The sequence below is a fragment of the Alnus glutinosa genome, chromosome 11, assembly GCF_958979055.1.
Source record: "Alnus glutinosa chromosome 11, dhAlnGlut1.1, whole genome shotgun sequence".
Classification (NCBI taxonomy): domain Eukaryota; kingdom Viridiplantae; phylum Streptophyta; class Magnoliopsida; order Fagales; family Betulaceae; genus Alnus; species Alnus glutinosa.
The window spans coordinates 2,509,223-2,581,311 of record NC_084896.1 but is presented as its reverse complement, the minus strand read 5'-3'; the positions used below and the strand labels follow the sequence as shown (position 1 = coordinate 2,581,311).

Here is a 72,089-nt window from a genome sequence, read left to right as displayed (position 1 = left end):
TTTCCTTTTTTATTTTTTATTTATTCCATTAAGGGAAAATGGGAAAGGATTGCGAGGGTCGACATTGACTCATTGCCACTCTTATGAATAGAGTTAATTAAGAAAAGAAAAAGAGATTAGAAAGCTTTCAAATACAAAGTTAGAAGCGGCCCATCTAACGACAAGATGTGTAGAAATTAGCACTTCTAAAAGACTTCAAAAAAGCTAGCTGTCCAAACAAGAATGGAGAGCAGCAGATCCTGGATGTTGGATATCATTGGCACCCAGACCTACTAAAAAAAGAAAAAAAAAAAGAAAAAGAAAAAAAGAAAAAAGAAAAAGAAAAAAAAGGGAAATTCTTGATAGCATTGACAGAAGACAATCACCTTCTAAAATTAAAAAAAGGGCAACCAAAAGAAACAGTAAGGGAACTGTTGTTAATTCACTCTTGAGTAGGTGCGGCTCCTGAAAATGTTAATAATGTATCAACTGATCAACATACAGGGCCCCTCATGTATGACATACTTGCAATGAGATTAATGTGATTTTTCACTTGTTTGCCTTAAACCATTTTACATTTTTTTTTTTTTGGTCTAATCCTTTCTTTATTTTTTTTGGATTCTGTTGATATTATTTTCTTGATATACGGGTTTTAGAATTATCAAATGAGTAAAGACAAATGATATTTGTATATACTTTGTACATACTCACATTTGGTGTGAAATCCATACATATAGGATAGCTTTAACATTTATGGGTCTCATCTGTATGCATGAGTCTCACATCAAATATGAGTGTGTGTACAAAGTGTGAGCAAAAAGGTCTGTATAAATAACACATCTCAATGAGTAATGATAAGACATCTGCACTTCCGCATTTTTTTTATGGTTGTTGATGTTTTCAAGTTGGGGAGCAAATAAGCTTGTCCTAATATGTTCTCCTTTAGCTTTTAAAACCGCATTGAGCAGCCCATTGAGAGGACATAGTCATTTATTTGACATATTTCCTACCCTTTGTATTTATTTAAGCGCTGTTTTAGTTTAGTTTTGGTCTACTGTTAAGTAGCCAAATCTTTTTTCATTAATAGGATTGTCTACTTTTTTATTTTTTATTTATATGTATTTTTCAATCTAGAATAGCTAATCAAAATCTATTTTATCTAGTTTAGCTAATGAATTTTAAATGCACTATACATCCAATTATCTATTCTTAACTCTATATTAATTTTTTTATAATTTTTAATTAATTTATTTCATTATAGTGTTTTTTTTCCACGTGGGTCCCGCTTCATAACTCCACTACTTTACACACTTTCTCTTAGATCTCCACTATAAAGGAAGAAAAAAAAAAGGAAGAACGTGGAGTGGTGGAGGGAAAAAGGAAAAAAGCAAAGCTAAAAAAGTGGAGATAAAGAATAAAGAAAAATAGATAAGTGAATAGTATAACTCTACTTGTAGAGTTCTACTATTTATGGAATTAAGAAAAATCTATTCTAGAGTTGGAATACATAAGCTGATGGAGTCTCTTTTTAATACTTTTGTTATCTATTCTAGCTTAAAGTTGCAAATATATAATCTATTGGGAGTGCTCTGTAACCCTTCTACCTATTCAACTTATCGGTAGAGGATTATAGGGGAATGGAGCGATGGAGCGAGATTATCGGGGAATGGGTAGAGGATTTTCAAGGAAAGCGTGTCAAATGGAGCAGGCATGAATCAAGGAGATGCAGGATTTGAAGTGGAGGGGACGGTTTAGGGGCTGAATCACGTCAACTGGAGAAAGGCCTAGAAGGAGATAAAAGGGGAAGGTTCTACAATACGTGAGAAACGGGTAGAGATGTCAATGGTCCTAGACTGGGTGGAAATCTTGAAGATGGGCTGTTTGGTAGCTGTTTCCAAAACAGCAGCACTCGTTTTTGTATTGTTGATATGTGTTTGAAGATTTCCACTCCCTTAAAGAGGCCTACCCACACCTTGTGGGCAAGGTGTTCTAAAAATGGGAGAGGTAATGTTACACGTGTAGTTCAAGGAACTGAAGATTAGTTGAAGGTTGAGAGTTGAGCTGAAGGAAGATTCAAGAAGGGGCAGCTGGCAGTGTGCATGGCAGATGCAGATGGGTGGCGTGAATTATGGATTCTAGTTGGAATCCTGTAATTCAGTTTCACACGTGCTCTACAGTTATTGTTTCAAGATATCATTTTGCTTTAAGTCTTCTGCGTTTCAATTGTTGTATAAATATGATTGATTGCAGTTGTAAAGACAGTTTTTGACATTTGTTGAGTTCAGTTTGAATTAAGGAGACTCGCCATCTCGAATTGGCTTTATTCAATACAATTCATCATTCTTCTCTTCATTTCTTCTCTTCTTTTCTTCTACAATTCTATTCCCTATTTCTGTAACAGTCAATTTCTCTAACAGAAGCAACAAGTCTGTGACAAAATTCTTGATAGCAATGACAGTCGGGCAGGAGAGAATCACCTTTTAGAATTGAAAAAAGGGGCAACCAAAAGAAACAGGAAGGAAAATTGTTGTTAATTCACTCTTGAGTAGGTGCGGCTCCTGAAAATGTTACGGATGTATCAACTGATCAACATACAGGGCTCCTCATGTATGGCATACTTGCAACGAGATTAATTTGATTTTTCACTTGTTTGCCTTGTGTTCTTTTAATTCTTACGGGAAACTATTTTACAATTTTTTTTTTTTTTTTTTTTTTTTTTTTTTTATGGTCTAATCCTTAATTTCCTTTTTTAGATTGTCTTGATATTAGTTTCTTGATATACGGGTTTTATAATTATCAAATGAGAAAAATTATATTTAGTTCCTTAATTTTTATTTGATTTGGATTTAATCTTTCGGTTTTCAATTTAAAAAAATAAAGTTCTTAGATTTTGCTCAAGTTTTAAATTGATCCATTTATTACTTTACTGTCTAAATTAACAATTTTTCATTTGTCATATGTGTTTCATTTGATACGCTAAAGTTCATGTCAACACCCAATACAATGTAAATGTCCATGTGAACATCAAATTATAAACTCAATGACTAAATTCAAATTTGTGCAAAACTTAATGACCATATTCTTAAAATTAGAAACTCAATGAGTTAATTCAAATAAAATAAAAATCGAATGGGTAAATATGATTTTTTTTTCCTTATCAAATTTAGATTTTTTTTTTGGTCTAATCCTTTCCTTTTTTGGGATTGTGTTGATATTAGTTTCTTGATGTAGGGGTTTTATAGGAAGACAAATGATATTTGCACATACTTTGTACACGTATTTATATTTGGTGTGAAATCCATATAGATGAGATGGTTCCTACTTGTAGAGTCTCACACCAAATGTGAATGTGTGTACAAAATGTGTTACAAAAAAGCGTGTACAAATAACACATCTCATTGAGTAATGATAAGACACTGCACTTCTGCATTTTTTGATGGGATTTTTAAAATCATCATTAAATTTAAAATGATTTATTAGTAAATTTTGACCTCATAATAATTTTAAAAAATACAAGAAAGTGGGTATTTAAGAGTGAAAATGTGTATAATATTTTTATTATCAAATATATCAATATCAAGTTGAGAGATGGAGCGAGATTATCGGGGAATGGGTAGAGGATTTTCAAGGAAAGCTTGTCAAAGGGAGCGGGCGTGAATCAAGGAGATACAGGATTTGAAGTGGAGGGGACGGTTTTAATTTGGGGCTGAATGATCACGTCAACTGGAGAAAGACCGAGAAGGAGATAAAAGGGGAAGGTTTTAGAATACGTGAGAAACGGGTAGAGATGTCAATGGTCGTCCTAGATGAGTAGATGGGGTGGAAATCTTGAAGATATATGGGCTGTTTGGTAGTCAATGAACGACTAGTTTCGTGTTAGGTTCCTATGAAATTTGTGGGTAATGACAAATAAGTATACTGCAAGTCAGGTTAATTGGGTCATATCATGACTAATTTAATTAAATAATTCAGACCGTTTAATTTTATTCGATTAATTTTATGTTAAATTCATTTTAAATTTATAAATTGTGTCAAAAATTACAAACTCTATGAAAATAATTTATGGATTTAAAAGTGGTCGGTTGTTAAAATATTGATTAAGCGATTAAATATAGTTTTTTCTATCAGTTTAAGCTTTTAGAATAAATAATAATTTAATATGATATTAGAGCTAAAGGTTTTGACTTTGAACTTGACTACGTCATTTACCTTTCATTTCAATTAAATATTTTATGTGTTGGGCCTCACCTATTAATGCTTCGTTTGTTTCGACGTAAAATGATTTCCGTCGTAAAATGATTTCGACGAAATCATTTTCAGAAAAAATGATTCTCTCGAAAATATTTTTCGGTGTTTGGTTAGCACAAAAAAATTACGAAATGCAAAAATCAGAGTTTGGTAAATGTCGCCGGAATTTGGCAACGTTCGGTCGCCGTTGCCAGATTCGGGCGAGAAAGTTTGACCGGATCCGACCAAAATAGCCAGATTCCGGACGGAATCTTCCGGATCCGGCCGGATCAGGTCATATCCGGCCGAGTCCCGGCCATTTTGGCCAGATCTGGCCGGATCAATGGCCGGATCCGGCCAGATCCGGCCAGATCCGGCTGGATCAATAGCTGGATCCGTCCAGATCCAGCCGGATCCCGGCAGTTTTGGCCAGATCTGGCCGGCTTGGCCGGAATCTGGCAATATTCTGGCCGGAATTTGGTCTGCTGGTGGCCGGATAACGGCGCCTGCAGGTTTCCGGCGACCAGATGTTGTCGGATTCCGGCTCCGACTGGATCCCGACGACCGACAATTGCTAAATTCTGATGATCGGATATCAAACATGCGTGTAAGGACGAAGAGCTTAATTTCGAAAAACGATTTATGGTTTTAAAAATCGTAAATCGTTTTTCGAAAATTTAAGAAGCTTTTACGGTCAAACCGAAAATGATTTTCGTTGACCATTATTTTCGCCCCAACCAAACATCGGAAAATACCGAAATCATTTTCTAGAAATCATTTTATGCCGAAACAAACGGAGCATAAAAGGAAGTCTAAGCCTATACGTGAGAGAGAATATTAAAATATTAATTAAGTGATTAAATTTACCTCTTTCAACCAACTTTAAAATAAACGGTAAATTACAGTTGTCGCATAGTTTAATTCAAATAAGCATCGGTGGCCGACAGCAGTTTCGTGTCCAATTTTTCAATCAAAAAAAAAAAAGAAAAAGAAAGAGAAGGCGGTCTGCATTCACATCTATCATACTGATATCAAAGGGGCCGATAAAATGGATTTTACTTTTTTTTTTTTTTTTTTTTTTTTTTTTTTTTTTATGAATAAAATGGATTTTACTTCGATGTTGACGAAATTATTTTTTAAATTAACATTTTTTTTTTGTCATTTTCTGATATATCGGTTAATACACGACATGCTTATCATTCTGTATCAGTTATTTTAATTTTTTGATATTTTTTTGATATTTTACCAATAATAACGATGTGCTGATCAACGTATTTTTAAACAACAGTTTTAGATATTCATCTTATTTTTCATTATATACATAGGCATTCATAGAGTAATGTTAAATGTAAAATTCATGTCATTTTTCTGTCTTTTTAAAATTATAATTGGATTAAAATTTAATACTGATTTATCACAAATCTAATAATAATTTTAAAAATCACAAAGACATAAAATATATATATATATATATATATATGGGTCTTACATTTAATATTATTGGGCATTTTGAGGTTAGTAACGCAAAGTGCCTTTTTTTTTTCAAAAGAAAACAATTATTTTACCACTTAAAGTGGAGTTCCTATAGTTATCGTAAGATTAATATATATAAAGCTTTTAGCTGAAGCCCGTCAGACAAATCTCGCGTACGTGAGATTTATGTCTCAAGAACAGCTAAATATGTGCTTGTCAAGTTTTTTTACAAGGTTGACCGGTGAAATTGGGTGTTTTGATAAGTAAATGGTAATTCAATGTTATCGGGTAGTGAAAGTGTCAATTTATAGGAGTATATTGACCACGGCCGGTAGTTCATTGGAAAAAAAGTAATTAAATTAACCCTTTAATTTTTAATTTTTTAACTTTATTAAATTTTTAAATTGAAATTAAGGGTAAATTTGGAATTTTATAAAAGTTTCAGGGGTATAAAGGTCATTTCACTCTTTTTGCTGTCTGATTTAGCACCTAACCCTAACAGAAGGGGGACATTACAAAAAATTAGAAATTCAAATGTTTAAATTCAGAGTTCTTGAACTTTGGGGGTTAGTTAAAAACAAGTAGAAGTTCGGGGGGTTATGTGAAGTTTTTCTTAATTTTTTTTTCAATAAAATAAAAATATTCCTATAAATGAAAAACTAAAAATAAATTTTTTATTTTTTTTTCCTTTAAAAATATAATTTTTTTTTTTAAAAAAATAAAATAAAATTCCAACCATTGGTTTTTTCAATTTATAGTTTTATTTGTTTTTTAGAATTTTTTAATTTCATTTTATTAAGGGTATTTTCGTTATCGACGATACTGTGATAATTTTTGGTAATTTGAATGGGACATTATTCTAATTGAAAGTTTGAAGGGAACATTATAAATTAGGTGATAATTTGAGAAAGGTATGTTGACAGAAGGGGGACATGCAAAAAATTAGAAATTCAATTGTTTAAATTCAGAGTTTTTGAACTCTGGGGGTTAGTTAAAACCAAGTAGAAATTTGGGGGGTTCTGTGAAGTTTTTCTTAATTTTTTTTTTTTCCAATAAAATAAAAATATTCTTATAAATGAAAAACTAAAAATAAAATAAAATTCCAACCCCTCGTTTTTTCAATTTATAGTTATTTGTTTTTTAGAATTTTTTAATTTTATTTTATTAAGGGTATTTTTGTTATCGACGATACTATGATAATTTTTGGTAATTTGAAGGGGACATTATTCTAACTGAAAGTTTGAAGGGAACATTATAAATTGGGTGATAATTTGAGAAAGGTATGTTGACAGAAGGGGGACATTGCAAAAAATTAGAAATTCAATTGTTTAAATTCAGAGTTTTTGAACTTTTAGTGTTAGTTAAAAACAAGTAGAAGCTCGGGGGGTTCTGTGAAGTTTTTCTTAATTTTTTTTTCAATAAAATAAAAATATTCCTATAAATGAAAAACTAAAAATAAATTTTTAATTTTTTTCCTTTAAAAATATAATTTTTTTTTAAAAAATAAAATAAAATAAAATTCCAACCCTTGGTTTTTTCAATTTATAGTTTTATTTGTTTTTTAGAATTTTTTAATTTTATTTTATTAAGGGTATTTTCGTTATCGACGATACTATGATAATTTTTGATAATTTGAAGGGGACATTATTCTAACTGAAAGTTTGAAGGGAACATTATAAATTGGGTGATAATTTGAGAAAGGTATGTTGACATAAGGGGGACATTGCAAAAAATTAGAAATTCAATTGTTTAAATTCAGAGTTTTTGAACTTTGGGGGTTAGTTAAAAACAAGTAGAAGTTCGGGGGGTTCTGTGAAGTTTTTCTTAATTTTTTTTTTCAATAAAATATAAATATTCCTATAAATGAAAAACTGAAAACAAATTTTTTATTTTTTTTCCTTTAAAAATACAATTTTTTTTTTAAAAAAAATAAAAATAAAATTCCAACCCTTGGTTTTTTCAATTTATAGTTTTATTTGTTTTTTAGAATTTTTTTAATTTTATTTTATCAAGGGTATTTTCATTATCGACAAGACTATGATAACTTTTGGTGATTTGAAGGGGACATTATTCTAATTGAAAGTTTAAAGGGAACATTATAAATTGGGTGATAATTTGAGGAAGGTATGCAGGCCTTTTTTTTTTTTTTTTTTTTTCTTAATATTATTAAAAAAAGCTTGTACTTATCAAATGTGAAAAGGACATTTGTCAATTTTAAAAACTGGTATGTGAGAATTTTCTTTTTGAGTAATGCTATGCACATTTCTACTATTCCACACCTATTTCGGCATTTCTACATCCCTTAGGTTGCTTTTAAAACAATGACCATTAAATTTGATATGGATCTTTATTGTATTTAAATCCAATGGTGATTTTAAAAACTATATATATAAGGGAGTGTGAAAATGGGTGTGTGGAGGTGATTTTAAAAGCACTACCTTTAGATATGAGATGAATTTGTTTAGGTCTTATGCTCCGTTTGTTTCGACGTAAAATGGTTTGGATGAAATCATTTTCAAAAAAAATAATTTTCTCGAAAATATTTTTCGGTGTTTGGTTCGTACGAAAAAATTACGAAAGGTGAAAATGCAACTTTCACAGGAATCCGGTAATGTCCGGTCGCCGTTGCCGGATTCCGGCCGGATCCCGGCCATTTTGGCCAAATTCGGTCAGATCCGTGGCCGGATTAGTGACCGGATACATCCAAATCCGGCTGGATCAATGGCCGGATCCGGTCATATCCGACCGGATTCCAGCCATTTTGGCTAGATCCAGCCGGCTTCTGACCATGGCCGGATTCCGACCAACTTTGGCCGGAATCTGATCCGCCGACATCTAGCGACAGTGATCGGATGTCGCCGGATTCCGGTGCCAGCAATATTTCGGTGGCCGGATGTTGCCAGATTCCAGTGCCGCCTGGATTCCGACGACCGAACATTGCCGGATTCTAGCAATCGGATATCACACGTGCGTGTAAGGATGAAGAGTTCAATTTCGGAAAATGATTTACGATTTTTAAAACCGTAAATCGTTTTCCAAAAATTAAAGAAGGTTTTACGGTCAAACCGAAAATGATTTTCGTTGACCATTATTTTCGCCGCTACCAAACACCGTAAAATGCCGAAATCATTTTCTAAAAATCATTTTACACCGAAACAAATGGAGCATTAATTTGGTTGCATCTAGAGAACTGTAACCACAACATGTGCATATATATGATAAACAAATTCAAATTGGCATGCATTATTTGGAGCATACTAGTTTCAATCTTATGGAGGACATTGAGTCTTTTTGCTTAATGACCCTAGGGCGTAGATTGCGGACAAGGATCTTGTCAATTTCAAATTAAATAAATATTATACATTTCATGGTTAGACGACATTACTAATTTATACCGGCGAGATGAATTATAAAGATAATGAATAAAATATATTCCCATTTCATTTGAAACAAAACTAATGTTGTAGACAAAATTCAATCTCATCTCAGGAATTAAGCTGAATTAATTTCGATTCCAAACTCTAGAATTCCAATAGATTTGGGATATGTTCCACTCTAAGCAAATTTAATTTGATTGCTTCCATTTGGGTCTAACCCCTCCAAGAACACACTAGGTGCTGGATCTTCTGAATTTTTCCATGAAATGAGTAGCTATTGTTTTCGAATAACCTTATCAATCCAAAACTTTGCACCTGGGAGCCATGTATTGGTCGGATGGTCAAAACACTCCCACAATATAGAAGATGCATTCGACCTATCTCTTAAAACAAAATTCCCATCTTTCCCAAGTACTGCTTCAGGTGAGCGGGGAAATGTTAAATTTGCCAACCAAAATGGGATGCATTGGTAAGATGGTCGAAACTCTCCTAAAATATAGAAGACGCATTCGACCAATCTCTCAAAACAAAATTCCCATCTTCACCAAATACTGCTTCATGGTTTAAGGTTTAGGGTTTAGGGTATACGGTTTATGGTTTAGGGTTTTAGGATTTAGGGCATACGGTTTAGGGTTTAGATTTTGGGGTTTAGGGTTTGGGGTTTAAGGTTTAAGGTTTAGGTTTAGGGTTTGGATTTAGGGTTAGGGTTTAGGGTTTTAGGGTTTTAGGGTTTTAGGGCTTAGTGTTTAGGGTTTAGGGTTTAGGTTTTAGTGTTAGGGTTAGGTTAGGGTTTAGGGTTTAGGGTTGGGGTTAGGGTTAGGGTTTAGGGTTTAGGGTTAGTGTTTTAGGGTTTAGGATTTAGGGTTTAGGGCATATAGTTTTAGAGTTTTAGGGTTTAAAGTTTAAGGTTTAAGGTTAGAGTTTAGCGTTAGGGTTCAGGGTTTGGGATTTAGGGTTTAGGGTTTAGTGTTTAGGGTTAGGTTGTGACATTACAGTCCGAGATCATAAGTTTTGAACACTTAAAGGATTTGTATGCTGAGGACCCAACGAGGTATGGACTCTGTTTTCGTAGTAATTGATAGATTTTTCAAAATGGCACACTTCATCCCTTCCATGAAGACCTTTGATGCATCCCACATAGCCGATCTCTTCTTTAGAGAAGTTGTCCGACTGCATGGCATACAAAAGTCCATCACGTCTAACCGAGACATCAAGTTCCTTAGTCACTTCTGGATAACCTTGTGGCGGAAGTTTGACACGTCACTCAAGTATAGCAGCACATGCCACCCGCAAACCGATGGTCAGACAGAGGTGACCAACCAGACCCTCTATAAAATGCTCAAATGCGACTCGGGAGACAAGCCAAATAATAGGATCTTAATCTTCCTCAGGTGGAGTTTGCATTCAATAGTACGAGCAACAGGTCTACGGACATATCACCATTCGAGGTTGTCCACACCAAACCTCCTAAGCATGGTTTGGACTTGGTTCCACTCCCGAGGCTCCCAGTTTTAAGCTTAGCAGCTAAGAATATGGCAGAACGAGTACAACAAATACAAGAAGATGTACACCTAAATTTAGAACAAGCAAATAATAAGTACAAGGCAGTGGCATATAAAAAGCAGCGAGTGAAGACTTTCCAAGAAGGCGATTTAGTTGTGGCACATTTGTGGAAGAGCCGTTCCCCCACATGAACCTATGGCAAGTTGAAAAGTTGTAAGTATGGACCGTTTTGAATGACAAGGAAGATAAATGACGACGCCTATATTGTGGAACTCCCCAATGACATGTTAATTTCGAACACCTTCAACGCAACTGACCTGTTCAAATACCATCTAGATGACCCGTTATATGGGTATAATAACTCAATGACGAGTTTTTCTGAAGTGGAGGAGACGGATGTAGGACTGTCTGTTGGGCCCAAGTAATCATTAGACCCCGACGGACCCAAAGTGCCAACCGCCCCAGGTAGAAATACCACTGGGTTTTTTTTTTTTTATGTGTTGATTGCCAACATGTTTAATGACTGAGAAAGGAAAAAATAGACTATTGACAAATTGTGATTTGCAAGATATTATGCATAATAACCTGTCCTAAATTTCCTAATTTCTCTTCTAGAAGATTCAAATGTTTAAATTTCATTTGTTGTCAAGTATTACTTAGTTATTATATTTTTCCTTATATAATTTAAATCCAAGATAATTAATGACAATTTAAATTGCCACATTAAAAAAAAAAAATGCATTTAAAAGTTCAAGTATAAGAATTAACTATTTCTTTATTTTCTGATTGCCAAGAAGGAACAAAAGAAACATCCTGTTCATTCTTCTAGAATTTCTGATCTCTATTCCACATAGTTCTTTATATCTGATCAATATAATGGCTCTGTCGATTGATTGCATGATTTGAATCCGTTTTGGAGTCAATTTGGCATCGGAAATTCTCCATAGGATCTGCTTTTTCTCGCAGTGGAGGAAAAGGGTGGGGTGACTATATTCAACACGACATGCATGTTATCTCCACTGGATTCTGCAGACTTCGTTAATTAGTTTTGGTCTCTCTGCAAATTATCAAACAACTTTTTGAATTGCTTTAATCATTAGGGTCGTTTGACAAAATTTGTTCAAAAGTGTTTTTTTTTTAAATATATATATATATTGATCTGTGATATGATATAAAAATAGACATAATTTTAAATATTTTATATTTTATTAATACTTATAAAAAAAAAAAAAAAAAATAAAACTATCCTAAAAATCGTTGTCAAAATAGCATTTTCACTATGATGTTTTTAGGTTGCTTGAACAAGTGCTAGTTGTGAAATTTAACCAAAATTTACCTGCTAAATCTTTTCCTATTTCCTTTTTTATTTATTTTTATTTATTCAAATAAGGGAAAATGGCAAAGAATTGCAAGGGTCGACATTGACTCATTGCCACTCTTATGAATAGAGTTAAGTAAATGGTAGTTTGTTGTTGTTGGGTGGTGAGAGCGTTAGTTCATGAGAATATATTGACAACGGCTGGTAGTTCATGAGAAAAAAGGTAATTAAATTAACCATTTATTTTATTTTTTAACTTTTTACAATTTTTAAATTGAAATTAAGTGTAAATTTGAAATTTTATAAAAGTTTCAAGGGTATAGAGGTCATTTCACCCTTTTTGCCGTCTGATTTAACGCTAAACCCTAACGGAAAGGGGACATTGCAAAAATTTAGATATTTAATGGTTTAAATTTAGAGTTTTTGAACTTAATTTGGGGGGTTAGTTAAAAACAAGTGGAAATTCGGGGAGGTTTTGTGATATTTTCCCTAATTTTTTTTTTTTCAACAAGACTAAAATAGTAAATACTCCTATAAATGAAGAACTATTTTTAAAAAAAAAAAAATATTTTTTTTCCTCTCAAAAATACTATTTTTTTTAAAAGAAAAAAATTCCAACCATTGGTTTTTTCAATTTATAGTTTTATTAAAAAAAAAAATTTACGTTTATTTTATTGGGAGTATTTTTCGTTATTGGGGGGATTGTGATAATTTTTGGTGATTTGAAGGGGACGTTATTCTAATTAAAGTTTGAAAGGAATACTATCAATTGAGTGGTAATTTAAGGAAGGTATGTTAACTTTCCTCTTTTGTTTTTCATTAATATTATTAAAAAAGAGCTTGTACTTTTCAAATGTTAAAAGGACATTTCTCAATTTCAAAGACTGGTTTGTGAGAATTTTCTTTTTGAGTAATGCTACACACATTTCCACATTTTCACACCGATTTCAGCATTTTCACATCCCTTAGGTTGCTTTTAAAATAATGACCATTAAATTTGAGATGGATCTTATTGTATTTAAATCTAACGGTGATTTTTAAAAGATATAAGGGAGTATGAAAATGGGTGTAAGGGGATGATTTTAAAACCACTACCATTAAATATGAGATGAATCTTTTTAGATCTTAGTTTGGTTGCATCTAGAGGACTGTAACCACAACAAGTGCATATATATATATATATACAAAGGCAAAGAATATAATTTGAATTTGTATTGTATTGGCTTGATCATTGACAGTGTGTTGATACACATATATACATGACATGAGTATTCTAATTACAGGAATAATTCCATAAATCATGGGCTATTGAATGAGCAATATTATTGATATGTCTTATGTGGTCTTGTCTGTTTTCTTGTAGAAAAGATTGTGGACGTTAAGGCTTGACAGCTTTGTCCATTTCCTTATGTGCATGATTCCAAGCTGTGCATGTATTTATTTGAGAGAACTTCCCTTGTGAGGTTGATTGCATGAGCTGGAGAATTATACTGAGCGGAAGTATTGTGCTGTGAATCCGGGATTGATATGTTCTGATGCTGAATATCTGTAACAGTCTTAATAGGCCCCCTCAATTGAAGCGGAAGTGCAATGATGCTGAGATTGTCATGTAGGCTAGTAAACCGGGTGGATATAAGTGGTTTAGTAAAAATGTCGGCCTTTTGATCTTTTGTAGAGATGAATCGGACCTCCAGAGCTTTAGACGCCACCTTGTCACGTACAAAATGAAAAATCGATTTTGATGTGTTTGGTCCAAGCGTGGAACATGGGATTGGCCGTGAGGTAAGTGGCTCCAAGGTTGTCACACCAAAGGGTGGGTGGTTTGGGAAGGAATACACCAAGTTCTCGAAGAAGGGATTGGAGCCATTGTAATTCAGCAGTAGTGTTTGCAAGTGATCTGTATTCGGCCTTTGTGCTAGACCTTGAAACTGTGGCTTGTTTCCGTGAGCTCCATGAGATAAGATTGGAGCCTAGGAAGATGCAGTAGCCTCCGGTTGAGCGCCTGTCGTCAGGGCATCTTGCCCAATCGGCGTCAGAGTATGCATGGAGGTGAGCAGGGGAGTTGCGTCTGAGGAGTAAGCCATAGAAGAGAGTTTGCTTGAGATGGCGCAGTATGCGTTTAACAGCTGTCCAATGTGGTATGGTTGGACGTTGGAGGAATTGGCACACTTTGTTTACTGCAAAGGACACATCCGGCCGTGTAAGTGATAGATATTGTAAGGACCCGACAATGCTGCGGTAGAGGGAGGGATCATGGAATGCTTCACCATCAAACCGAGATAACGTCTTAGAAGAAGACATTGGGGAAGTCACGGGCTTAGCAGATAACATGTTGGATTTCTTGAGTAAATCCAGGATGTATTTCCGTTGAGATAGGAAGATGCCGCGGGGATCGTGCAGGACTTCAACACCCAGGAAATAGTTGATGGAGCCAAGGTCTTTGATTGGAAAATCACATTGCAGCTTGGAAATGAGGCCGTCAATTAGAGTGGCAGAGGGGCTGGTTACCAAAATGTCATCCACATAAATGAGGATGAAAATTGTGGATGCACCGTGGCCATGGATGAAGAGTGATGTATTAGCTTTTGAGCCATGAAAGCCCAACTCAATGAGTCGATTGCTGAGGCGGGAGAACCAGGCCCTTGGGGCCTGTTTTAGGCCATACAGTGACTTCCGGAGATGACAGACATGGTCCGGGAAGGAAGGGTGAATGAACCCAGGAGGCTGCATCATGTAGACAGATTCCTGCAAAAAACCATGTAAAAATGCATTTGTTACATCTAATTGTTTTATGGACCAGTTGGCCGAAACTGCAATGGAGAGGACAGTCCGAATTGTGGTAGGTTTGACTACCGGACTGAAAGTGTCACCATAATTGATTTCCGGTTGTTGGTGAAACCCCTTGGCGACGAGCCGGGCTTTGTAACGTTCGATGGAGCCATCGGATTTTCTCTTCAGTTTGTATATCCATTTGCAACCGACAAGGTTCATGTGGGGTTGTCGAGGAACAAGTGTCCATGTCCCGTTTTGGAGGAGGGCATTGATTTTGGTAGTCATGGCGGTTCGCCATTCTGGTAATTTGTTTGCAGCTGTGAAGGAAGTGGGTTCATCATCCGGTGTATCCATTTCTGTGAGTAGAGCTTTTGTAGGATATGGAACTGTGCCATCTGTAAATTGACGTGGCTTGTGAATATTTGTTTTGGATCGTGTCTGCATGGAGTGAGTGCCTGTTGGCTGTGGCACTATGATCGTGCTGGGGACATTTGCCACAGGAGGAGGAGCCACATGTTGATCAATGGGACAGGTAACTTCCTGAGGTGGAGGAAAAGCTGACGGGTGGGAGTTTGGGTTGGATTCGGGTAGTGGGGAACATGAGTGATGTGAGGGGTGCATGGGAGGGGGTGTGCGGATCATGTGTGGTGAGGTGGTAAGTGGCAGGAGAGAAGGTAGTGGAATAGCTTGAGATGAGGGGGGTGCTGGGGATACGGGGGGTACCTTAAAGGGGAATTGGGTTTCATCGAAAACGACATTTCGTGATATGTAGATTCGGCCAGTTGGAAGATGAAGGCAACGGTACCCTTTGTGTTGGAAACTATAGCCAAGAAAGACACAGAGGTGAGATCAAAAATCAAGTTTGTGTTTGTTGTAGGGTCGGAGATGTGGCCAGCACGCACACCCGAAGACTTTTAAGAAGTTATAATCTGGTGGTTTGTTGAAGAGGAGTTGAAATGGTGATATGTGTCGAGTGACAGGAGAGGGTAGTCTGTTTATTAGAAAGGATGCGGTTAGGAAAGCTTCTTCCCAATAGGTAAGGGGCATGGATGAGGCTGTGAGTAGGGAAAGGCCAGTTTCAACTAAGTGGCGATGCTTACGTTCCACGGATCCTTGCTGTTGGTGAGTATGGGGACAGGAGAGTCGATGAGAGATGCCTTGTCTAGACAGAATGGGATTAAGGGCTCGGAATTCTCCTCCCCAGTCAATTGGACAGGTTTGATTTTGCGATCAAAGAGATTTTCAACATGCTTTTGGAACTGGATAAATATGGAAGTGACAGCAGATTTTGTAGCAATTGGAAATAACCAAACAAACTTGCTAAAATCATCAATAAAGGACACATAGTATCGATTTCCATTATTTGAAGGGAAAGGGGATGGACCCCATACATCGGTGAAGATGAGTTCCAAAGGGAACTTAGACAAGGAAGGAGACAAATGAAAAGGTAAAGCATGGCTTTTGCCCATGCGACATGCAGGGCAAATAGCCATATTTTTATTCTTAAAGAGAGCAAGGTTGTGAGCTCGAACAACTTGACTAACAATACGGAGTGAGGGATGACCGAGCCTGCAATGCCATCGGTCTAAGGGAGCATGTTCACCCAAGAAGGCTAATCGAGGAGGAGGTGGGCTTGTGGGGAACGTGTAGAGGCCGTCCTTAGTCCTGCCATGAAGGAGGGTAGTTCCTGTGAGCTGATCCTTAATACAAAATAAGAAGGGGTGAAATTCAAAATAAACATTGTTATCACGAGTGAACTGAGAAACAGACAGGAGATTTTTCTTGATCCGTGGAACATGGAGATTTTTCAAGATGAAAGAGATATTATGGTAAGTTAATTTAGTGGTACCAGTGTGGTTGATTGGGAGTCCCTGTCCATTGCCAACATGGAGTTGATCTGATCCTGTGTAGTTCTCCGCCTGCATGTTGAGATTGGCTATATCTGCAATAACATGGTTTGTGGAACCAGTGTCTGGATACCAGTTATAATCACTGATGGGAGGGCATGCTGAAGTGTTGAAGGCCTGCATGTTAGGAGCATTCTCATATTGAAAAGAATGGTCAAACCTGTGATAGCATTGGAGGGCAGTATGCCCTGGTTTGTTGCAAACTTGGCAAATATTGCGGGGAGAGTGGTTGTTGGATGAAGGAGAGGAATGAGATCCTCTAGGACGACCAAAACGGCCACGGCTTTGTTGAGCACGGTTGGGATAATTGTGGCCTTTGTGAGATGGTGCACCATGGGTAGATCCAGTGGATTGAGAGTGGGCACGGTTGGATCCCTTGTTCTTGGGAGAGGATGGTCGTGCAGTTGCAACATTAGCAGAGGGAAAAACATTTTCAGCAGTCGTGGAATTGTGCTCCAAGAGCATTTCATGTGTGAGGAGGTGAGCATAGAGCTCTTCAAGGGACATTGGGTCCACTCGGGTGGTCACTGAGGTGACAAAGGGATCAAATTCAGATCCCAAGCCTGCAAGGAGGAAGGAAATCAACTCAAAGTCGTTGAGTGGTTGACCGGCTGAAGCAAGAGTGTCTGCCAGAGACTTGAACTTCTGAAAATAGTTTGTCACAGAGGAGCCTCCTTTTTTGAGTGTGGCTAGTTGAAAATGAACCTGCATAATTCTGGCTCGAGAGTGAGAGGAGTATAGGCGTTCAAGGGCATTCCATACTTCAAAGGAGGTGGAATAGCCCATGATTTGGGAGATGAGGTTTTTGGATATGGTGGACACAATGGTGCTGAGGACCATTTGATCTTGTTGAAGCCAAGTGAGGAAGTCTGGATTGGCAATGGTGGAAGGGGAGTCAGCTGATGGGTTGGGGTTTGGAATTGTTTATGGAGGTGGTTGGATGGTGCCAGTAACAAAACCATAGGCATTTTGGCCTTTGAGGTATGTAACCATTTGCCATTGCCAAGAGAGATAATTATCACGGGTAAGTTGAGCTGTTACCCTGTGATGAAGGTTATTGAAGAGGGAAGCAGGGGAGAAGTTGAGGTTGTTGCGTGGGGTTACATTAGGGGGTGCATTGGTGGCATTGGTGGAGTTGGTAGGGGAAGTTTCGGTGGCCATGGCTCAGCACGATCGAAAAAAAAACTTGAGTCCTTAGAAAGGCTCTGATACCATACAAAGGCAAAGAATATAATTTGAATTTGTATTGTATTGGCTTGATCATTTACAGTGTGTTGATACACATATATACATGACATGAGTATTCTAATTACAGGAATAATTCCATAAATCATGGGCTATTGAATGAGCAATATTATTGATATGTCTTATGTGGTCTTGTCTGTTTCCTTGTAGAAAAGATTGTGGACGTTAAGGCTTGACAGCTTTGTCCATTTCCTTCTGTGCATGATTCCAAGCTGTGCATGCATTTATTTGAGAGAACTTCCCTTGTGAGGTTGATTGCATGAGCTGGAGAATTATACTGAGCGGAAGTATTGTGCTGTGAATCTGGGATTGATATGTTCTGATGCTGAATATCTATAACAGTCTTAATAATATATATATGATAAACAAATTCACATTGGCATGCATTATTTTAAGCATACTTGTTTCAAACTTATTGAGGACATTGAGCCTTTTTGCTTAATAACCCTCGGGCATAGGTTGTGGACAAGGATCTTGTCAATTTCAAATGAAAAAGACATTATATATATTTCAAATGAAATATATTTTTCTCATTCATTTTTCAAGGCTTAACATTTTTCTATCGAATAAATCCCATTTGAAACATAAAATTAAGTGGGTTCTCTCCTTCGAATATGAAGATCGTTCTAATTGTCTAATGCTCATCTGAATTCATCAGAAAACCTAGGATCGATTTGTAGCCATAAAATGTATCTATATTGTTTGTATTGCATTATTATAAGGAATGGAACATATCTAATAACCCATATCTATGACATTATGCATGTAGATTTTTGGCAATGGGTCATACATACATTCAGCTTGAGGACAAATGGGTAATAACAATTTTGAATGGCTTTAATCCTTCCTTATCTCATAGGAGCCAATAACTTTTTTGTTATTACATTTTTCCCCCATAAACTACCAGCAATTGTTAATATGTCTCTATGAACTGACACCCTTCACTAGAAAAGAGCATCGAAGTACCAAAGCATCGGGTTGCATTTAGGGTGGTCCGCGGGCCATATACCTGATGCTCTAGTATATCAGGTTGCAACGGGTTACATATGGTACCTGATACTCTGGTACTTCAATACTCTTTTCTGGTGAGGGTGTCAGTTTATGGGGGCATATTGATAATGCTTGGTAGTTCATGAGAGGAAAATGTAATTACCCCAATAACCTTTGAATGCATCCTACCACATATAAAATGTGACAAGCATACATATGAAGTTGGGATGGCCCATGACATGGCCATTCTCTTCAATCTCTAGTGTCCAAACCTCATCCACAAGGCTAGAAGCTCTTGTTTATTGGGCTTTCGCTTTCATTATCTAGCGTGGAAGTAACTATCTATGGAGCGGCCGACCACTTCTAAATAATTTTATAGGTGATTGATCACTCCAAAATAGTTGATGGGGTTGATTGACTGCTGTTAAAACTATTTTGAAGAGGGTCAATTACCCTTAAAATAGTAGATGGAGTGACTGGGTCAGCCATAGTTGAAATTGTGATAATTAAGGAGGATTAGACTACCCAAATTTTTTGAGTGGTCGGATGGATTGTGATGTGTCAATCATGGGAATAGGGTCTATGTTGTCACAAGAAGGACAACCCGTTGAGTTCTTCAGTGAGAAATTGAATGAAGCATGATACAAGTGGACTACTTATGAGCTGGAATCCTATGTTGTTATTTGGGGTTTGAAGCATTGGGGACATTATTTGATCCAACGGGGGTTTGTTCTGTATAGCGACCATCAAGCTTTGAAATTTGTCAATACCCAAAGCCACTTGAACCAAATGCATGCTCGGTGGATAGCTTTCACGCAAAAGTTTTCCTTTGTGCTCAAGCACAACTCGAGGCAATAGAACAACGTGGCAAACACTTTGAGCAGACAAGCAGCTTTACTCGTGACATTACTGTCCAAGATCATAAGCTTTGAACACTTAAAGGATTTGTATGCCCAAGTCCATCAACTCGGACCGAGACATCAAGTTCCTCAGTCACTTCTGGATAACCTTGTGGTAGAGGTTTGACATGTCACTCTAATACAATAGCACATGCCACCCGCAAACCGACAGTTAGACAAAAGTGACCAACCGGACCCTCGATAACATGCTATGATGTGTCTCAGGAGACAAGTTGAATGGTGGGATCTTAATCTTCCCCAGGTGGAGTTTGCATTCAATTGTATGAGCAACATGTCTATGGGCAAATCACCATTCGAGGTTGTTTACACCAAATCTCCTAAGCATGCTTTGGACTTGGTTTCGCTCCCGAAGCTCCCAAGTTTAAGCTTAGCAACGGAGAATATGGCAGAATGAGTGCAACAAATACAGGAAGATGTAAGCTTGAATTTAGAACAAGCAAATGATAAGTACAAGACAGTGGCAGTTAAAAAGCGGCGAGTGAAGAAGAAGGGGATTTAGTCATGGCACATTTGTGCAAGAACCATTTCCCCACCTGAACCTATGGCAAATTGAAGAGTCGTAAGTAAGGACCGTTTCGAATCACAAGGAAGATAAATGACAACGCCTATGTTGTGGAACTCCCCAACGTCATGTTAATTTCGAACACCTTCAGATTTTTCTCATAAGGTTTCACTCTAGGTTAAAAGGTATTCACTTTAAGCTTTCCTTTTTCTTTCTGTACGTTTTTATTGGTCTTGTCCTTTTTCTTCCTATTACACGCACAAAGGGTCATAAACCCATTTCTATATTTTCCATCTTCTTCTTTATTTATTTCTCTTTTTTCCTTTCTTTTTCTTCTTCCTTCTCTTTTATTCTTTTGTTCTATTCTTCTACCCATACGAGGAACCAGAGAGACTAGTGTTGAGTGAGAGACCAGAGGGAATGGGGAGACGCCTAGCCCGGTGGGCTAGACACGGCCGAGCCCAGAACCCACGGCCCCGCGCCTGCGACGCCACTGGAGAGCACTTTTCCGGCGACTTCTGGGTCCCCAAAGAAGAGGAAAATCTGTCCCCTGTGACTGTTAATTTCTAGGTTTTTGATTTTTAGATTATGGGTTGAATGGGTCTTTGAGAAATCTTTGAGTCTTGATCTTGTTTCAGTTTGGGTTGATTTGTTATGAAAATTTTGGCTTTAAGAAGGATTTTTCGGTAGAGAAGATAAAAGAAAATTGAAATTTCTGAACTTTTTCTGAAGAAAAACCTTAGGGGTGTAGAAGAAATCACTGGGTAGACTTTCGGGTAAGAGTTCTCTTGAGATTTAATTTTGGGGGTTATTTTTCTGGAGGATTTCTTTGTAGAAAACTGAATAGGTGTACAATCTTTTGAGAATTGCTGGGTTGTTTTTCAGGTAGAGGAACCGAATGGGATTGAGAATTTCTAAGTTTTGTTTTGGGATGTTGTAGTTTTGATTGTGTTGTTGGGATGTTTTGATGTGATGAATTATCTAGTCAGTTTGGAGTGGTTTTGGGGGCTGTTTGGAGATAGCCAGTTTGTGTTTTATCTTGGGCATTCTTGTATTTTTTTCTGATTAACCAAACAGGTACACTATGGATTGGGTTGAATTATTTAGAAATTTTTTTTGCTGAATGCTAAAGGAATGCTGTGATTATTGGGCTGGTTTCTTGTTGTGGCCATATGAGTATCGATTATGTAATTTAATATATGATTTTTAATCTGGATTTTTGCTAAAATATTGAGACTCTACTCTAAATCTCTTATTTGGTATATAAGATAGGTTGAATCTCTTTTATATGAATATTGGGTTGTTTTTGAACAAAGTATTGTTATTGTTGCATGTGTGAATTGAGACTATGTCTTGCTGAGTTTCAGTATTTTTGTTAATAAAAATTCTTCTTGAAAGTTCCTGTGAATAAATTACTGTTAGAATTAGGCTTATATCCAAATTGCATCCTTTTAAATTCTTTAGAGTAATTCTGTACAGAACCATTATTTCTGTTTTAGGGAATTGTAATTTGGCTACTGACTTAGGATATAAACATTGAAATTGTTATCCCTGTGCTGTCTGAATTAGGAACATGAACTGATCCTTTGGTTACCACAATCTAAGCTAGATTTATATGCACAATTTTCATGGATGTATTGCACTATGAAAACTGGAACATCTTGGAAAGATTCAGGTCATTCAAAGAGGCAATAATGGAGACTAGGAAATTTCCTTGTAAAATCACATGAGTTTCTGTTGAAATATTGTAGTTGCTAGAATTTTTTATTTACCTCTACTTGAATAAGTGATGACCCGTGTGATTATAGAAATTTTAAAATTACATTGCAGAAACATGTCTTTATTTTAAATCTTTTAGTGCCATATGCACCCAGTTCGATTATTTCTAATATATATATATCCTCTAAATCTTTTTTTTTTTTTTTTGTGATCCAATCTAGGAAGGAGGTTCTAATTTCAAACAAAAAACACAAGTAAGGGGGAAAACACAACTTTAAAAACCCCGACCAATTTTTATTAAAAACATTTTTCAAAGAAAATGTCGGGGATTTTCAGAAGATTCTTTCACTTTCACTTTAGTATTATTTGCTCCTTTATAATGAATTCCTTATGAAATATGATTGAATACCTTTAAGATTAACTTTGTATATGATGAGATTATGATTCTTCTATTTTTATGTATATTTTGTGTTCACCACACAAGTTTTATCCCACGGCTTCAAGCCACGTTGGTAATCCGGATCTTTTATGATGAGGTGGGTAGTGGGGCAACCACACCAAAAGTGTGGTGCTATCGGTCGAGGGGTCCTCACCTAGGAAGCTTCCCAACCCGGCAGCTCTCCCCTATGACGGCAGGATGAGCATATGGGTCCTACAAGACCGATCATTTGAACGAGCCCAATGTGCGCCGCTCATGGTTAAAATGCGGTGGTTGGACCAGTAGTTGATAAAACTTTCACACTGCAATAAATGAATGCTTATACACTTATTTGAATTGTTTCAGTATATTGTCTATTTATAACCTAAAAATGTCAAACTGTGATTTTTTATGCTGCCATGAGCTATGTTGTGTCTCTTACTGAATTGTCGCACTCACCCTCTTACCCCCAAAAATATTACAGATGGGTCTTCATATCATATTCCTGCTAGGAGGAGTGCCCCTCGGGGTAATTACTTATGATGATCCTGAGTACTAGCTGGCAGAAGTGGACCAATTGGTTCAAGTGAGTTTTGAGATATAGACACTAGTGGCCAGGGATCTCTTTTTGTGATGTAGATATGGTTAACTTAAAGACACTCAAGGCTGGACATCGTTAAAAGGAGGGAGTGGACCCCTAATGTTTTGAGCCATGTATCTAGCCGCTTTTGTAACTATACCAGTGTCTCTATTTTGTATTCCCCAGCCCCCACTAATGTACTAACTATAGTATGAACTCTAATATATGAATGATATATATATATATATATATATATGAAATGAAAGTATTAAGCTATGCCTTATCTTCATTGCTATATTTAACTGTTTTGTGGATGATCTTTAATTATTTCTTGTGAATGAAATCTGTGTATTTTCTTAAGTTCGTGTTTTCCCTTATATCTCAAAACGGGAGCGTGACAAAAATACTGTCAGGTTATTTTCTGAGGTGTTGATTGCCAACATGTTTAATGACCAAAAAAAGGAAAGAATAGACTATTGACAGATTGTGATTTGGAAGATATTATACATAATAACCTGTCCTAAATTTCATGATTCCTCTTTTAGAAGATTCCAATGTTTAGATTTCCTTTGTCATCAAGTATTACTTTTGTTATTATATTTTTCCTAATATGGCTTAATTTCCTTTGGCACCAAGTATTTCCATAAATTCGGAGTATCTTTTGGCACCAAGTATTTCCATATTTTGCTTCTTTGTTTTATTTCCATTCTTAGGAGGATCTTACTACCTTTCATAGCCTTAGGGTTTTTTTACAAGTTTAGAATAGTTGTATTGGAATAAACAGTTTTTCTCATCAATATTATTATCAATTTTCTCTATCAACGTGTATTGATTTTGTACGTGCATTGAGAACAATGTTTTTTTTTTTTTTTTTTTTTTCATGTTTATCACTTCTTATTGCGTTAGAAAAGAAACGAATTGAAGTTTAGGTATATTTTGAATTTTCATTGCTTGAGTTTTCAATGCAACGATATAAGTGGCTCAAATTAGATAAAAGGTCTGAAGCTTGGTAAAAAATATTGGAGCTCTAGAAAAGAGACATAACTTTATAGTATCTATATATATCTACAATTGGTTGAAACCCGCACAAACTTTTTTATGCTTTTTGCCTCTAATGGGGCAAAATACTTTGTATTGCAAAAATTCTCCAAGTTCTGTTTGGTTAATAAGAAATTAAGTGCTGAAAAATTAGAATGTAAGTAGAAAATTTTCTAACAAAAATAAGGTTATCGAGGGATAGGTGGGATTAGTTTGTGTTCTTCAACTGACAAAATTGCCCGTCCTGCTTTCAGACCAAAAAGCATGAAGTTATGTTTAACATGTATGATATGTTGGTCTCTTTCAAGGTGAACACTTGTCATTTCTTTTATATATATATATTTTATGTTTAACGTTTATAATGGTATATTTTGGAAAACTGATTGAATTTATGAGGACCAATTTGCTGGAATTATTGGATTGTGCCATGTTGTAATTCAATTGGGTGTTTAGTCAGAGCTTAATTAATAGTTATGTAATTATTGGAAAAATTTGTCGTCGATAATAGTAGAAATTTACATATATGATATAGCTATGAATATACTTTTTGTAGAAACTCACATCATTGCAGTTATGTATATCGCATAATTTAGAGATATGGTTCAAAATCTTCAATAAGATTGGTTCTAAGATATGAGTGAACCAAGACAACATTTAGTGGCATGTAGGCTATATAGCATATATATCAACATGCATACAAATCAAACAAAAAGATTGGTTCTACAACATTTCTTTTCTTTGATATAGGAGACATTTCATCGAGCTTCCAGTGTTGAAATAGTTACGCTATTATTAGAGCAATTTCCTGCAGTGTCAATTGTTGGATTTGTGTCCATCATGTTCCAACCTGTGGTAAACGCTGGTTGCTTGGGTTTAGGTAGAGGTGCATGTACATTTCTAATCATTGAGACTACATCAGGCATGGTAGGTCGATCAGTCGGGCTTTCTTGGACACAAAGAAGGCCAATGTTAATGAATCTCAACGGAAGAGAGCTAGAAGAAGGATACCCAATTGTTGAATTTATCAACTCCAAACTCCGATTATCTACCCACAACTCCCAAGCCTAGTATCATTTCAAATAAATGTAAGTTTTACTAAAAACTAAGAGCATTTCAATTTATAAGACTAAGGTAAAACATAAAGAAATTGAGAGAATATAAAAGATACTCACATATCTAAGAAGATTGAGTGAACTACTGTTATAGAAGCCAGTATTCTTCTTGCCACTTATAATCTCTAGGAGCAGTACTCCAAAGCTAAACACATCAGACTTTATCGAGTATAAACCCTCTATAGCATATTCCGGAGACATGTATCCACTGGATTCCAAAATTTAGTATACTATTTTTTTAGTAGCTTGCTAAAAGAATTTAACCGGCAATTGCAAATATCATATGTAAACAAGTTGCATACTTACTAAGTTCCGACAATTCGGTTTGTGTTTGCTTTTGTGTCATTACCTCCAACTATTCGAGCCATGCCAAAATCTGATATTTTTGGATTCATTTCACTATCCAAAAGAATGTTACTCGGTTTTAGATCTCTATGTATGATTCGTAACCTTGAATATTGATGAAGATAAAGAAGCCCTTGAGCGATCCCTTCAATAATGTGTACACGTGTCTCCCAAGCTAACATCTTGTTCTTGATTGGATCTGTTTAAATAGTACAACGAGAAAATTAGTCCTTAAGAACCTAGAAACATATCAGATTAAAATAAAAATACATATGTCTATAAACATGCACTCACCAAAAAGGTAGACGTCCAAACTTTGATTGGGCATGTACTCATATATTAATATTTTTTCATCTCGCTCGATACAACAACCTAAGATTCTGACAAGATTTCTATGCTGAAGTTTTGCAATTAGTATTATCTCATTTCTGAACTCCTCATTTCCCTGTCCAGATCTTTTTGAAAGCATCTTCACCGCAACTTCTTGCCCTCTAAGTAATTTCCCCTATGAATGAGAACCATAAGCTCTTTAAACTTTCATAAAGATTTACCACTAATGCCAGTTTTCTTGATAGTATTCAAAGCACATTCATCAGAAAAATGTTACGTACCTCGTAAACAGGTCCATAACCTCCTTCTCCAAGCTTATTTACAGCTGAAAAATTATTAGTTGCAATTGATACGCTCTCATAACTGAATAGAGGTAACTCAAAATCCTTCTCTTTTTTCTTCATATTATTGTTGGTATTCATTTCCTCATTGATTGCATCGAGCCCCGTATCGAAATCAAATAATAGTAAATTATTGCTTGGAGCCTTCTCTCCTGTTTGATAAGAATTAGTCACTATACATGAAAATCCAATGAGGTGACATCATTAGGTTCACCAAATAGGGCCAGCTTTACCCTATAACAAATTATGCGATCGCCTAAGGCCCCCAATTAATAAATATGGATAAAGATTTTTTATTTAAAGGCTTAATAATCAATATTCTTTAATTAAAGCCTCTAATTATAGTAATAAGTAATTAAAAAGGCACTAATATCATTAAATTTTCCTAAAAACTTAATTCTCCAACATTCCATTCTTGAAATAAGTCTTAAACAATTGATAGTATTAAATGAGACAATCAAATAATATTAAAGACATTCTTAAATAATCCAATTATCCAACTTAAAACATTCTATTTAATTTCTTGGGAATAGTGGAGAGAATGAAAATAATAATAATATTTAATTACGTTGTCGATAAAGACTTTTTAGGCCTTGTAGTGAGCATTGAGCAGCTTTAACATTCAATGCTAATCATTTCAAAAAAAAAAAAATCAATGCCAATAATATATAATTTATTCCAAACGTTAAAAAGATTGAAATTATGCTACACGTACAAGTCCAACGTTCAAAATAAAATGAGAAAAAATAAATAAATGTTAAGAAGATAGAAAGTTTTTTTAAAATATTTTAGTTAATTATAAACTCCTTTCTTTATAAATTTCCATTTTTTTTTTCTCTTCATTTCCCAATTCAAGTCTTATTCAAATTTGAATTATTCTCTTCTTCTACAATTTCCTTAATTATTTTCCAACAAGTCACTATTCAAGCCTTTCAAGGCACTAAAACCATTCCGTAGGACCATAGCTAATCAGTGATCAAAAGAAACAAAAAGGGGGGGGGGAAGAATCCTCACTTAAATAAATAAAAATAAAAATAAAATACAATTTTCAAATAAAAATAAAATATAAATATTATTATTATTTTTTTTTAAAAAAAACCTCACTTAAATTTGTTATCTTAAGCTTCAAAATGTATCAAGCTACCCTATCACCAAAGTTCAACCACTAAGCAATGCCAGTTTCCAAAGGTAACTAAGTTTATTTAGTCATTTCTGCAAATAAATAGTAATAGTATAGCAGTTCATTCCCATTCCAGTGAAATGACAAAATAACTGCAAATCAAACTCCTTCACAGAGACATTATGAAATTTTGGAGCTAGTCCCCCCACAAATAGGAGCCTGAAACCCTATCTTCACCAACTAATGATGCTAACAGCTAGCTTTCATTGTTGGGCCATTAGAAAAGTGTGTTAATTAAGTGACGTTCCTCAGAACAAGGACTTGTCACAATTTTATTGTCTTAGATTAAAGTAGACTTTCTTGTAATTTTTTGAAAGTGATTTCCATGTAAGGTAATTAGAACGTCGTTTACACTTACCTACGGGTTTGAGCTTTCCTTTGATTGAAAAACAAATGAAGAGACATAAGATAAGCCCTGTTGTTGGAACTAGCACAGCTACCCATACTTTCCATTTTTTGCCTGATTATGATGACAAGAATCACTATTAGCTCAACCATATATAACAGAGAATGAAATATTAGTACGTTCATAACGGAAGAAGACATAAATTTGTGTAGATTTTTCACCTTTGGTACTTTGACGCTCATTTGCAGCAAGTCTGAGATACATAATCTCCCCACCATCTGAGAGTTGCTGTAAGTTCAAAAGAACTCCTTCCCATATCACACAGTACCCGCTGCTATTATAAGCATAAGCTGTGCACGAACAGCTATTCATGCAAGCCTCTTCACAATTCCTAGCACTCGCTGCCGAATATGCTTTCGAATTAACGGGCAATCTCGGGAATGTTATCTTCCTGAACCAATCTTTTTTGCCATTAGCATACGTATTGTTTTCACATTGCAAAGGGGATTTCCTCACACAGCCACCTGACCAATCATTTAAACTTGTGTAGCTCTTCGAAAATGGTTCAAAACCTTTTAGACATTCACAGGAGGGGCTCGAGATATTATCACGATACATGCCAAAAGCACCACACAAACCATAGACATTAGATTGGCCCACCGGTTGAGACGTTAATAATTTCCATTACAAAGGGCCAGACAGCCACGCCAATAGCTGGATATTTCCTGTAGACTTCATCGCAAATTTAGAACGGTAAGAAGGATCATAAAGATAATAAGTAAAATATGTTTCATTTTCATTTGACACAAAACTGAAGTTGAGGACCAGAACATTCGATGTCAACTCAGGAACAAAGGCAAAGTTTTGAGTTTTTCCATTCCAAACTCCAGAACTCCAATAGATTTGGGATCTGTTCCACTCTAAGAAATATTGATTGCTTCCATTTGGGTCTAGCCCGAACGAGAACACACCAGGTGCTGGATCTTCTTTATTTTTCCATGAGATGAGCTGCTTTGGTTTTCCAGTAACCTTATCAATCCCAAGCTTTGCACCTGGCAGCCATGTGTCGGTTGGATGGTCGAAACTTTCCCAAAATATAGTAGACGGGTTTGACCTATCTCTCAAAACAAAATTCCCATCATCACGAAGTACTGCTTCAGTTAAATTTGACCCGGTAAATGTCAAATTTGTCGACCAAAATGGGATGTTGGAGGAACTCCCAAATAGGAGTAGATTGCCATCTTCTGAGAGGTTAAGTCTTAAGGAAGATGGGTCAGACAAAGGGTTTTCTCTATTTGCTACCCAAACAGCGTTCTTCTCATTAAAATTTTTATACGATTCATCCAAATAAAATTTATACCATATGCCCAGGTAGAATTTTAATGAACTGCCTGGTGAGAAGAAACCGAGCTCAAACTTGCTACCTTGAGATAATAAGGTGTCGCCCACTGAAAGAGACTGACCTGCCGAAAGGGTATCACCAGCTACGGAGAAGCATGATGTGTAATAAGAGAGGATTAGAAGCAGAACAAATAAGAGCCATGGCTTACTCGTCATGCTACCCATCCCTCTCTATAACTGGCATGTCGCAGTGAGTAGTTACAGAAAACTTGTACCTTTTTTTTTTTTTTTTTTTTTTCTGAGCAATACAGGAAGAAGGGGAAGGGAGCAACAAACAAGAAGAAAGAAAAGAATATAAAGGAGGGTTGTTCCAGGAGTGTACCCATAAGAATTGTTGAAATTAATGGCGGCAGCCATTTTGGACAAAAATGGGCTCTCTGATTGGCTTTGTTAAAGTTGGGTGCCATGAAGTCATCAAGTAATTGTGGCCCGCATTCAACTTGTAGACTTTGACCGACTTAGTCACACTATACAATAGTCTCTTGTTAAATGATGAGAGAGAATATGAGTGAGACACTTGTCCCATTGTGAGTGGTTGGAAGAAGATGGGGTAATCTTTTCCTAGCCAATCCGGTAGTGACATGTGGTAGGATAAGATTTTCTTATTTTTAAAACCCTCAACTTATTTAAATTATATCAGGACCCCCATTTCAATAAAATCCTATCATTTGACAATTAATATGTAACCACATATTTAAATTAACTATATTCTATCCATAAAATTAGTTATTTATTATTCTTGGTCTTTACAAAAGTAACTATCTATGGAGCGGCCGGCCACTTCTAAATAATTTTATAGGTGATTGATCACTCCGAAATAGTTGAAGAGGTTGATCGACTACACTTAAAACTGTTTTGAAGATGGTTGATCACCCTCAAAATAGCAGATGGAATGGCCAGGTCAGCCATAGTTAAAATTGTGGATAATTAAGGGGGATTAGACTACCCAAATTTTTTGAGTGGTCGGATGGATTGTGATGTGTCAATAATGGGAATAGGGTCTGTGTTGTCACAAGAAGGATGGCCCATTGAGTTCTTCAGTGAGAAATTGAATGAAGCTCGGCAGAAGTGGACTACTTATGAGTTGGAATTCTATATTGTTATCTAGGGTTTGAAGCATTATGGACATTATTTGATCCAGCGGGAGTTTGTTCTGTATAGTAACCATCAAGCTTTGAAATTTGTCAATGCCCAAAGCAACTTGAACCAAATCCACGCTCGGTGGATAGCTTTCACATCAAAGTTTACCTTTGTGCTCAAGCACAAGTCGGGGCAATAGAACAAAGTGGCAGACGCTTTGAGCAGACGAGCAACTTTACTCGTGACTTTACTAATAGGTCTTGAATGTTGCACATTCAAATCCCTTAGCTTTATTGTAATCTAACATTTTGCATGGTTTTAGTGTTTTTAATAGTTTCAGGTTGTTAAGGCAAAAAGACGAAAAAGCCCTCAGAATTGAGCTTAAAACGGATGAAAGAGTTCTGCCAAAATCGAAGTCGATCGATCGACCAATTTAGTCGCTCGAGCGACATGTAGATCGATCGACAAATTCTGTCGATTAAGCGACAAAGCGACGCCGGAATGCAGACCTGTGATAACCCTTTTTTTTCTTTCTCTTTTTTTATACAAAACGTAAAACGAGTCCTCACAGTGGCACGACGATAGGTCGCAAAGCCAACATATGGCACATGCCCCATAACATGTACCTGATAATCAGAGTATAACATATATCTGTCTATGCAGCGGAAAACATAAATCTAAATAGCGGAAATTACAACTTATACATCTATTACAAATTAATTACAACAAAGAGTCATTTAACATCTATCTGTTTGAGTCCCATTAACACAATAATTACATAACAATAATGGCTTTACAAAGAATAAGTGACACAAACGTCACAAGCCATACTAGACCTATAAAATAGTGGACAACCTGTGGTCCGACAATTATAACTGTCGCGGTGAGCTTCGGTCATAATATCCTAAGTACACTGCTACCAAACTATCAACTATACCAAAGTACATGTAACAAAAAGAACATCTACACGGTTGTGGTGGTATCCACATCCGCATAGGTGAAAGAATGAGTTCACCGCCTCAATATAAAACATACGAAGACCTCAGTGAAATTAAACTAACTGAAATTAAACTAACTAAGTTTTCACAAAGAACCAACCTTTATTTTATTTTTAGTCACACGAGCACTATATCAGCCATAATTTACCAATAGCTAATACAGCAAACACCGACTATTCAGAAAACATTTAAAACATATTATATAGCTGTGATCATATGTAGAAGTTCCAATCTACCGCTTGGAAGTTTCTACATATAGACCTCTCTATAATAATACTTTTCAATGGTGGCTCAGACATATGTGCACACGATCACTTCATCACAGATATCACGCCTACACATAGGTCTTAAGCAATAAAACATGGCATCTTATTATTCCATACTAGGATAACATCCTTCAACAAAACACTCGCAACACCATCTCTAATCGTATTTCAGTTTCGTGCCTTGAACGTCAGTAGATCATGAGAGCACCAAAGTTGAACTCAATTATGCAAACACGTATTTCCTAAAGAACAATAACAGTCAACCTTTTTACTCATAGACATGTCATTACTCGCACATGGGCAGTCATGTATCCATGCACATTCAAATTCAATGTATGACATCTTAACACATGCGACTATCTGATAGAAATATACATAAGCGCTTATCATTTAAGACACTTATGCAAACCAACACGTCTAGTAAAAGTACTCATAGCATAAAACAACACTCATAAAACAATGTTATACATGATATGCATGAAACTGGGTCTATTGGGGCTTGGGTCCCCCACGATGCTGATAACTACTGTGTAACTGTGTATACTGCTGCTTTACTGTTGTACTGTTGTTGATATATGCTCTATACTACATGCTCTATGCTCTATGCTTGACCAGTATATATTTCACTACTGTATCATGCTATAAAATCATGCAGTTGCTAAATCATGTTCTCTTAAAACTAGACAAATCCAACATTTTATCAAACACTTTGAAATCATTCAAAACAAAGTTTCTTCATAAAACCTAAACAGTTTCAACATGACATGTTCTCAAACAATTTTGCCTAATTTAAATCTCAACCGCAAAATATTCTCAAACACTTTAAATCAATTCAACACTCTCCATTCATACATCATTTCTTAAACATCATTGATATAATTTGAAGATAATCGAAACTAATCAAATTATCTCAAAACATATAATTCATCATATGGTCGGTTCGGTTTTACAAACAATATATACATTTTTATCAATCTATTACATATAAAAATATATATTTTCTCAGTGAGTAATATCCTCTCAACCAAAACTAAATATAATCGACCACTAAAAGGAATTACCAAATCCAACTTCTAAAATACAACCTCATATACCATTGAACTCAATTTATTACATAAATGGCAATGGTACATTTCTTTCCAAAACGTCCACATAATTAATAACCACATCATCAAATTACTAACCAAAAACCAGATTTGAGTTCCACCAAAAACACCCATCCAAATCGGCCCATATTTCACCAAATGAACACCCAAGACTTCATCCCACTCTCTCCTAATCAAACACCAAAGCCTAACACCAATTCAAAATCAACATATCCATGCAAACATGACAAGAAATCCTACCATTAATCACCACTTACTTTTGGCTAAACAATCTCAAGCAATAGGGAATCCAACCGATGATTTCTACCAATTGAAACAACCCGATCAACTAAAACTCACTCTAACAAGTAAACATAAACCAACATCATCACCCAATTTACAAATCCCAAAACCAAATTCAGATTTCCACTAAAACAACATTATGGAAGTCTAACCACAAATTCAACAACCTATTTTAAAACATTAAACACGATTCCAACATCACTAAAACCGAAATCCCAAGATAAAAACACCATTAGGTCCAACCTTCTATAAAAACTAATCACAACTCCAATATCACATTAAAGCCCCAATTGGTTAAACCAATCCCTACAACAATACATCCAAATATCATTTAAACAGAATATCAACAACAAAGCCCCAATTGGGACCTTCCAAAATCACCACTAAAAATCACATTTTCTCCCAATCGGTAAACATCAAAACAGAGAGACTAAACCAAGTTTCACAACCCACAAAAATCCATACCCAATTTCGGATTCAGCTCTAGAACTACAAATCCATCAACCGAGTAAACAATCATTCAACAATATACCCATAAAATTTACTCCTCAACCGATAGCCACAAGAATCTAAAGGGCAAACCCATTCGGACAAACCACAAAGGACCCAATCGATTCAACAGAAAATTAAGGGAAATACAAGTAAATCAAAGACAAGGGGCAAGAGGACCTCACCGAAATAGGGCCGGAATCCACGCCCTAGTTGCTGCCTCCCACGACCCGACGGTGGCCCAGCCACCGTAGCTTCCAAAATCGCGCACCGACGGCCAAGAATCCATCGAAACACACTCGGGTTCTCACTCAGAATTCTTCTCTCAGAATCTCACACGACTTATCTCTCACATCCGGAAGTTGTCTCTCTCACACGGCCTCTATCTCTATGTGTCTGAAATAGGAGAGAAAAGAAGAAGAAAAGAAGAGGGATGTTGCGTGTGAGTCGAAGAGAAGAAGAGGAAATGGAGGAGCTGTGGGTTTCGGCTAACATGAAGAAACAGGGGGCAAGTGTGTTTTGTGCGTGCGTGAGTGACAGAGAGGAGAGGGAGAGGAAGAAAGGAAAAGGAAAGAAAGAAAAGGAAAAGGGAGAGGGAGTGCTACGTTGAGGAGAGAGGAAGAGAAAGAAAGAAAAGAAAAAGAAAGAGAAAAGGAAAAAGGAAAAGTGTTTGGTGAATTGGTGGAGAAATAAGGTAAAGGGATAATGCACTCTTCATCATACCAATAACAAACTGACACGTGACAAGGGAGAGATTTCCTTTTATTTTAAAAATTCAACTTTTATTAATTACATCAAAACTCTTATTTCTAATAATTTTATCATTTACCCATTTACATTTAACTCTCACATTTATTTTAATTACATTCAAACTATTCAATTAATTATTTATTCTATTAGGACCAATTACTATTATTACTATAATTCTCATATTTTAACAGACTTATTTTATTTTCTTAACATAAATGTTATTACCTAGAATATAATTATTAGTCTCATTTATTTTAATAAATATAATCTATTAATTGTTAAATTCTTTATTTAATTTTTTGGTCTTTACAAGACCTCCACGTAGCAGTTCTAAAAATGGTTTAAATGCATGGAAGCATGTCAGAGGCAGACCTGACATAATGGCTTTCTCTAGAATTTTGAAGATAGAGTTTGTAATTTTTTGAATGAGATAGAGTTTGTAATTTTAAACTTGCTCATGAATAAAAACCATGATTTCTATGACATTACATTCTTGGTACAACAAAAAAGAAAAGAAAAAAAAAAAAAAAAAAAAAAAAAAAAAGGAAAGAAAAAAATTTGACAAAGTGTTTGTGGGTATCACTTCTAATAAACCCTTACAAGAGTTCACTTGTCCACTATGGATGCCTAGTGGTTTAAAAGGCTTGTTGCATACGCTAAATGCAATCGTCTTTCCCACAAAAGATGAATTACTGTAAGTATTTCATTTTGTTTTTAGTTTTGCATTGCTAAGAGATTAGCAATATGTAAGTTTGAAGGTGTGATAAGTCTTGAATGTTGCAGCCTCATAATTTGCTATTGTTAAATCATTAGCTTTGTTGTTGTGACGACACTTTTTTTTTTTTTTAATACAAACATAAAACGAGTTATCACAATAGCACGACTACTTGTCACTCAGCCAACATATGGTACATACCCCATAATAAGTACCTAGTAAATCAGAGTATAACATATATCTAACTTTGCAGTGGAAAAGATAAACCTGAATAGCGAAAATCACATCTTATACATCTATCACGAATTAATTACAACAAGAGCTATTTAACATCTATCTGTCTGAGTCTTATCAACATAATATTTACATAACAAGAATGGCTTACAAGGAATAAGTGACATAGGCGTCACAAGCCATATACCAAACCTATAAAACTATGGACACCCGTGGTTCAGCAATTACGACTGTCGCAGCGAGCCTCAATCATAACATCTCAAGTACACTACTACAAGACCATCAACTACGATTAGAGTATCTGCAGCCAAAGGAACAGTATATAATACCGAGACATCAATGGTATTAAACTAACTGAGTTTTTGTAAAGAACTAACTATACTTTCTAGTCTCGCGTATGCTATAACAGCTACCAATTTTATAGACTTTTATTTGAAAAGCCTCCATAGTTGATATAGCGAACACCAACCAATAGAAAACATTTAAAGCATACTATGTAGCTATGAACATATATAGAAGTTCCAGTCATCTCACTTTATAAGCTTCTACATATAAACTCATCTACAATATTTTGCTTGATTCAGTAAGACTTAGAAAACAATGGTGTTTAAATCATACAACTATCCGATAGAAATATACATAAATTCTTTCCCATTGAGACTCTTATGCATACTAATACGTCTAGCATAAAACTACTATATATCATAACGTGAAAACAATTCAATTATCATAAAACAAATGCTATGCATGCTTGTCATTCATCGTGCTAGTTTTTCGTTTCTTGTTCTATTTGCCATTTTGCGTTTGCCAAGGGAATTGAACCCTGGTCTTGTTCGTTTGCCAAGGGAATTGAACTCCGGTCTTATTCGTTTGCCAAGGAAATTGAACCCCGGTCTTGTTCGTTTGCCAAGGGAATTTAACCCCGATCTTATTCATTTGCCAAGAGAATTTAACCTCGGTCTTGTTCATTTGCCAAGGGAATTTAACCTCGGTCTTGTTTATTTGCCAAGGGAATTTAACCCCGGCCTTGTTCGTTTGCCAAGGGAATCTAACCTGGGTCTTGTTTATGTGCCAAGGGAATCTAATCCCGGTTTTGTTTATGTTTCATGCTCAATGCTCACGCTCAAATACTATACAATTAATTTCATAGTCATGTCTTTAACACATGCTTTCTTCGTAAAATATAAATAATTCAACATGTTATTTTTCTCAAACACAATTTGCATAACTAAAATCTCCAACCGTAGCAGGCATCAAAACATAGCTTAAAATTTCAACCACAATAGGCAATAAAACACTTCAAATCATATCTCAAAACACCAAACATATTTCATACTCATATCTCAAATCATCTTAAATCACATAAATATTATTGTCATATTTCAACATAATTAAAACAACTCAAAACATCCAAAACATATAATTAACATATTGTCGGTTCGATATGAAAAACACATTATTTGCATTCCTATAAAATACATAAAAAATAACTTTTCTCAGTGAGTAGAACACTCACCTTGACTGCATTGGACTCTTGACTCGAATAATCCCTTGGATTCTAGTTACACGAACTTTACATGATCCTGCAAACATTTATGACTTTAGACTATGCTATTGAACCTATACTCTATGATACATAAACTACCCGCGTGCTCACGTGTCACATCACTCGCTTCTAATGCTAGCTAGGTACTTTAAGCTATCATTAGGTTAACCATTGGTTGTATGTTCATATCTTATCTCGCTTATTACCCATAAGACACGTTTACTATTTGTTAGCTTATTTATTATTATTGTATCACATTATCATTGATAATCATTTTTATATCTTCTTTGTTTATTTACCAAGTTAGCAATATATATTTAAGCTATAAACATGTATATGCATATGTATACATATATACATATACACATATAACACTTACGCCTAATCCAATGACACACTAAAATACTATGTGTACATGGATAGGTGAATTAGCTATTAGGTTGTCACATAATGAATTTGTATTACATTTATGTGTTTTTATAAGCATACTAACTTAAAATTATTTACTTAGGGAAATTTGAATAATTTACCTCTTTGACATTCTCATCCTAATCGTTGTCTCCTATGATATTAATCTTAGGCTTTAGGTTTGTGACTTATTTTGTTTCTTAATCTTTAGATACAACTATTAGTATATTTAATACTTTATCTTTTATTTGCTACAACCATCTAGGTAGTTTAGATTATAGAACATTATCCTTATGTAAGGTATTAATTTAATAACTCTTATTAGATTAGATTATAATTTCATTTGTAACATATCTGTTTACTAAGGCTTGAAGCAAATGCATAAACTTCTAACCTAGGTATTATACCTATTGTTATTAGAGCACTCCCATCAGTCTCTCTATATTGGTTCACTTCCCTATATTTAGGGAAAATCTCATCAAAAACACCAAAAATTGACCCACAATAGACACCCTAATTTTACATATTTTGGTTGGGTAGCTATAGTGCTACCCAAGCACTGTAGCTTCCCAATCACTTTTTTTAATGAAAAAAATCAGTCTCTTTCTCTCACCTTCACGCATCCCCATTTCCACTTTCATCAGTTCCTTCCTCTTCCTTGTCACCTACACAGCTTCACCTTCTACAACGAATCCGTCGACGGTTGAAGACCGACGGTGTGGTTCTGCTAGCGGCCAAGCAAGGATGAGAGGAACTGATCACCAGTGGCGCCATTGGGCTTGGCTATGACCGTGGAGAGGCCACTGTCGGCCAAAAGGGGGTTGGTGGGCCCTCCCACACGGACCGGGTTGTTGTCGCCGGATTCGTTGGTGAAGGTTCGCCACTCAAAGGTCTCGTTGTCTCCCAGAGTCGATCCTCGAGAGGAGAATATTTCTTCGATCAGCCTGACTTCCGCTCGCTTGACTTCATAGGTCGCCGCTTGGCAAACTGGAACTGCGTTGCAAGGGAGGAGTAGGTGATTTTAGAGGGGTTAGGGTTTAGGGTTAGGGTTTAGGGTTTAGGTTTTAGGGTTAAGGTTGGGGCTTAGGGTTAGAGTTAGGGTTTAAAGTTTAGGGTTTTAGGGTTGAGGGTTAGGGTTAGGGTTTAGGGTTAGCATTTTAGGGTTTAGGGTTTAGGGCATAGAGTTTTGGAGTTTTAGGATTTAGGGTTTAGAGTTTTGGGTGAGAGTTTAGTGTTAGGGTTCAGGGTTTGGGATTTAGGATTTAGGGTTTTGAGTTTAGGGTTAGGGTTTAGGGTTTGGATTTAGGATTTGGGGTTCAAGGTTTTGGGTTTTGGGTTTACAGTGTACGGTTTTATTGTTATGGGGTTTAGGTTTTAGGGTTTTAGGGTTTAAGGTTTGGGGTTTAAGGTTTAGAGTTTTAGTGGTGAGGATATAGGGGTTTTAAGGTTTTGCATTGGACCAATCTTTCAATACAGCATTCCCATCTTCACCAATTATTGCTTTAGTTAAATTTGACCGAAGAAATATCAAATTTGTGAGCCAAAATGGGATGTTGGAGGAACCTCGAAACAGGTGTAGATTGCCATCTTCTGAGAGGTCAAGTCTTGAGAAAGATAGGTTAGAAAAAGGGTTTCTCTATTTGCTACCCAAACAATGCTCTTTGGAACAAACCTTTTATGCCATATGTTGAGGTAGGTCTTTAATGAAGTCCCTCGTTGGAAGATACGAAGCTCATATGTTGGTGATGATGTGGTAACTGCCATTCAAAGTTTTTTTTTTTTTTGAACCATGAGTGCTTCTTAATGAAGTAAATGCGACTATATTGACTTTGGTACCTAAGAAGCCGAATGCTTCTTTTATGGGAGATTTTCGGCCTATAGCATGCTGTAATGTCATATATAAGTGTATTACAAAAATTCTCTCAAATAGAATGCTACCAGTGTTAGACTCTCTGATTAGTCGTAACCAGTTTGCTTTCATCCCTGGCATAAACATTGCTGAGAATGTTCTGCTAGGAAAGCGTCGATGTATTATGAAAATTGATCTCATGAAAGCTTATGATTTTGTTGATTGGGATTTCATTATCCACTGCCTGGCCTGCTTTAGATTTCCTGTGAAGTTTGTAAGCTGGATTAAGGAATGCGTTACTTCGCCCCGATTTTCTATAGCTATAAATGGTACCTTGGTGGGTTTTTTTTTAAAAGGGCTAAAGGTTTGAGACAAGGAGATCCTCTTTCTCCTTACCTTTTTGTTTTTGCTATTGAGATGTTCACAAAGCTTATGGAAGATTATACTGGACTGGGTTTAGGTTTTCCGTATCATCCAAGATGCTCTAGATTGAAGCTTACTCATTTGTGTTTTGCAGATGACTAACTCTTATTTTTTGATGCTAGTATTTCTTCTATCAAACAAGTGAAGGCAGCCTTGTTAGAATTTGAGGAAATTTCTGGTTTGAAATCCAATTCTGCAAGGAGCTCATTTTTCTGCTCTGGACTCTCTGTAAGGATGAAATCAATGTTGTTGGATGAGCTTCAAATGCAAGAAGGAATGTTGCCCGTTAGATATCTCTGCCTCTTGTTTCTTCTAAACTGTCAGCGGCTGATTGCAGGATACTTTTAGACAGAATTTCTAGTCGAATAGATTCCTGGACCTCAAGGAATCTGTCTTTTGCAGGCAGATTACAGCTCCTAAATTCTGTACTTTATGGTCTCCAGGTCTTTTGGACTGGTATGTTTATTCTGCCTAAAAAGATCATAAAGGACATGACTCAAAAATTTAACAAGTTCCTCTGGAATGAGAAGGATGGTAATCCGGCCAAGGCTAGAGTGGCTTTGGGGGATGTATGTTAACCGAAGAAAAAGGGAGGTTTGGGCTTGAAATGTCTAGAAGATTGGAACCGATTGTCCATGCTAAGGCACATTTGGAATTTGTTTGCTTGCTCTAGATCAATTTGGGTTGCTTGGCTTCGGATTTATTTGCTGAAGGGGAGAAGTTTCTGGAATGTAAAAATCCCCCGGAACTACTCTTGGAGTTGGAGGAAGATCTCGAGCTTGAGAAGTATTGCTAGAGAACTCATTAAGCTTGAGGTGGGGAATGGAAAGTTTATCCATATGTGGCAAGACAATTGGCACCCCTTTAGTCCTTTGTATGAGAGATATGGGTTTAGAATCATATATGATTCTCAGAGCAGTCTAGAAGCAAAGTTAAATTCTGTCATTAGGAATGGGAACTAGTGCTGGAGGCCAACTAGATCAGATGATTTGGTGGATATTCAGAGTAAACTTCCGGATGTACCTATAGTTGAAGTGGATAATCCTATATGAACTATCTCTCGGAAAGGAATTTATGTAAGTGCAGAAACATGAGAGTTTCTGAGGAAAAGGAAGCAGGAAGTCAGATGGTGGAATGTTGTTTGGTTTTCTCAAGCTATTCCTAAATAAGCTTTTATTCTATGGTTGGCTATCCTTAATAGACTAACCATAGGAAAAAAGGCTTATGGCTTGGGGTTTTCAGGGAGACACGCAGTGTTTAATTATTTTGTAGGAATAGGATGGAAAGTTGTGATCATCTATTTTTCTCTTGCAGCTTTAGCTTACGTATTTGGAAAACCTGCATGAACCGTTGCTTCATACAACATCCTCTTCTAGACTGGCAGGGGATGATTGATGAAGCTTGTAAAAAATTGAAAACTAAGAAGCTGCTAGGCATGTTATGCAGGTTGATACTGAGTTCTACAATGTATCACATCTGGCAAGCAAGGAATGAGATCAGGGTTCCAGGACACCCAAAAATGGAAGAGCAGATTCTTCATTCGATTTCCTGGGAAGTTCATAAGTGAATCTCTGGAAAAAGAAAGTTCATTGAGGATATGGAGAATGTGGCTCTTAGTAAAATGTGGAATATAGAAGGGACGATTCTGGTTTGAGACCAGTTTTTTTCTAGTTCCTTGGTTGTTTACAGAGCTGTGTACTCTGTTTTGTTGAGTTTGTTTGGTCTTTTAAGACCTTTTGGTTGTAGTTTGTTGGTTGTTTAGTAATGAAATGTTCACGTATTCATCTAAAAAAAAAAAAACGGAGCTCATATGGTGTTGCTCCATGAAAGAGACTGACCTGGTGAAAGGGTATTAGTAGCTATGGAGAAGCATTCTCTGTAATAAGACAGGGGTAGAAGCATAAGAAATAAGAGCCATGGCTTACTCATTATGCTACCCATCCCACTCTAGCTAACTTGCAGCCAGGGCGGCTCTTCCCCTAGGCGACTTAGGCTGTCGCCTAAGGCCCCAGGGGAAAGAAGGCCCCCAATTAGCCATTCATGATAATATAGAATAAAAAAAAAAAAATTGTATTACCTCTCCTTTTTGCACTCTAGATCTGATAGAAAACTTAAATGTAAGCTCAAAAAACAATAACAAATGATTTTGGGAAAGAAAAGGAAATAAAGTGATTTATCTTTTCCATGGACTCTAAAACTCCCATGGAAAAACCAACCGTTAGATTCCAAGAAACACAATGATATTGTCAAAAAAAAATCTATATCTCTTCCTTTGGAGACTCTAACTCCCGCATAAAAAAAAATCAACCCTATAAGCAAAGAACCCAAATCTTATTTAAAAAAATATATAGGGAAAAGTACACATAACCCCCTCAAACAACCACATCATTGTCAATGTACCCCCCAAACTACCAATTGTGTCAATCTCCTCTCTTAAACTACCAGAAAATCTCAATGTCCTCCTAATGACAAAAATACCCTTCATAAAATTATTAAAATAAAATAAAAACTAAAAAAAAATTATTTAAAAAATATAAAATAACAAAAAATTATTCCAAAAAATAAAATTAAAATTTAAAACTGTTTTTTATTATTATTTTTAAATAATAAAAAACAGCCACCCCAGACTGCCCAACCACCCCCTTGGCTAAAATAGGGGTGGCTCTTTTTTTTTTAAAACAAATATATATATATATATATATATATATATATAAATTTTTTAATTAATTTTTAAAGATTTTTAATTTTTACTTTTTAATTTTTTTTTTATATAGTGCTATGTGTCAACCTCCAAAGTTGACACGTGTCGAGCCGTTAGTTTTTGGACGGAGAAGTTAACCGAGGTACTAATTTGGTCATTTTCCAAAATTGATATATCATCTGTGATACAAATTGAAACTCAGGGACTAAAAAAATAAAGTTTCCAAAACTCAGAGATTAAAAAGGTGTTTAACCCTAATTTTATATATATATATATATATATATATATATATATATATATATATATATATATATATATATATATATATATATATATATATATAGGCAAATGGTGATGTGGGTTTTTGTCACGTGGCTAATTGGATACGTGGCAAATAAAATACGCGGCTTAAATTTTAAATCCTTAAAAAAATTTGAAATTTTTTTAATAAATTAACCAAGTGGTTTATTTGCCACGTGACTAATTGACAAAGTGAAAAAAAAAAAAAAAAAAAAAAAAAAAAGCACATGGCTAAAATTTTAAATCCTAAAAGAAATCAGAATTTTTTTTAAAATTAACCACGCAGTTTATTTGCCACATCACTAACTAGCAACGTGGCAAATAAAGCATGTGGCTAACTTTTCAAATCCTCATAAAATTTGTAAAATATTAATAAATTAGCCACGTGGTTTAATTGTCACGTGGCTAATTGGTGACGTAGCAAATAAAACATGTGGCTAAATTTCAAATCCTCATAAAATGTGGAAAATATTAATAAATTAGCAACGTGGCTAATTGGCGACGTGGAAATAATCCACGTGGCAAATTACCCACACAAAACATTTCGCTACATGGTGGATTACCCTTGTGGCGAAATCGCGAGGTGGGTAATATACCATGTAGCGAAATTGCTACGTGGCTACAGCACCGGTTACTATAGGCACGTAGCTAAACACCAAGTTTTTTGTAGTGTCGCTTCAGGTGGAGATAGGTGGTTGCAGGATTCCCCAACCCTAAAATAAAAATAAAAATAAGGGGTAATTACCTTTTTCCCCCATGAACTACCAAAAAATGCGCGATGCCCCCATGAACTACCAACTAAACCAAAATAGGGAATTCAACTACCAAAAACAACCATTTTCCCCCCTTCCGTCAGTTAGAGAGGTTAAAAGAAACAGTCAATGGGTCATGTGCCGTTTTACATGGGGGCATGTTGGAAGATGGTGGTAGTTCATGGGGGGAAAAGAGGAAGATGGTGGTAGTTCATGGGGGGAAAAGAGGAAGAAAATGAGGGTAAAACGGCGTGTGACGGTCACGTGACCCGTTGACCGTTTGTTTTAACCCCTTTGACTGATGGAAGGGGGAAAAATGGTTGTCTTTGGTAGTTGAATGCTCTATTTTGGTCGAGTTGATAGTTCATGGGGGCATCGCGCATTTTTTAGTAGTTCATGGGGGAAAAATGTAATTACCCTTAAAAATAAATAACAAAGGAGTCTCACACTCACATTGACCAATCATACAATTTGGTAAATTGTTAGGCTGTATAAGTGTTATATTGCATTTTTGGTGGTGGCATGTTATTAAGTGAAAGCTAATAAGGTTTTTCCTCCACTTTCGATGGCTTTTCAAGGGAGGAGGGATGATCCTTTTCCCTCCCCCCTTCCTTTCCCCCTTGTTTTTCTTATTGCTCTTCTTTTCGTTGTTTTTCTCTTTCTCCATATATAGTTATTGTTTTTGGTTCCTCCAAAGAACATAATTATCGGTTGCTCTTTCCCCCTGGCTCGTTGTCCCCCTGTTGTCGAACTACTCTCCGCCTCTTTCTTGCTCCTCATTGCCGGTTGTTTCTCGGATCGACAAAGGGTAATAGATTTGACTTTTTCAAGGCTAGATTCGTAAACCTTCGTCAACCCCGCCCTCAAACGCGTCCCACCATTGTGCTCCTGGGCCTCCCCGCTTCCTGCAGCTCTCCTCCATGTCGTCGTTCGACCACCATACACTAAAGCGTGGCACTCACGTGCCGACACGTGGATCCCCCTCACCCACGCGTGGACTTTCTTGATTACGACTTCACCATCCTCCTCTGCTACTGTAGCAATTTTTTGGTGTTTTGTAGTATGACCTGAAATTCAGAAACTTTTGGTTACTTTTTACCTCCAATGGTGCAATGTACTTTGGAGAATTGCAAAAAAATCTATAAGTTGTGTTAGGTTAATAGGAAATTAAGTGCCAAAAGATTGTATTGTAAGTAGAAAATTTTCTTACAAAAACGAGGTCAGGGTGAGATAGGTGGGATTAGTTTGTGTTCTTCAAATGACGATTTTCGCTCTCCTGCTTTCAGCCAGAAAGCAGTTGTCTCTTTCAAGGTCAACACTACCCTTTCTTATATATTTTTTTATTTAGAGATATGATACATTTACAACCTGTGAACAACTCTTATACAACCTAACTCTTGTATAATGGTATATTTTGGAAAACCGATTGAATTTATGACCACTAATTTGCTGGAAATATTGGATTGTGCCATGTTTATTTCAGTTGGATGTTTAATTAGAGCTTTGATTAATAGTTGTGTAATTATTGGAAAATTTTTATAATTAATAATAGTAGAAATTTACAGATATGATATTGATGTGAATATACTTTATGATCTGGGTCGCATCATTGCAGTTATGTATATCGCATAATTTGAAGATATGGTTCAAAATCTTCAAGAACATGTAGTTTAAGTTACAATGTTAGGTTCACAAGTAAGAATATTCTTGAATTAGTTGTTAAAACCTTGTCTCTTACATGAATAAAAATGAAGAGGCACGAGCCAAAGATTTGGGATTTCACCCCTTTTTGGTAGCCAGCCGGTTGATTTACTGAGTGAGGGGAAGGAAATTGATTATTGATAAAGACACTTGGAGTAGATTATAATGAAAAATAACTTGTGCATATTATAGGCTAGTGTTCAATATATAATGTGGTAGTACATGGAAGAAAAATATATTATTCTTAGATCCCGTAACAACTTATAGATTCTATCCGGATAGTATTATTAATTGGTAACGAAACTAAAAATATATGAGTGAACAAATACAATATTTAGTGACAAGTATGTAGCATATCAACGTGCATACAAATTAGACAGAAAGATTCATTGGTTCTACAACATTTCTTTTCTTTGATATAGGAATCAATCATCTAGCTACCATTGCTGAAATAGTTACACTATTTTTTGAGCAATTTTCTGCACTGTCAACTGTTGAATTTGTGTCCATCATATTCCGGCTTATGGAAAACGCTGGTTGATTAGGTGTAGGTAGAGGTGCAAGTTCATTGCTAATCATTGAGATTACATCAGGCATGGTAGGTCGATCAATCGGGCTTTCTTGGACACAGAGAAGGCCAATGTTAATGAACCTCAACAGAATAGAAGTGGAACTAGGATATATTATTGTTGGCTCCATCAACTCCAAACTTCGACCATCTCTCCACAACTCCGAAGCCTAATTTCATTTCAAATTCAGACTAAATTTAATTAAAAATTAGAGAAAACTCACTTACCAACTCTTATCTTTCATCGCTTTTGCAATTATGCTCATAAACTTTTAAAAGTATCAGTTTTGTGTATCTATATTTCAATTTTTTTTCTTTCAATTTCACCCATCCGTTAGGATTTTTCGTTAAATCATTTCCCAAAATATATACATATGTTTATATATATATATAATATTTTTTCAATGATTCAAGCATGGATTTTTTTTTTTTTTTTTGTGCAAATTCTTTTAAATCCTGACCAACGCCTAAATCTTTGCAATTTTTTCTTTTTCTTTTTTTTTTTCCTAAAAAAAAAAAGGATGAGTATTTTATGAATTTTGATACCACTCCGTTAGAATTTAATGAAAAATTCTAACGAATGAATGAAATTGAAAAAAATTAAAAAATGAATATACTAAATTGACACTTTTTAAAGTTTTTTTGTATGATTGCAAAAATGATGAAGATCAAGGACAGTAAGTTAAATTTCCCCTAAAAACTAATAGCATTTTAAGTTATAGGATTAATGTAACACATAAAGAATTTTGGAAAGTAGAAAAGAAAAATAAGAAATTTGGGTGAGTATAAAAGCTACATACATTTCTAAGAAGATTGAGTGACTCGCTGTTATAAAAGCTAGTGTTCTTCCTGCCACTCACAATCTCTAACACCAATACTCCAAAGCTAAAGACATCAGACTTTATCAAATACAAACCATGCATAGCATATTCGGGAGACATATAGCCACTGCATTAAAAAAATTCATAAAGGCCTCTATTAGTAGCTTGCTCAGAGAATTTAGCTAAGAATTGCAAATACCGGATGAAAAAACAAGTTGCATACTTACTAAGTTCCAACAATTATGTTTGTGTTTGCTTGTGTTTCATTACCTCCAACAATGCGAGCTAGGCCAAAATCTTATATTTTTGGATTCATGTCACTTTCCAAGAGAATGTTACTAGGTTTTAGATCTCTATGTATGATTCGTAACCTTGAATATTGATGAAGATAAAGAAGCCCTTGAGCGATCCCTTCAATAATGCGTATGCGTGTCTCCCAACCTAACATCATTTTCTTGGTTGGATCTATTTAAATAGTACAACCAAGGAAATATAAACATATGAGATTAAAATATATACACATATATACATAAACATGCACTCACCAAAAAGGTAGAAGTCCAAACTCTGATTGGGCATGTACTCATATATATATTAATATCTTTTCATCTCGCTCGATACAGCAACCTAAGATTCTGACAAGATTTCTATGCTGGAGTTTTGCAATTAGCATTGTCTCATTTTTGAACTCCTCAATTCCCTGTCCAGATGTTTTTGAAAGTATCTTCACTGCAACTTCCTGCCCTCTAAGTAAATTCCCCTATGAAGGAGAACCATAAACTCTTTAAACTTTTATGAAGGTTTACCATTAATGTTGGTTTTCTTCATAGTGTTCAAAGCACATTCATTAGGAAAATGTAACGTACCTTGTAAACAGGTCCAAAACCTCCTTCTCCAAGCTTATTCATAGTTGAGAAATTATTGGTTGCAACTGATACACTCTCATAACTGAATAGCAGTAACTCAGCATTCTTCTCTCTTTTCTTCATATTATTGTTGGTGTTTGTTTCTTCATTGATTGCATGGAGTTCAGTATTGAAATCAAATAAGAGTAGATTATTGCTTGAAGCCTTCTCCCCTGTTTGATATAGAATGATAAGAATTGGTCACTATACATGGAATTAAATCCAGTGGTTGGTCCAAGATAATCAATTGAGATGACATCATTAGGTTCACCAAAGTTGTTCAACCACTTTGAGCAATGCCAGTATCCAAAGGTAAGTAAGTTTGAAGAGCCTGAAACACTTTTTAACCTATTTGTGTTGTAGGGAGGCAGGGGCTCTAATGTTGTGTTTTCAATTATTTTAAGGCCTTCAGAGACCATTTGTAATTCAGGCCCTTGTGTACGTCTGTAGAATAAGGACTAGAATAGTTTCCAGCCTGACATCATTGGCTGTTGCCTGCTAAAAAGTTCCAACCCAGTTAGTGACAGGTGCCCTTAATTTGCACTAAGTTAGAAATTAGAGAGAAAACTTCTGCTCTTAGGAATTTCTTTGTTGAGATGGTGTTTTAGCTTGTTATATGTAGCTTCTTGTTATTGATTCTGGTTATAAATTGTGCCAATTCTCTATATTTGTATCAGGGCCAGCCCAATATATTTTGGGGCCTTAAGCAAGAAGTTCAAGTAATGCCTTTTATTTAAAAATTTTCATTCTTCTCGCTTTTTGATATGCAAAATTACTTATTCAATTTTCATATTTAAGTTTTTTTAACATTTCTTTTCAATTGATAATATGGCTAATCCATTTAAATATTTAATATTTCTTGTGATATTATTGATCTTAGATTCTTAGGTAGGATTTTAATATTTATGATAAGATTATCTAACACTTTTAACCTGCACAAGAAAAGGCAAATTAGTGTAAAAATATTTCTTAAAATCAAATAAAAAAAATAAATGCAATTGATTGATTGAGTTTTTGGTAACTAACCATTTTTCTTTATCACTGATTAGATATGGAATGATTTTAAGAACTTGAATAGTAAGTTATTGGGAATTGAAATAATGAAATTGGAGAAAAAGAGAGAAATTCAAATTTGAATAAAACTTGAATAGGAACATTGAAATAAAAAAAAAAAAAGGAAACTTATAAAGAGTAGGATTTGTAATTAAATAAAATATTTAGAGACATTTCATTTTCTTAACATTTTTTTTTTCCATTCTATTTTGAACGTTGGACTCAATCATAAATGCATTATTTTTGAACGTTGTGTGTATATTGAAGCAACACATGTAAGAAAGAGAAAAAAAAAAAAAAAAAAAAAAAAAACACCATATCTTAAGCAATGATATTGATGCCTTTCGTAACTACTTTTTTACCATAATTTGATGCCTTAATTAAATAAGATATTTTGAGACTTTCATCTTCTTAATTAGCGTATTTTTTTTTTTCAATTCTATTTTAAACATTGGACTTAATCATAAATACACTATTTATGAATGTTTTGTGTGTATAATGAAGTAACACATGTAAGAGAGAGAGAGAAAAACCTCATATCTCATACAATGATATTAATGCATTTCTTAATATATTTTAACCATAATTTGGGGCCTTAATTAAATAATATTGATGGTAATTAAGGCCTTATTTTTTTGGGTAAATGTATAATAAATCTCTGAATCGACGTGAGATTTAAAAATGTCCGCTAACTTTTTAATTTTCAATATTGACTCCTTAACTTTTTCTTGTTTTTGAATTGAGTCCTTCTGTCACTTTTCCATTCAATTTCGCAACTCCTGTTAGTGCCACGTTATCTTAAAATATATATATTTTTAATAATTTTATGTAAAAAGATAAATTAAAGAGAGAAAAAAAATTAAAAAATTAAAAAAAGAAAAGGAGGGGGTGGCTCGCAGGCCACTGTCTAGGCCGTCGGAAGAACTAGGTGAAATTGAGGAACTTAGTTTCTTGGTTTTATACTGAGAAATTGATGTGGCTCTTCCAGTATTTGATAAAATGTCTGAATGAAAATCTGGAGTTCTGGCTGAGGTTTAGCACTTCGGTTCATCAGATACAAAAATTCCAGACTTCAATCCAGAATTTGCATGCAGAGGTTCAGAAACTGAAGGATAAGAAGCAAGAAGAATTGTTTAAGAGGATGCTCAAGTTTGGTGTGGATCCTGATGAGGTTGTCTATATAACGATGATTGATGGCTACTCCAAGAATGGAAGAGCAATTGAAGCCCGCCAGTAGTTTGATAAAATGATAGAGAATTCCATTCGGCCAAGTTCTTATTCCTATACTGTACATCCGAAGTATGTGATAAAATTCTTCAGCGAAGTGCCCTAATCCTGGGGCTGCTTGTGTGGAAGGTTCAGAGAGGAAAGTTGAAACTGCTGAGAGGGAGATCGATGAGTTGAAAAAACTGATCTCGTTATGTAGACGAGATCACAGTCAACTGATCTTGTTTGCGTCATGATAGAGAATTTCATTCGGCCAAGTTCTTATTCCTATACTGTACATCCGAAGTATGTGATAAAATTCTTCAAGGGTTAAATTTCTGGACCCAACATTCCAATATGCCAATGCAACTCATTCACACTCAGAACTAAAGCTTGCAGGTTCATTTTGCAGAACAGCTAGAGAGCACAACAAAATCAAAAACAAATCATGACAGAATGGAATTCTCGATCATTTTATCAAACTATTGGCGGGCTTCAATTGCTCTTCCAGATTTTCTTTCAGACATTTTATCAAATAATGGAAGAGCCACATCAATTTCTCAGTATAAAACCAAGAAACTAAGTTCCTCAATTTCACCTAGTTCCTCCAGCGGCATAGAGGGTGGCCTGTAGGTCACCACCTCCCTAAGGGGTGGCTGCTTTTTCTTTTTAAATTTTTTTCTTTCTTTAATTTATCTTTTTGAATAAAATTATTTTTTTTTAAAATAATATTTTAAGGTGACGTAGCAAAAAGCTAACGTGGCACTAACGGGAGTTGCAAATTGGATGGAAAAGTGACAGAATTGAAGGACCCAATCCAAAAATGTGAAAAAGTTAATAAGTCAATGTTGAAAATTAAAAAGTTATGAAGCATTTTCAAATCGCATGTTGACTCAGAGATTTATTATACATTTATCATAATTTTTTTTTGAAATAAATTTCCATTAATATTTTGTATTTAGGGGCCTTATTAAATTGGGTCGCCTGCATGATATTAATGCATTTCTTAATTATATTTTTACTATAATTTGGGGTCTTAATTAAATAATATTGATAGTAATTAAGGTCTTAATTTTTTTTTTGAAATAAATCTCCATTAATATTTCTTAATTGCGGGCCTTTGGCGGCCGCCTAATCCACCCAAGGCTCCAGCCGGCCCTAATTCTGTATGTGGCATGGACTATGCTTATTCTGTCAGTCCTTTTGTTTGTGGGTAGATTATACTTGATAGGTCGGACGAATGTTTTCTAATTTAGAATATTTTGGAGTAATAATATTTAATAGATTAATGTACGACTGTTATACAATTGGGATAATATGATAATGAAAGTTAATTCTTGATTTTCTTTTCATTGCTGTGCCGCTGAAAAGTGTGTTAAGTGATGTCCTAGGAATAAGGACTCATCACAGTTTCTTGTCTTAAATTAAGGTAGACTTCCTTGTTAGTTGTAATTTTTTTTAACAGACAAAATAAGTAGTTAATATACATTTTGACTTGGCGTGGTGTACAAACATATATATTAATGTGCTATAAATTAATGTCCAAACGAATTAATTTCTTGTCTAAAATTAAGGCAGATCGACTTCCTTGTAACTTTTTGAAAGTAAATTCTACCTATGGTTAGAATATTTACACTTACGTATGCATTTGAGCTTTCCTTTGCTTGCAAATCAAACGAAGAGGCATAAGATAAGACCTGTTGCAGGGACTAGCACAGCTACCCATACTTTCCATTTTTTGCCTAATTATGATGACAAGAATCACTATTAGCTCAACCATAACAGAGAAGTAAGTATTAGTTTAAAACGAAAGATTACATAATTTTGTGTAGATTTTTCACCTTTGGTACTTCGATGCTCATCAGCAGCAGCAAGTCTGAGATAGATATCTTGTCCAATCTCCCCACCATCTGAGAGTTGGTATAAGTTGAAAAGGGCTCCTTCCCATATCATACACCCACTGCCATTATAAGCATAAGCTGTGCAAGAACAATTTTCCGTGCAAGCCAATTCACATCTACTTGCATTCACGGCCAAATATGCTTTCGAATGCACGGGCAATCGCATGTTTGATACTTTCAGGAACCAATCTTTTTTGCCATTATCAGACGTATTATTCTCACATTACAAAGGGGTTTTCCTCACACAACCACCTGACTGTCAGATTTTTTTTGAATTTCAATACCTCTCTTTGTGAGGGTTGCATTTTATATAGAAAATGGAATAATAATTACAAAGCTGAATCTATGCTAACATCAATTACCTACTAAAGTAACTCTATTACCTACTAAACATCAATTACCTACTAAAGTAACTCTATTACCTACTAAAGTAGAATAATAATTACAATGATGAATCTACTAAACATCAATTACCTACTAAAGTAACTCTATTACCTACTAAAGTAGAATAATAATTACAATATTGAATCTATGCTAACATCAATTACCTACTAAAGTAACTCTATCACCTACTAAACATCAATTACCTACTAAAGTAACTCTATTACTTAATTGACAACTCATGCCAACACTCCCCCTCAAGTGGAAGCATCCAAATCTTCAATGCGCAACTTGTTGTAAAACTCTCTGCTTGATACGGCCTTTGTAAGAATATCCGCCAGTTGATCTTCGGACTTCACAAATGGAAACCGAATTATTTTAGCTTCGAGATTTTCTTTAATAAAATGCCTGTCAATCTCCACGTGTTTAGTGCGATCATGTTGGATAGGATTGTGAGCAATAGCAATCGCTGCTTTGTTATCACAAAGGAGGTCCATTTCGGAGGTAGGTGCAAAGCCAATTTCGGTTAGAAGTCTTCTTAGCCATAGAAGTTCACAAAGTCCTTTAGCCATTCCACGGAACTCTGCTTCAGCACTTGACAGTGCCACCACCTTTTGCTTCTTACTCCTCCACGTAACAAGATTTCCCCCGACAAACATGAAGTAGCCTGAGGTGGATCTTCTGTCTGTGGTATTCCCTGCCCAATCTGCGTCTGTATAACCATTAACTCTGAGATGATTATTCTTTGCAAACATAAGTCCTTTTCCTGGGGAGGATTTTAAGTATCGTAAAATCCGAATCACTGCTTCCATATGATCCTTACTCGGTTGGTGCATAAATTGGCTTACAACACTCACTGCGTAAGCAATATCAGGACGGGTATGCGAGAGGTAAATTAGTTTCCCAACTAACCTCTGGTATCTTCCTCTGTCTGTTGGCACTTGACTTGGATGTTCTCCGAGCCTGTGATTCTAAACAATTGGAGTGTCTGCTGGCTTACAATCCAGCATTCCAACCTCACAAAGTAAGTCTAGTATATATTTTTGCTGAGATAAGAATATACCTTTCTTTGATCTAGCAACTTCTATTCCCAGGAAATATTTGAGTCCTCCCAGATTTTTCATCTCAAATTCGGTTGCCAATTGTTTTTGAAGCTTATCAATTTCCTCTGCATCATCCCCTGTAATGATCATGTCATCAACGTATACAATTAAAGCTGTTACCTTGCCCTGTTGATGCTTCAAAAATAATGTATGATCTGAATTGCTTTGGTGGAAGCCATACTTCTTCATTGCTTGACTGAACCGTTCAAACCATGCTCGAGGTGATTGTTTCAGTCCATACAATGCACGCTGCAACTTGCACACTACTTCAGTGTTTGAAGATGCTGTGTAGCCTGGAGGAGTGTCCATGTATACTTCCTCTTCAAGATCGCCATGAAGAAAGGCATTCTTTACATCCAACTGATGTAATGGCCAATCAAGGTTGGCTGCGAGTGATAGCAAAACCCTGACTGTATTTAGTTTAGCCACCGGTGAAAAAGTTTCTTGGTACTCTACACCATATGTTTGGGTGTATCCTTTTGCAACCAGTCTCGCCTTATATCGTTCTATAGATCCATCTGCCTTATGTTTAATTGAGAAGACCCACCTGCACCCGACTGTCTTCTTCCCTTGGGGTAGTGGGACCAAGGTCCATGTTTGATTCTTTAGTAGTGCCCCCATTTCTTCCTCTATTGCTTTTGTCCACTTAGGATCCATTAATGCCTCCTGAACTGTAGTAGGAATATGACATGCAGAGAGCTCCTGTGAAAAAATCTTGAGTGGCTCAGGCAATTTTTCGGTGGAAACATAGTTGGCAATTGGATACCTCGACCTTCTTTCCTCCATATCTGGAGAGTATCTGTTTGGTGGTTTGCCTCGGTTATGCCTGAAAGGTAAGTTATACCCAGTATCTATAGCATTGATAATTGAGGGTGTGCCAATATTACTTACCTCAGGAATATTCTCAGGAGATGGGCTTGCAGCAACTGAGAGGCGGGGGGATTCTTGTTCTTCTCCTGATGGTATAGGCTCAGCTGCCAGAGGTTCTTCTTCGAATGGTATAGGCTCAGCTGCCAGAGGTTCTTCTTCGGATGGTGTGTCATTCCGATTCTCAAGCCATTCAAAGGTTAGCCACTTAAGCTCTTCATCTAGTGTCTCCCCCTGAAGAGGAGCAGTGGATACCGAGGAAGGGTAGAAAGGAGCGGACTCCAGAAAAGTGACATCCATAGTCACATAAGTACGCTGAGTAGTAGGGTCATAGCAGCGGTAGCCTTTTTGGTATGTAGCATAGCCCAAGAAGAGGCACCGACGAGCACAAGAGTCAAGTTTGGTACGTTGGTTCTTATGAAGGTGTACATACGCCACACATCCAAAGATACGGGGTGGGAGCATGAGGGCAGAAGGTAGAGAGACCAAGGTTGATAGGGATTGTAGTGGGGTTTGGAAATTTAAGACTTTGGATGGAAGGCGGTTGATCAAATGGACAGCGGTGGTAACTGCATCGGGCCAATATCTTGTGGGAACATGGGCGCCGAGGAGGAAAGCTCGGGCAGTTTCAAGAATATGTCGGTTTTTCCTTTCAGCTACCCCATTTTGTTGTGGTGTCTGGGGACATGAAGTTTCGTGGATAAGGCCGTGGAGTTGAAAATAGGACTGAAAATGGTGATTGACATATTCTCCACCATTGTCAGAACGAAGAATCCGAATCTGAGCTGAAAACTGAGTCTGAATCATAGCATGAAATGACTGAAAAACCTTAAATACTTCATCCTTATGTTTAAGCAAATATAACCAAGTCATGCGTGTGCAATCATCAACAAACGTTACAAACCAACGTACACCAGAGACAATAGACACGGGGGATGGTCCCCATACATCGGAATGAATTAAAGCAAAAGGAATGTCACTTTTATTCATGCTTAAAGGATAAGTAGCCCTATGACTCTTGGCTAAAATACAAGTATCACAATTTAACTCAGAAGCTTCTACATCCGAAAATAAATCAGGAAACACATGCCTTAGATACCCAAATGAAGGATGTCCCAAACGACGATGCCACAACCAAATCTGTTGAGTCTTGGAACTCAGTGAAGACACATGATGAGTTCTTCCCATACTGAAATCTTCCATGTAGTATAATCCCCCCTTCTTAGTACCACGCACAATTATCTCCTTGGTGAGAATATCCTGTATAAGACAAAAATCAGTAAATATGAGTACCACACAATTCAGGTCTGTGGTAATTTGACTCACAGATAGTAACTTGTGGGACAATGAGGGAACAAGTAATGTGTTGGATAATTGAAGAGAGGGTGATAATGTCACGGAACCAGCTCCTGTGACAGGAGAGACCACTCCATTGGCATTTGCAATGCTAGTGCGCCGTGGAGATGAATGTTGAGAAAGATTCGTAGGATCAAATGTCATATGATCCGTGGCCCCAGAGTCAAGTAACCAATCATCACGGTCAGTATTGCAGCAAGAACTAATTAATGCATGACAGGGATTACCTTGATCCACAGAAGAAAAATTCTGTTGAGGGATTAGAGAGAGACACGGTTCAGCTGCTGCTACAGCAGCCTTGCCTATGCCTGCACTTGTACCAGCAGTGTCTTGTTTCTTCCGGGCTTGGAGTTCATGCCACCAGTCCGGATACCCATGCAGTTGGAAGCAATTTTCCCGTGTGTGCTTCATATTGCCACAATGAGTGCACTTTAATCCGTCAGATGATGATCGGCCTTTAGAACCAGATTTTCCAGCATGTTGTGGGTTCGATCCATGGATTCCAAGCTTGAGGCCTCTTGAAGCAAGCACTGCTCCTGGAGGAAGTTCATGGTCACCTGCGTTCATCACCACCTGACGAAGGGCCTCTCTACGGACATGAGCATAAGCTTGCTCTACGGTAGGAAACGGGTGTAGCTGCAGCACGTCACTGCGGATGTTATCCAGCTTGTCGTCAAGACCATCCAAAAAAACGTAGACCCGATCTTCTTGGAGGAGAGTATTATACCTTTGAATATCAGCAGGGCATTCCATTGGGTTTGGACGTCGAAAATCAATTTCACGCCAAAGACCTTGCAAGTCAGTGTAATATCTTTCCAGGGATCCACCTGCTTGACGGAGACGTGAAACACGGCGCCGGAGATCATAAACCTGGGATGTATCACCACCATCAAAATAGGTGGTGGCAGCAGAGTCCCACACCTGTTTGGCTGTGGGAAACCGAATAAAGTTTCCAATTAACGTCGGATCCATGGAGTTGATAAGCCATCCTTTGACAATGGCATTGTTAGTGCGCCATTTGCGAAAGGACGGGTCGTTAGGAGATGGCGGGGTCAGGTCGCCATTGATGTAGCCCAACTTGTCTTTGCCGGAGATGTACATCTCGACAACTTGGGACCACAAGCCATAGTTGGAGCCATCCAACTTGATGCCTATCGGTAGAGCTGCAGGTTCTGAAGTCACGGTTGAGGCCTGGGCTTTGGACAGAGCTTCGGCCATCTTGGAGGTGAGTAATTCAGAGAGAATCCGGTCGGTGGTGGATTCCTCTGTCTGGGTTGGTGTTTCGGTGGCTGCCATCGGTAGATAAAAGGCTAAATCCTAGGGCTAGGCGTGAACAAGGAACCGGATCGTGAGATGCTCTGATACCATGTCAGATTTTTTTTGAATTTCAATACCTCTCTTTGTGAGGGTTGCATTTTATATAGAAAATGGAATAATAATTACAAAGCTGAATCTATGCTAACATCAATTACCTACTAAAGTAACTCTATTACCTACTAAACATCAATTACCTACTAAAGTAACTCTATTACCTACTAAAGTAGAATAATAATTACAATGATGAATCTACTAAACATCAATTACCTACTAAAGTAACTCTATTACCTACTAAAGTAGAATAATAATTACAATGATGAATCTATGCTAACATCAATTACCTACTAAAGTAACTCTATCACCTACTAAACATCAATTACCTACTAAAGTAACTCTATTACTTAATTGACAACTCATGCCAACACTGACCAATCATTTAAACTGGTGTCGTTCATCGAAAATGGTTCGAAACCTGTTAGACAATCACAAGGGTTTGAGAAATTGTCAGGGTACTGTACCACGCCAAATGCACCACACAAGGCGTAGACATCAGATAGGTTCCTCGGTCCAGACCAAAGTATACTCCAAATGGAAAGGCCAGACAACCACGCCAGTGCCCTGATCTGTCCTGTTTGGTCAATCCGATATTTAGCAAGGTTAGAAGGATTATAAAGAGAGTAAATGAAATATCTCACTTTCATTTTTACTTGACACAAAAGTGTAGTTGAAGATAACGGCCTTTTCAGGAATTAAGCTGAAAGATGTTCCATTCCAAAGTCCAGAACTCCAATATATTTGGGATCTGTTCCACTCCAAGAAAATTTGATTGCTTCCATTTGGGTTTAACCCCAACGAGAACGCACCAGCTGCCGGATCTTCTGAATTTCTCCATGAAATGAGCTGCTTTGGTTTCCCAGTAACCTTATTGATCCCAAGCTTCGCACCTGACAGCAAGGTATCCGTTGGATGGTCGAAACTCTCCCAAAAGATAGTAGTATTCTGATTGGAACTATCTCTTAAAACAAAGTTTCCATCATCACCAAGTACTGCTTCAGTTGAGTTTGACCGGGAAAGTGTCAAATTTGTCGACCAAACTGGCATATTGGAGGAACCTTCAAGCAGAACTAGATTACCATCTTTGGAGAGCTCAAGTCTTGAGGAAGATGAGTCAGACAACGGGTTTTCTCTATTTGCTACCCAAACAATGTCCGTCCGATCAAACCTTTTGTACCATATGCCCAGGTAGATTTTTAATGAGGTGCCCGGTTTGAAGAAACCGAGCTCAAAATTGCTACCTGGAGATAATATGGTCTCGCTCCCTGAAAGAGACTGACCTGGTGAAAGGGTATCACCGGCTATGGAGAAGCATGCTCTGTAATAGGACAGGATAAGAAGCAGAACAAATAAGAGCCATGGCTTACTCTTCATTGCACCCATCCCTGTCTGAGTCTCTACCTTGCAGACTTGCAGAACAAAGACCGACATTTTGTGACGACATTTCTTTTCTTTGATATACGAACAGTCGTCGGGCTTCCATTATTAAAAAAAATTACGCTATTTTTTAAGCAATTTTCTGCAGTGATAATAGTTGAATTTGTGTCCAACATATTCCGGTATTTGGCAAACGCCGGTTGCTTAATTGGGACCTTGGGTTTGTAAACAAAATTGAGAAGTGTTTTGGCTAACTTTACCAAAACAGTACTGTGCATTCCTATTTATATTCGTGTACAGCTTACAACCGAGAAGGAAACAATTGTTTACAAGGAAGGTAAAATAAGCTATTACAACAAATATATGTACATAAGGAAACTTGTAGAAAATAAGGTAGACTTCCGTTGAGTGTGGACCACGGATGGAGAGAATAATTGCTGCACAAGGAAACGCTTAATATCTGCTGCATTTACTCTGTATCTGCTGTATAAGGAAACCCAAGAAGTCTTGCAGGATTTGAATCTTGCGTATCTGTTGAGCTTGCATGAGCTGTGTGAATTGCATGATTTGCGTGAACAGTGTCTTCAGTATCTTCTATAGGCTTAACACTCCCCGGCAAACTGATGGGGGAACACACCATTAGTTTGGAACGTAAATAAAGAAACCGCGCAGCAGTGTGCCCTTTTGTAAAAATATCAGCAACCTGCTCAAGTGTAGAAATAGAACGCAGTTGAACATCCCGATTAGTGACCTTCTCACGAATGAAATGAAAGTCGACCTCAATGTGCTTAGTGCGTGCGTGATAGACAGGATTTGAAGCTAAAGCAAGTGCTCCAGAATTATCACACCAGAGGCACGGTGGAGCCAAAATTGCAACCCTTAGTTCTCGGAGTAGCATGCGAATCCAAAACAGCTCGGTGGTAGCAAGAGCCATGGACCGGTATTCAGCCTCGGTGCTGGAACGAGAGACGGTGGGCTGTTTCTTGGCAGCCCACGAGATGAGATTAGAGCCAAGAAAAATACCAAATCCAGTAGTGGAGCGCCGGTCATCGGGATTGCCGGCCCAATCCGAGTCGCAATAAGCATGAAGCTCGAGGGAGCCTTTACGAAACAACAAACCATGATCGATGGAACCTTTTAAATAACGAAGAACTCTCTTAGCAGCAGTCCAATGCACCGTGGTAGGACGATGCATATGTTGGCATAATTGATTCACAGCGTAAGCAAGATCGGGTCGTGTTAATGTGGCATATTGTAAGGCACCAACAACATGGCGAAAAAGAGTAGGGTCAGCCAACGGTTTTCCATCAAATCGGGACATTTTTGAACCTGCTACACAAGGGGCACCATAAGGTTTGGCTTCATCCATCTGAACCCGTCTTAGAAGATCAGCGTTGTACTTGGATTGGCGGAGATGAAGTCCATCGACAGTCCGAATAGCCTGAATGCCCAAAAAGTAATGAAGGGACCCAAGATCTTTCATGGCAAAGTCGGCTGTGAGTTTGGCCACTAAGACATCAATGGAGGAAGCATGATTACTTGTGACAATGATGTCATCTACATAGATCAAGAGAAAAATGTGAGTAGAACCAAAATGACACATAAATAATGAGTGATCAACCTGAGAGCCAATGAATCCCAATTCCAACAATGCAGTGGATAATCGAGTGAACCAAGCACGTGGTGCCTGCTTGAGTCCATAGATGGACTTGTGAAGACGACATACATAATCGGGATGAGTAGAATCAAGGAAACCTTGAGGTTGTTCCATATAGACCTCCTCAGTCAATACACCATGCAGAAATGCATTAGATACATCAAGTTGCCGGATGTGCCAATCAAATTGAACAGCAAGAGCTAGAATGATCCGAATAGAGACAGGTTTCACCACGAGGCTAAAGGTCTCATAGTAGTCCACACCACAGGTTTGATCAAAGCCTTTGGCCACGAGCCGGGCCTTATAACGATCTACACTCCCGTCAGGTTTCTGTTTCACCTTGAAAACCCACTTATTCCGAACAACTTTTTGATGGAGAGGTCTGGGGCAAAGGGTCCAAGTGCAGTTGGATATCAAGGCATCAAATTCACTTTGCATGGCGGACATCCATTCAGGTTTGAGAGCAGCTTGACGGAAGGTTGTAGGTTCAAGTGAGTGTTGGATGGCCTGGAGTACTGTGAGAGGATATTTGATGGAGTGGTATAACTTAAAATCAGGAAATGCTTTGGGTTTGGTATGGCCAGTTTGGGAACGGGTGAGCATTCTCTGAGGTTCAGCAAGATTAACAAGAGGGGTGGAAGAAGGGGTAGCTGAGTCATGGGCAGAGGAAGGAGAGTGGGTGGGGGAGCTAGTGAAAGGAGCTTCCTGGACAGCAGGGCTGGGGTGGTTCGGAAACAGGGGAGGATCAGAATGGTTAGGTGGCAGGGAGGCGGATGCAGGGGGCGTAACATCATGAATCTGCACAGGAATAGCGGGCTGCAAGGAATCGAAGGGTAATGTGGAAGAGTTAGGCAGCAAAGGGGCTATAGAATTCGCAGGAGCAGTAGGAGATGGAGGGGCAGTAACTGGTTCAGCAGGTGTGGAGAAGGACAAAGAGGGCAGTGTGATCAAGGAGTCAGCAACCGGACCTGTAATCTTGCAAGCACCGGGTGTGAGGGGTGTATCCTTGGCAGGGAACTTCATTTCATCAAACACCACATGTCGAGAGATGTAGACTTTATGCGTTTGGGGATCAAAACACCGATAACCACGCTGATTTATGCAATAACCTAAGAAAATGCAGGGCTTGCTACGGAAGGACAGCTTATGCTGTGCATAAGGCCTAAGGAGAGGATAGCAAAGACTGCCAAAAACTTTGAGAAATGAGTAATCTGGGAGTTTGCCAAAAAGTGCAGAAAATGGGGACTCATTATGTAAGACTTTAGTGGATAACCGATTGATGAGATAAGTGGATGTTAAAAACGATTCAACCCAGAATTTGGTGGACAAACCAGATTGTGCAAGGAGGGTGAGTCCCATTTCAACAATGTGCCGATGTTTCCTCTCAGCAATGCCATTTTGTTGAGAGGTGTGGGGACAAGTTAGACGATGAAAAATACCGTGTTGATCAAGAAAATGTTTGAACTGTGCGGAGATGTATTCACCGCCATTATCAGTTTGAAATTGCTTAATGCTTGTGGAGAACTGTTTTTCAACAAGGAGCTTAAATTTCACAAAATGGTTAAACACTTCACTTTTATTACTAAGAGGATACAGCCATGTGAACCTACTGAAATCATCAACGAAAATTACATAAAACCTACATCCACTCATTGAGTGAACCGGAGAGGTCCAAACATCGGAGTGAATGAGTTCTAAAGGAGAAGTGGAGAGTCTTGTAGAATCTGAAAATGGTAGCTGTTTGGCTTTCCCAAGCTGACATGAGTCACAGACTTGAGATTTATTGATGGAACCTGAGATTGGAAGTTGATGATGGCTGTGAAGATGCTGAAAAACTGACTCTGAAGGATGACCCAACCTATGATGCCAGACCATATCCGTGGTCTTGACCCCAAGGAAAGCAGTAAAGTCCTTTGATTTATTTGTGGTGGAATGATGAAAGTGAAGTGGATAGAGCCCGTTCTCACTCGGTCCTTGGAGGAGGATGGTGCCGGTCTTGTTGTCCTTAATGCAAAAATAAGAGTCGGTGAGTATAAAGAAGCACTTGTTATCACGACATAATTTGTTGATAGATAACAGGTTAGCCGAGGCTTTAGGACAGTGAGCAATATCTTTAAGATGAAAAACAGAATCATGTGAAGAATTAGGAGAAACAAGAGATGAACCAATGCTAGTGATAACCAAACCTGCACCGTTGCCAACACCAATAGTATCTCCACCATCAAAAGGTTGAGGGGCAGCAATGTTTTCATGGGAAGCAGTCACATGTGTATTTGCACCACTGTCGGCGAGCCACTCTTGAGTGTCATATTTGGCATTGGATTGGGCCACCATTGCAGACAATTGGGGAGGAGGAAGCCGACCTTGATAAGCGTAATCCATTCGATGGTAACAGTCCAAGGCTCTGTGGTTAATTTTCCCACAGATTTGGCAAGGAGAGCGTGGAGGTAACTCTGAGGTACTGCTGGAAGGTGGTTTTGCTGGACTGAGAGATGAGGAGCTTCGGTACCCGGATGACGGACCACTGCGATATCCTGAAGGAGGTCCACTACGGTAGCCTGGAGGTGGAGAACGAACTGGGCCCTTTGGAGGGTAGGGAGGCCTGCCATATTGAGCATGGTGTGGTCGGTTGAACCCTTGGGAGTGAGAAGGGAACCTGGTGGGCTGTGCCTTATGATCAGAGGCACCTGTAGGATTAGAGTAAAGTGCAAATGCAGGGGCTTCATGGGTGACCGATTGTTGGCTTTGGTTCTCAATGAGAATTTCATGGCTCAGTAGTTCCGATTGAAAATCAATGAAGGACATGTCACAGTTTCGGATAGCTAATGAAAATGCAGCAACAAAGGAATGATACAAAGGATTCAAACCACTTATGATGAAGGAAATCAAGTCATCATCGTCAACCGGTTTTCCCACGGCTGCAAGTTGATCAACCCATGATTTTGCTTGATTCAGATACTCCGTGCATGTCTTGCTGCCTTGCTGGAGTGATTGAAGTTGACGCTTAAAGTGAGATATTCGGGATCGTGATTGATCTGCGTATCGACCGGCAAGATATGCCCAAGCTGATTTAGATGTATTTAAACCATACATCGAAGTTAAAATTGCAGGAGATAGTGAACAAAGGATCCAACTAAGAACAAGTTGGTCCTTTTTCTGCCAAACGGCATAGGCTGGATTGACAGTATTTGGATTAGTCGAATCAGGCAGGAACTTAGGGGGACAAGGCTCAGAACCATCCACAATCCCCAAGACTTCGTGAGTCCTGAGGATGGGCATAAACTGTGCTACCCAAGCTAAATAATTTGGTCCATCAAGTTTAGTACCGACAACTTGTGGAGAAGTGGGTATGGTGGAGGTGATTAAAGGTGCATCAACTGATGCGTTTGAGGGAGGCAGAGTTCCAGAGGAAGAACCAGATTCAGCCATTGGATGAGCGTTAGCTGTATTATGCTCTGATACCATGTAAACAAAATTGAGAAGTGTTTTGGCTAACTTTACCAAAACAGTACTGTGCATTCCTATTTATATTCGTGTACAGCTTACAACCGAGAAGGAAACAATTGTTTACAAGGAAGGTAAAATAAGCTATTACAAAAAATATATGTACATAAGGAAACTTGTAGAAAATAAGGTAGACTTCCGTTGAGTGTGGACCACGGATGGAGAGAATAATTGCTGCACAAGGAAACGCTTAATATCTGCTGCATTTACTCTGTATCTGCTGTATAAGGAAACCCAAGAAGTCTTGCAGGATTTGAATCTTGCGTATCTGTTGAGCTTGCATGAGCTGTGTGAATTGCATGATTTGCGTGAACAGTGTCTTCAGTATCTTCTATAGGCTTAACAGGGTTTAACAATGACTAGATTTTTTTAAGCAAAAGGGTAGGCGGGGGAGAATAGTTATTCTTGATTAGCATGGCCATATAATAGTACCTAACTACTGGGAGGCGCATAAGTGATGAGAGGGACCTAGAGGCTAGACGGTAGGAATTAACTATAGATGTTCCGTCCAATATTAATCCGACTGAGCCTAGTTCCATTAGGGCATCGATGAGACCAAGATGACTAATAATAATTAGGTTTAAAAATTTTTATTGCGAGAATCAAACTTTTACCTTAGTACTTGATTACTTTCCTAATCACTTAGGGATTATCCTGACACTACTAAACCACCACTACTGATAGTAGGTTCATAACTATTTTAGCACCATCTTTTAAGTTCTATATACGAGCACCAATTCTTTCATAACGAGATTTTGAGCAGCTTTGTCAGTTGATAGTGAATTTCTCTTTCGGAGAGTTGTTACACATCCATCTCTTACCCATCTCTTTTGAAAATTCATAATTTAATTTGTTGGATCATATGTTGGTTTTAAATATTTAATAGTACATTTGTCCATTTTTTGTATAGAGACCAATAAAAGATAAAAACCAAATATTTCTCTTTATTGAACCACGTCAAATTTTGATGTAATGTATGATTGTTATATTTTTGTAACGTTGTTTTTTTTATTCTTTAAAATCTGAAAATTATTGTCACAAACTAAACTTGGGTGTTCTTTCACGGGATGGCTACTTCCAAATTTCTAGTAGAAATGAAGTTCCACAAGAATGGCCTTTAATGGAGTTTCGAAATCAAGGAATGTCATTGCCCCCAACCACCTAGTTCCGACCCTGATTATTCATCACCAGACCAGCTTTTTGAAATATTACAACTTAAAATCATTTCAATAACGAGTTATTTGTCAAACCCATTTAATAAAGGATAAAATTAATCCATGTGATTAACTTAAATTATAGATCGCTTATTGTGATATAAAAAAGTAAAAAATAATTCAAAGGTCCTCCGAGTTTGACAAAATAACAATTTAGTCATAGCACGTCAAAACACTTGATGAATTTTGTTAATGTGTCACGCTAGCACCAATAGTATGATGATACGTGTCACTCTTAATATATATATATATATATATATATATATATATATATATATATATATATATATATATATATATATATATATATATATATATATTAATATATGAAAAATTCAAATATATAAAACCTAAAAAATTAAACAATTAAAAATTAAAAAAAAAAACAAAAGAAAAGAAAAAAAGGGGTGGCCTGCGAGCCACCCCCGCCCCCCTTCAAGGGGTGGCTGCCACCCTTTCTGTTTCTTTTTTATTATTATTTTTAACTTGTTTAACTTTAAGGGTATTATATATAAATTTTATTTATAAAGTTAGGGTATTTATGCATTTCAAGTTTTTTTTTTTAATTTAATGATGTTGACCGACAGAATAAGGATTTTGGTAAATAAATAGTAGTTAGATGCGGTCGGATAGTGAGAGTGTTAGTTCATGTGGGCATATTAACGGAGGCCGTAGTTCATGGCGAGAAAAATATAATTATTCTACTTTTTTATTTGAATAGTAATAAAAAATGAATATTGTTGGGATATAAAAAGTGATAAAAGTTTGAATGTGTTTGATGTTGACACTTTTTTTTTTTTAGAGAAGTAGAGAAAAAAGAAGAATACTAGAGCTCTTTCAAATGTTCTTTTGGTGTCCTTTGGAAAAATATAAATATAATAAAAAAATTACATCTATGTCTTTCTAGATGACATGGATGTAATTTTTTAATTTTTTTTATTACATTATGTCTTTTCAGAATGACACTAAAAGGAGTTTTAGCATTTCTTGAAAAAAAAAAATAATAAAAAGGAAGGAACATGATTACCAACCGGCCTTTACTTTTTCTTACGAGAAAGTCTGTGACATAGCACAGACAAATATGAAAGACAAGACTTAATGGACAAGAAAAGAATTAAAAAGAAGAGCCACCTACCCAAATTGAAAAGGAAAACGTAAACTAATCCAAATGAGAAAAAAGTAGTACATGCACGACAAGCCAAATCAATTTCCAAAGACATCATATTTTAATAAGGGGAATGTTATGGCATTTCACACGAAAAGAGATTGTTTGGGGTTAGGGGTGTCCATGTCGGCAATTCCCAGCATCCGCTATATACAATTATTTGTTATTCGCACGTACATACGCGAACGTGGTTAGTAAAAATGTTATCTGCATATGTGATTACAAATAACAATTTTATGGTATGCAGATACGGTTAGTAATTGATGTTATTTTGGTGTTTAATTCCAAAAATATATAGAGAATTAGCACTTATTTGTTTTCTTAGTGACGTTAGGAGTGTTTTACTTTTTTATTTTTTAAAAAAATTAACATGATAATTTATGTAACACTTACTAAGACGGTCATCACCTTCTAGAATTAAAAAAGAGCAACCAAAAGAAAGGAAACTGTCGTTAATTCACTCTTGAGTAGGTGCGGCTCCGATCCTAAAAATGTCACGGATGTATCAACTGATCAACATCCTGGGCTCCTCATGTATGACATACTTGCAATGAGATTAATGTGACTTTAGTCTAATCCTTTCCTTTTTTGGATTGTGTTGATATTAGTTTCTTCATATACGGGTTTATAATTATCAAATTTACATTTCTTTTTTTGTCTAACCCCTTCCTTTTTTGGATTGTGTTAATATTAGTTTCTTGATATTAAGGTTTTAGAATTATCAAATGAGTAAATTTGTATATACTTTGTACATTCACTTATATTTGGTGTGAAATTTATACATATAGGATGGATCCCACATACATGAGTCTCATCAGTATGTGTTGGTCACATACCAAATGTGAGTATGTACAAAAAGGTGAGTATAAATAACACATCTCAATGAGTAATGATAAGGCATCTGCACTTTGGCAATTTTTTTTTTTATGGTTGTTACTGTTTTCAAGTGGGGGAGCAGATATGCATGCTTTTCCTAATATGTTCTCCTTTAACTTTTAAAACTGTCTTGATCAGCCCATTGAAGGGATGAGGTCATTTGTTTGACTTATTTCTTACCCTTTGCATTTATTTAAGCGTTATTTTAGTTTGATTTGGGTCTATTGTTGAAGAGTCAACACCTTTTTTTATTAATAAGATCATCCACTTCTTTTTCCTTTTGGATCAAAAGTGGAAAAGATCTTTCTGTACATGTAACCCTTTTACTTATTCAATTTAAAAAAGAAAAAGTTGAGAGATGGAGCGAGATTATCGGGAATGGGTAGAGGATTTTCAAGGAAAGCTTGTCGTATATATTGAGTACTTGGTCGGGCGAAGTTAAAGGGCCGAGCGGGCATGAATCAAGGAGATGCAGGATTTGAAGTGGAGGGGACGGTTTTTGGGCTGAATCACGTCAACTGGAGAAAGGCCGAGAAGGAGATAAAAGGGGAAGGTTCTAGAATAAGTGAGAAACGGGTAGAGATGTCAATGGTCCTAGATGGGGTGGAAATCTTGAAGATGGGCTATTTGGTAGTTGTTTCCAAGACAACAAAACTCGTTTTTGTATTGTTGATATGTGTTTGTCAAGTTTTTTTTTTAATGAGGTTGACGGGCAGAATGTAGGGTTTTGGTAAGTAAATGCTAGTTCATGTCATCATGTGGCGGCGAGAGTGTGAATTTTTCATGGAGGTATATTGACAATGACTGGTAGTTTATGGTAGACAAATGTAATTAACCAATTAATTTTTTTTAATTTTTAATTTGAAATTATGGGTAAATTTAGAATTTTATAAAAAATTCAAGGGTATAAAAGCCATTTCACTCTTTTTGCTATCTGATTTAGCACCAAACCTCAACAAAGGGGGGACATTGAAAAAAATTAGAAATTCAATTGTTTAAATTCAGAGTTTTTGAACTTAATTTGGTGGTTAGTTGAAAACAAGTGGAAGTTCCTGGGGTTTTGTGAAGTTTTTCTTATATTTTTTTTAATAAAACAAAAATACTCCTATAAATGAAAAACTAAAAAAAAAAAATTTATTTTTTTTCCTTCAAAAAATACGAAAAAAAAAAAAAATTCTTACCCTTGGTTTTTTCAATTTATAGTTTTATTTGTTTTTTTAGAATTTTTTACTTTTATTTTATTAAGGGTATTTTCGTTATCTAAGGACTATGATAATTTTTGGTAATTTGAAGGATATATTATTCTAATTGAAAGTTTGAGGGGAACATTGTCAATTAGGTGGTAATTTGAAGAAGAGAAATGATCCCTACACTCATTTCTCACAACAGCCCCACAACAAATTGACGTGGCTGGTAATATTTTATTATTTTTTTACAAAAAGAAAACAAAAAAAATAATAAAATATTACCAGCCACGTCAGCTTGTTGTGGGACTGTTGTGAGAAATGAGTGTAGGGATCATTTCTCTTTGAGGAAGGTATGCATGCTTTCTTTTCTTATTTCATTTTCTTTTTTTTCTTAATATTATTAAAAAAAAAGCTTGTACTTCTCAAATGTTAAAAGGACATTTGTCAATTTTAAAGACTGGGATGTGAGAATTTTTTTTTTTTTTTTTGAGTAATGCTACACACATTTCTACTTTTTCACACCCATTTCGGCATTTCCACATCCCTTAGGTTGCTTCTAAAACAATAACCATTAATTTTGATATGGATCTTTAATGTGCGGAAGTCCTTAGCACACTACTCCTTAAGGCAGACAAGAGAGGGGTTATTACTGGGGTCCCAACTTCACCAAAGGACCCAAGTTTAAATAATTTATTTTTTGCAGATTATAGTCTCTTGTTTTGCAAGGCAAACTCGGTAGAATTGAGACGGCTATTGAAGATACTTGGGGTGTACGAAGCAGGATCGGGGCAAAAGCTTAATCTCACCAAAACCTCTATATTTTTTAGTAGAAACACAACTTTGGAGCGCATGCAAGAGATTTTGCAACAATCAGGCCTGTCGGAAGCTACTAGGATAGACTCTTACTTGGGTTTACCTACTTTTATTGGAAAGTCCAGATGTTTGGCTTTTCAGGATATCATTGAAAATGTGTCAAAGAGACTTAGCAACTGGAAGGTAAAGTTTCTTTCGCAAGTTGGAAACGAGGTTCTTTTGAAGGCCGTGGTCCAAACCATACCCACCTATAGCATGGGGGTATTCCAACTGCCGGTTGCCCTTTGCAAGGAGCTCAATAAGTTAATGCAGAACTTTTGGTGGACTCATATGACTAATAGATCTCAAATTCATTGGATGAGTTGGGAGAATATGGGGAGATCTCAAATTCATTAGAGATTTGACTCTTTTTATTAAGGCTTTGCTAGCTAAACAAGGGTGGAGATTAATTCAGGCTCCGAATTCAATGGTTGCTAAAATTCTAAAAGCAAAATATTTTCCCAACTCTACCTTCCTGCAGGCCAATTTGGGTTCAAAGCCTTCCTATGTTTGGAGGAGTTTGTTTAATTCAAGGGAACTATTAGTGCAGGGGATGATATGGAGAGTGGTAGATGGGAAATCAATTCAGATTTGGGGTGATAGATGGCTGCCTAATCCGACTTCATATGCAGTCCAATCTATACCGAATATTATTCATCCTAATGCAAAAGTTGCTGACTTAATAGATGGAGAGTTGAAAGGGTGGAATTCAGGCCTTAATCTTTAATGAGGATGAAGCAAAAGCCATTTGCAAAATCCCTTTGAGTCTAGGGCTACCGAAGGATAGACTAATTTGGATGGGAACTAAAAATGGGGACTTTACAGTTAAAAGTGCCTACGACTTAGGTAAAGAATTGAAAGAAAGAGAAGGGGGGCAATGCTCGAGTGGGGGGAAAGGAGAGGAGATTTGGAAGGTCTTATGGGCTAATGAAGTCCCCAATACAGTTAAACTTTTCTGTTGGAGGGTTTGCAATAACCTTCTACCCACTAAAACCAACATTTTCTTTAAAAAAGGTGGTGGATAATATGAAATGTCCCTATTGTGAAGCTGAGGATGAAACTATAATACATGCATTGTCGGAGTGCCTGGCAGCCCGTGATGTGTGGCGGGGTAAAGCATCCTGTTTTCATAAAAGTTCTTGTGCGGTACTTGATTTTAAAGCCTTATTTGAATTTGTTTTGCACAGGTTCAACAAGGAACAGCTTGCTTTAATGGCAGTGATAGCCAGACGTATATGGTTGAGGCGCAATTCATGGGTTTTTGAAGGAATTTTTGCACATCCAAACAGTGTTTTGAAGGAATCAATTTCAGCCTAAGATGACTATAGAAGATGTATGAAACCTAGCCCAACCGATGCTGATGACCGAATCATGCAACGTAAACGTCATAGCCGATGGCTGCCTCCTCCGGATGGGCACATCAAAGTGAATTGGGATGCTTTCAATAATGAGGATAAAGTTTGGGTTGGATTGGGTATTGTGGCTAGAGATTGCAAGGGTTTTGTTTTGGGTGCAAAAAGTGTTACAAAAAAGTTTGTGGCTGAGCCAAACATTGTTGAGGCTATGGGGGCTCTATGTTTCCTTGATGTTTGGTTTGATGGGGATGCAGCATCAGTGGTGAAAGAAATTAACTCATCTCCCCCTTTCTTATCAAAAATAGGCTAATTTATTGAAAGCATTCATGCCGAACTAGTGAACTTCATAGCAGCAAAATTCTCTTTTAGTTCTAGAGAATGTAATGAGGCGGCTCACAATTTAGCTAAAGAGGCAACACGTAATAAAATCGAGAGATATTGACTTGAAGAATGTCCTTTGAGTATTTTGGATATTGTAACTAGGGAACAAATGCGTCCCTAGATCCCAGTTGTGGGATCAATTCTTTCTGGGTATTGATTAATGAGATATTGAGATTTCTGTTCAAATTTTTTTTTTTTTTTTAAAAAAAAAAAAAAAAACTATATAAGGGAGTGTGAAAATGGGTGTAGAGAAGTGATTTTAAAACCACTACCTTTAGATGTGAGAGGAATCTTTTTACGTCTTAGTTTGGTTGCATCTAGAGGACTGTAACCACAACATGTGCATAAATATGATATACAAATTCAAATTGGCATGCATTATTTTAAGCATACTTGTTTCAAACTTATTAAGGACATTGAGCTATTATACATTTTATGGTTAGGATTTAAACTTTGTGAATTTAAAGTGTAGATAACTTTACATCATTTATTTTTTTTTTTAAAAAAAAGATGTGTCAATATTAACATAGCTACCCATATCAGTCTCTTACAAAATAGAAAAGAAAAGCCACTTAAAAAAATGCCATTAAACTTCTTCAACTAAATGATTATATCACATCTATTCACCTTCTAACACTATAGCTCATGATCACGTGATTGCTCCTATATTGTGTAAAATATTGAAAATTAACTAGTCAAAACACCACAAAAGAATTCAAACAAAACCCAGACAAGCAACACCAAACAAAAATACCCAAAATCAAGCCTCAACCTCAATCGGCCATCAACCACCACTGAGAATAAACACCCATAAAAAAAAACAACCACCAATTGAAACTCTAACTTACCCAATCAATCAAAACTCAAAACTATAGAAATCCAATAAATCTAAACACAACCTAATGAAATAACCAAAAATTACCTACCAAAACTGATTATGAGCTTTCTACCTCATCAACTACGGCTCTCTCTCTCCTCAATCGCACAGTGGCTAATGCAGCAACGAGGTGGTGCCACGACCTTCAACCTCCATAGACCCAACTCTCTCTCTCTCTCTCTCTCTCTCTCTCTTTCTCTTTCTCTCTCTCTCTCTCTCTGTGATTTTATCTCTCGGGTATCTCTCTGATCTTCTCTCTCGGTTTCTCTCTCTCTTACTCTCGTCTTGATCGTCTCTCTCTTGCTGTAACAATGGATGGTGGAAGCTACATAATAGCCTGTAATACCCCAAATTAGTAATTAGAGTTAAGTTAGCCTTAATTTAAGTTTTAGGATGCTAGGGTTTGGAATTGGATTGAGATTTTTGTATTTTAAGATTTGATGTATTGGCCGAATGTTCGAGATGAGAGGATTGAATGTTCAAGATGGGAGGATCGAATGATCGAATAGTCATGGCAGAACGTTTGAAGTGGAAAGTCAAACATTCGATAACATAAGTTCTCACATTTAATTTAAAAAGGTATGTGAGAATCACATACTTTAAGGACAAATGTCAATTTAATAGATTGAGTTAGAAGAATTTTTTCTAATTCAGTTTTAAGGAAAACTTTGTCGAGCTGTGATGACTCAATTTTCTCATTCGTTTTTCAAGGCTTAACATTTTTCTATCGAATAAATCCCATTTTGAAACATAAATTTAAGTGGGTTTTCTCATTCGAATATGAAGATCGTTCTAATTGTCTAATGCTCATCTGAATTCATCAGAAAACCATGGATCGATATGTAGCCATAAAATGTATCTATATCGTTTGTACTCCATTATTATAAGGAATGGAACGTATCTAATAACCCATATCTATGACATAATGCATGTAGACTTTTTGCAATGGGTCATACGTACATTCAGCTGGAGGACAAATGGGTAATAACAATTTTGAATGGCCTTAATCCTTCCTTATCTCATAGGAGCCAATAACCTTAGGGTAATTACCTTTTTTCCCATAAATTACCAGCAACTGTCAATATGCCTCCATGAACTGACACCCCTTACCAGAAAAGAGCATCGAAGTACCAAAGCATCGTGTTGCATCAAGGGTGGTCCGCGGGCCTTATACCCGATGCTCTGGTATATTAGGTTGCATCGGGTTGCATATGGTAACGATGCTCTGGTACTTCGTTGCTCTTTTCTGGTGAGAGTATCAGTTCATGGGAGCATATTGACAATGACTGGTAGTTCATGGAGAGAAAAATGTAATTACCCCAATAACCTTTGAATGCATCCTGCCACATATACAATGTGACAAGCATACATATGAAGTTGGGATGGCCCATGACATGGCCATTCTCTTCAATCTCCAGCGTCCAAACCTCATCTACAAGGCTAGAAGCTCTTGTTTATTGGGCTTTCGCTTTCATTATCTAGCGTGGAA

General features: G+C 36.6%; 5 protein-coding genes and 1 pseudogene across 6 annotated transcripts; all 6 read right to left on the bottom strand.

Annotated features, from left to right (window-relative positions):
• Positions 1 to 24,578: 24,578 nt before the first annotated feature.
• Positions 24,579 to 33,896, bottom strand: LOC133881481 (G-type lectin S-receptor-like serine/threonine-protein kinase At1g11330). 2 transcript variants are annotated; one of them, XM_062320421.1, is made up of 8 exons: positions 33,430 to 33,896; positions 27,844 to 28,354; positions 27,635 to 27,736; positions 26,037 to 26,248; positions 25,720 to 25,930; positions 25,387 to 25,624; positions 25,141 to 25,288; positions 24,579 to 25,032 (listed from the first exon to the last, which is right to left on the bottom strand). In XM_062320421.1, the coding sequence occupies exons 2-8, from the start codon at positions 28,238 to 28,240 to the stop codon at positions 24,724 to 24,726; spliced, it is 1,617 nt and encodes a 538-aa protein (XP_062176405.1). In that variant the 5' UTR covers positions 28,241 to 28,354; positions 33,430 to 33,896; the 3' UTR covers positions 24,579 to 24,723. The 2 variants fall into 2 exon arrangements, with proteins under 2 accessions (XP_062176405.1, XP_062176406.1); XM_062320422.1 differs by having other exon boundaries at positions 27,844 to 28,347.
• LOC133882033 (G-type lectin S-receptor-like serine/threonine-protein kinase At2g19130) lies at positions 28,307 to 29,179 on the bottom strand. The gene has a single exon (XM_062321125.1). The coding sequence runs from the start codon at positions 29,177 to 29,179 to the stop codon at positions 28,307 to 28,309; it is 873 nt and encodes a 290-aa protein (XP_062177109.1).
• An 11,156-nt stretch (positions 33,897 to 45,052) lies between the features above and the next one.
• On the bottom strand, positions 45,053 to 46,132 carry LOC133882027 (cysteine-rich receptor-like protein kinase 10). The gene is made up of 2 exons (XM_062321114.1): positions 45,992 to 46,132; positions 45,053 to 45,361 (listed from the first exon to the last, which is right to left on the bottom strand). Exons 1-2 carry the CDS (start codon positions 46,130 to 46,132, stop codon positions 45,053 to 45,055), a joined length of 450 nt encoding a protein of 149 aa, XP_062177098.1.
• A 119-nt stretch (positions 46,133 to 46,251) lies between these two features.
• LOC133881651 (G-type lectin S-receptor-like serine/threonine-protein kinase CES101) lies at positions 46,252 to 47,187 on the bottom strand (annotated as a pseudogene).
• Positions 47,188 to 50,814: 3,627 nt separating this feature from the next.
• LOC133881652 (receptor-like serine/threonine-protein kinase SD1-6) lies at positions 50,815 to 51,328 on the bottom strand. The gene is made up of 2 exons (XM_062320629.1): positions 51,018 to 51,328; positions 50,815 to 50,918 (listed from the first exon to the last, which is right to left on the bottom strand). Exons 1-2 carry the CDS (start codon positions 51,241 to 51,243, stop codon positions 50,848 to 50,850), a joined length of 297 nt encoding a protein of 98 aa, XP_062176613.1. The 5' UTR covers positions 51,244 to 51,328; the 3' UTR covers positions 50,815 to 50,847.
• Positions 51,329 to 56,535: 5,207 nt separating this feature from the next.
• Positions 56,536 to 57,692, bottom strand: LOC133881650 (G-type lectin S-receptor-like serine/threonine-protein kinase At2g19130). Its single transcript, XM_062320628.1, has one exon. It carries the CDS (start codon positions 57,584 to 57,586, stop codon positions 56,768 to 56,770), a length of 819 nt encoding a protein of 272 aa, XP_062176612.1. The 5' UTR covers positions 57,587 to 57,692; the 3' UTR covers positions 56,536 to 56,767.
• Positions 57,693 to 72,089: the final 14,397 nt, after the last annotated feature.

Coding starts and splice junctions, on each gene's coding strand:
- LOC133881481 (XM_062320421.1), bottom strand. CDS start 28,240: ATGTATCGTGATAATATCTCGAGCCCCTCCTGTGAATGTCTAAAAGGT. Junction 26,249..27,634: donor AGGAAAGCTCAAACCCGTAG/GTAAGTGTAAAC, acceptor CTTATCAAACAG/GAGAGAAGGCTCCAAGCAAT. Junction 25,033..25,140: donor CACTCAATCTTCTTAGATAT/GTGAGTATCTTT, acceptor AAATGATACTAG/GCTTGGGAGTTGTGGGTAGA.
- LOC133882033 (XM_062321125.1), bottom strand. CDS start 29,179: ATGACGAGTAAGCCATGGCTCTTATTTGTTCTGCTTCTAATCCTCTCT.
- LOC133882027 (XM_062321114.1), bottom strand. CDS start 46,132: ATGTCTCCCGAATATGCTATGCATGGTTTGTATTTGATAAAGTCTGAT. Junction 45,362..45,991: donor CACTCAATCTTCTTAGAAAT/GTATGTAGCTTT, acceptor AAATGAAATTAG/GCTTCGGAGTTGTGGAGAGA.
- LOC133881652 (XM_062320629.1), bottom strand. CDS start 51,243: ATGCGATTGCCCGTGCATTCGAAAGCATATTTGGCCGTGAATGCAAGT. Junction 50,919..51,017: donor TGAGCATCGAAGTACCAAAG/GTGAAAAATCTA, acceptor CATCATAATTAG/GCAAAAAATGGAAAGTATGG.
- LOC133881650 (XM_062320628.1), bottom strand. CDS start 57,586: ATGTCGGTCTTTGTTCTGCAAGTCTGCAAGGTAGAGACTCAGACAGGG.